The 56,277-nt window shown below is 43.8% G+C and overlaps 1 protein-coding gene and 1 long non-coding RNA gene across 5 annotated transcripts; one reads left to right on the forward strand and one right to left on the reverse strand.

The window, feature by feature from the left end:
- Window positions 1-13,476: 13,476 nt before the first annotated feature.
- Window positions 13,477-37,329, forward strand: FBXW12 (F-box and WD repeat domain containing 12). 3 transcript variants are annotated; one of them, XM_039547437.1, is made up of 12 exons: window positions 13,477-13,814; window positions 17,110-17,147; window positions 19,017-19,180; window positions 20,438-20,559; window positions 22,626-22,835; window positions 24,367-24,531; window positions 26,664-26,871; window positions 27,811-27,989; window positions 28,073-28,200; window positions 29,065-29,105; window positions 32,396-32,447; window positions 36,296-36,420. In XM_039547437.1, the coding sequence occupies exons 1-12, from the start codon at window positions 13,722-13,724 to the stop codon at window positions 36,342-36,344; spliced, it is 1,449 nt and encodes a 482-aa protein (XP_039403371.1). In that variant the 5' UTR covers window positions 13,477-13,721; the 3' UTR covers window positions 36,345-36,420. The 3 variants fall into 3 exon arrangements, with proteins under 3 accessions (XP_039403371.1, XP_039403372.1, XP_039403373.1); XM_039547438.1 differs by having other exon boundaries at window positions 13,478-13,814; window positions 36,331-37,329; XM_039547439.1 differs by lacking the exons at window positions 32,396-32,447; window positions 36,296-36,420 and having other exon boundaries at window positions 13,490-13,814; window positions 29,065-29,549.
- LOC120409402 lies at window positions 29,064-45,777 on the reverse strand. 2 transcript variants are annotated; one of them, XR_005601288.1, is made up of 5 exons: window positions 45,603-45,777; window positions 44,581-44,671; window positions 32,390-32,520; window positions 29,751-29,889; window positions 29,064-29,158 (listed from the first exon to the last, which is right to left on the reverse strand). It is a non-coding gene; the product is annotated as an uncharacterized LOC120409402 (long non-coding RNA). The 2 variants fall into 2 exon arrangements; XR_005601286.1 differs by lacking the exon at window positions 29,064-29,158 and having other exon boundaries at window positions 29,650-29,889; window positions 45,603-45,770.
- Window positions 45,778-56,277: the final 10,500 nt, after the last annotated feature.

The raw sequence follows: 56,277 nt of genomic DNA on the forward strand, positions 1-56,277 counted from the left end.
GCCAACAACAGTGCCAATTTCTGTGGAGGGTTTTGTGTGCACTTACAATTGGTCTGAGGCCACCGAACAGCCATGGAGGGTAAACAAAAGATTTGATCACTGCTCATCCTGCTTTGAGCTGAATCTGTGGCCGCAAGACGAAAGCATCGTTAGCTCATGTGAGTTTAAAAGTCGCTTTCTGTAAAAGTTCTCTAACATGCAGTTTGTGTGAATGTTCCTGCCATCAAACTGATTTGCCAGACTGTTCACACAAAGCAAATGCAACAGACGCAAGCCCAGGCCCAGCAAACTCTTCCTTTCACTAGCGTGAAGTGTTCATGGAAAACGTGCTGAGATATTTGGTCATGCTCTCTCTAATGGATGCACATGCAAACACCTTATCTAAACGTAGGTTTTTGTGCAATGATCCTAATGTGGTCCAAGGCATTCAGAATCAACTGAAAGGTGTTACCATTAAATTTGCATTACCATTGAATTTTACCCTACAGCAGAGAGGACAAAGACAGAATGGACACACAGATTGAACTACTGTGTCTCTGTGACAATTTGTCAGGGCAGTTCTATTGCAAAGCTTGCACTGCTGCTATCTAGACCTGGTTGAAAAATTTCTTATTTAGAAAACTTTTTTTATTAACTTTTTTCTAGAAAATGTCACAGTTCAGGGCTGTATTTTCCCTCAGTGATCCAGCAAGGACACCCACTCTCAGCCTTCCAGTTCCCCAGCTGTTGCCTTTTTTGGTTGGAGACCCACATCTCACATCTTCTGACAGGCTGCACAGCTTCAGTGTGTCATTCCCAGTAAAGCTAGTTTGCCTAAATAGAACTGCTTGCTTTCTTGTCAGCGACTGATAACAGAGTGGTTGCTACAGCTATACATTATCACTCAGCTCTTTCTAAGTAAGCCTACTTTATTCTGAAGGTTTAAAAGCATTACAGAAGACATATTAAAAACAATGAAAGAACCTACATGCATGCTAATAATCTTATCGGGCATCACCCCCACCCTAATAGTTTCTTTGAGGTCACAAGTTCATCAGAGCTTCAACTCAGAACAAGCACATAGTCTTATGAGGCCTCAGCAGGCCAACTCCTTCCAATCCTCCTGTAAGGATTGGGGCTTTCTGTGGATCGGGGTTCTGTCCATTTGCAGGATCAGGAAGAAGGCTCTGAGTCACATTAAAGCCCAAGCTTTTATCCAGAAGTCTTTTCTTTGTCTGGACTTTGGAGGATCTAGTTTGAAGTAGCATATGCAAATGTCACCAGAGGAGTGGCTTCAAAGGAAGATGATGGAGGAAGTATATTAGCATCCTCCCCTCCTCTCACGCCCTAGTAGAGAAGGTACATGCAATGCCACAACAACATGTACACAATTGCATTTTTAATACAAGGTACTCCAAAGACATTCACCCAAACTCATTAAAGTTTGTTAATTACATAAGGTTTGTTTAGGATACTACAAGATAGTGTCAGTCTGTCACATTTCTCCCCACGGATGTGGGTGCAGCTAGGATGCTGACTGGCACCCACGGGGAACACATTGACTTATTCCCCGGACAAGTTTATTCCCTCCATGGCCATTTTGCCATTACGTTTCACAATTTCATGTATCTCCTGTTCAGATACCAAATCTCCTGCTATCAAGCCAGCATATTTCCTTTAGAAATCTGTACGGAGTTATTTGATAATGATCCTGCATAAATTCTCTCTTTGGAATCTATGGGACTGAGCTTTCACATGCCCATTCTTACTCGTTACCCCAGAACATCTGGGTTTAAACTTAAGACCAGATTCTCCCACTTCCACCTCCCATGTGTTTTAGGGAGTGTGTGTGGTGTCCCATGGTTCACCAAGGAGTTGCCTCAGGTCTGGATTGAGGTTCCCCAGCCCCTGAGAATATTACAAGCAGCTATTCTTTGGAGTTTGGACCAAAGGGAGAAATCTGCCAGGGCTTCCTCCCTGTATAGTGGCTCTCAACCATGAGGTGCTTTTAACAGCAAAAGAGTCGAGCCACAGACAGTCTTCACCCCCCCCCCTGCATAGCCAGAGTCTGCCCCACCTCCCCTAAGGTCAGGGCCTGGGGACTCCAGCTGCTGACTTCACCTCCATTTCTCTGGACAGAGAGGGGAGTATATTGATTCCCCATTGGGGTGGCCTTTTGTTCCCCACACGCCAAGTAAAGATGAGCAGAATTCTCTCTCCCACCTAGCTCAGGATCCTTTTTTTTTTTTTGCAGCCCATCAGGCAAGCAGACTGCGGGAGATTTGCTCCCCCTTCCTCCCTGGCTATAGTTACCTTTGTTATCTCCCAAGCAGATGTCTGACTCTCTACTGGGGCATTTCCCATCCTGAGGTGGGTGATATAGATTTGGCAGTGCACCACAGCTGCCTCAGTGTCCCTATTTTGGCTAGACACACTGCCAGCATCATGCTCTACTGCCCCCAGGCTCCCTGGAAGGGTTGGCAGATAGCTTAATTGTCTGATCTGGGATTTAGGGCCCAGCACGTTTCCCTTTGAAGTTAGTAGGTCTGGTCCCTTCTCTGGGGCAGGCAGTGATCTCATCTCTTCTCTCCTCAGGCAGTTGTCTGCTTTAGCTGGGGATGTAACCTGAATCCTCTTGGACACTTCCTGAGGGAATGTCACACACACACACACACACACACACACACACACACACACACACACACACACACACACACACACACACACACACACACACACACACACACACACACACACACACACACACACACACACACGCCTCTTCCCCTGTCAGCTAGTCTATTTGCATTTTTGCTCTCCCTCCCTCCTGCCTTTCTGAGGCTAACTGAGGGAGCCTCGTTTACCCTTTCTCTTTTCAATGATGTGGAACATCATTTCACAGAAGCAAAGAATACAGAATCTCTGACAACACCCCTACCCCCAGCACCCCAGGCCTTCCTGGGTCTGTATTGAGAGCTGTGCTGTAGGTTGAATGAGGGCTTTTACACCAGGCACCTGAACCAGCATTTCATGCCCTGGGACCATTTGATGGGGTTTCATTACATGGGGCTTAACTGTCGTATTAGCAGGCCCGGTATCTCTCCATCCTGTGATTGTCTCCCCATTAACCAGCCCCTTCTGTTCCCACTGGCCATTGGCTGGATCTGCACCTGGAGGGTGCAGTATGACATGTACTCAGTGCAGGGAGTGGTGGGGGTGAACATTATATGCCATTGGCCAAATGGCTTTGTGACTCTCTCCCTCTGGAGGTTCAGTCACACAGTTAACTCTGTGAGGGGAGGTGCAGCTGGCCTTTCCAGCACTTCATGGGGACTCAGCAAAGTGACCCTGCTGGCCACGTCTGGCACACCCCTTCTCCCCACTTTCCCAGGGCTTCATGGAGGTGGTTTCCTAGCCACCGGGTGTGACTCTCAGCTTGGGCCTGATCCTTGTTCTCTGATCCCATTCCTTCCCTATTAGGTTTTCTATCAAACTCAGGACAACTATCCACATTCATAACAAACATCTCCAGGATTTTTGTTTATTAACCATGCTTTCAGGTCCGAGCAGAAGCGTTTATAGAATTCTTCTATCCCCATTAACCCATAGACCCCTTTGATCGTAGTAACCCCCCAACCAGTTCCCCATTTCCTTACATAACCCCTAATTTGAGTTGAAACCTCAACCTAGGTCATATCCCCTTTTTTCTGAACTCCCAAAAAAAGTCTCCTGTACACTTCAAGGATCAGTATAAACATATTTACAATGATCATAATCGTTATAATCATCCCTTCCAGTTAGGATGAAAACATTCCAGGCCTTTGTCCCAGACTGTAGTGGAGCCAGATACCTTACCATGTCCTCTTTCAAGTCACACCCCATTTCAAAAGCATGCAGGGACATATCCATGTCATCCCCTCCCTAAAGCAAAGGAGAAATTTGGAGTCTACACCACCTACCAGGACAGGGACCTGGGGACTGGTTCCACCTCCTGGACTATGGTTCTGCTTGTGCAATCTCTCCATCTCAATCTGCTATTGATGGTCCCTGTCCTTTTCTCTCTCCTCATGCTGACTCTGCTTCTCCTTCTCTTCTCTCTCATGCTGGTAGTGGCGTTCCTTGTGTGCTGGTATTCCTTGCACTGGTGCTGGTTTCCCTCACTTCTCTCTCATGCTGGCGCTGGCACTCCTGGTGTCTGCAGTGGTGTAACTTGGTCTTGATGGAACATAGCTGCTACCTCTGTCCGCTTCTTCCTTGCTTCCCTTCAGACATTGGTGCCAAGATTCTCCCCATCAGCTGGCTCCTCTGTAAGTAGACTGGAGGTTCTTTGCAAACCCAGACCATCATTTCTCAGCTGGTCACTAGAACACAGTAACTCAGCTAACTGTGGTTTGGTTCTGTCTTCAGAGCTGACCTCCCTTTGTCCACATAAATCAATCAGTTGAATTTTCTTCAGCTGCTCATCATTCATTTCCCCCATCTCTCTTTTTGTTATTCCTTTTCCGAAAAGACTATTGAAACTTTTTTTCTCTGTGTACTTCTACAGTACTCAAGCAATGTACGTTGTTACAGATCCCACAAACACTGCTGCCATATGTCACAGTTCAGGGCAACTGCACCTGTATTTCCCCTCAGTGGTCCAGCAAGGACACCTGTTCTCAAGCTTCCAGTTCCCCAGACCCGTTGCCTTTCTTGGGTGGAGAGCCACATCTCAACCCTTTGACTAGAATATGACCAGGCTGCACAGCTCCCTGCCTTCCCTGGGTATTTCCCAGCAAAGACAGTCTGCCTACATAGATCTGCTTGCTTTCCTGTCAGAGACTGATAAGTGATTGCTACAGATATAAGTTACCACTCAGCTCTTTCTAAGTAAGCCTTTATTCTGAAGGTTTAAAAGCATTACAGAGAAGACATATGAAAAACAATGTGCAAGTATGTGCAAATCTCCCTGGGGGAAGAGGGGAGGGCTGGCTTCAAAGGCTGATGATGGAGGAAGTACATTAGCATCCCCGCTCTCTACTAGAAAAGGTACATGCAATGCCACAACAACATATATATTATTGCATTTTTAACACAATGTACCCAAAAGGTACTAACCGAAATCTAATGGAATTAACCCTAATTCAACAAGGTTTGTTCGGGATATTGTCCATCTCTGACAAATGTATCCGTATTTGATATTTTTTTTCAATATTTTCTTTTAATATTTTTCTTCTTTTTTTGTTTTTCCTCCTTTTTTTTCCATCCTTTTTCTTTTCCCGGTTGTTATTGAAAATTCCTTCCCCAGCCATCGCTTTAAAAAAAAATCCAAATCAGGCAAAGAAAGAAAGCAATTTTTTTTAAAAAACAAGAATCACTTTAAAATAATGTCATCAATTTATTTCTCCATTTTCTGACCAGCCTTCTGCTGCCCACAAAATCATAGGAAAATAGGGCTGGAAGAGCTCTCCAGAGGTCATCTAGGCCATCCGGCTGGACCAAGCATACCTAGACCATTCCTGCCAGATGTCTGTCTAACCTGTTCTTAAAAGCCTCCAATGGTGCAGATTCCACAACCTCTCTAGGCAACCTGTTCCAATACTTAATTACTCTTAGAGTTAGGTTACATATTAGAAAAAATGTTCTAAATCTCCCTAACCGAATGTCAGAATGACAAACAGAGACATCTGTCACCCGCCCTCAGGCACACATACACTTTTCCTTGGTTGGTGCTATTGCCACCCTCCAGGCCATGAAGGCCCATGCTGGATCTGTGCTGTAGGGAGAGTTAGTCTCCCTGGCTGCCTTTCTGGAATCCTTCCTTACTCCTAAATTCACTGCAGGGAAGTTTCTGCAATTTTTTTTTAAATTAACAATTTTTAAAATGCTGATTTTCCCCTCCCGCCGCCAACTCCCCCAATTGCAGTTTGTGTTGCTTCAATGCAGGAAACATGGGCCAGATGCTGGCCCCTGCTGCAGGTGCTTTCTGTTTGGTGGTACAAGGATTCCTTGGCATAGGGCCAGCATAGCTAGCTTTGCACCACTCCAGCCTGACCCGCCTTGAGGTTAGGCGTATCCAGTGTGCCCGCATGTTCTCCCAATCCCCAGCTGCCAGAAAGGCCTCGGAAACTACTCTCGCTTATACTTGAGACTGAACTGGCCCCAGGATTGTGGGGGAGGGCATAAAGATGACACACAGTGACCTTTTGCCTCCATCCCTCATGTCCTGAGATGGATTAAATGGTATCCTTTAATGAACTAGACCCCAAAGCACAGATTTTAATCCCTTGATTTTTAATCACTTGATCCCAGAAATCAATTTGCCCGAAGGAAGGAAGGTGTAAATGCACTTAGTGACAACTGTCTGCAATTCAAAATTGGTTGTTGAGTTCTTATTGTGTATATGTAAAGTGCAAGACAAGCAGGGACACTTGTCCCCTCCCCACACACCCCTCACCACCTGTGCTGGTGCCACCCACCAGGTTCTGGAGGTAGTGGTGAGGTGGCACTGAAGCTACCATCCTCCATCTGAAAGTGCTGCTACTGCTGCTTTCTCTGGGGCCTGGGGCGAATGGCTTTCCAAAGCCTGCAGCAGTGCCCCCTGCTGGAAAGGAGGAATGAGGGGTTGCTACTGAGCACAGGAGGACACCGAAGTGTCCTATTTTAAGTCTCCAAATTTCCAGGAAAGACTGTTGGAAAAACAGGACCTAATAAAATATTACAAACAAATATCCAGCAACCAAGTGAATGCTGCCCAGCAATCCGAGCAGAGTGGACAAGGACTGAAAGGGCACAGGGGCTAAACCACTCCTACAGCCCTGCTGATCAGAAGTGAGGCAGGTTGGCAAGGGGCAATGTGGGGAAGCTTGCACTACCCCTGTCTAGGCTGTACCTGGCCTGTAGATTAACATGGGACCTGAGTCTCCAGGTCTATTAAGCAAGCAGCACTGAATTAAAACAACTTTTATTTTAAAACCATTACATTGGCCAGTGTGTCTCGCCATTTTTTGGCTACCCTCCAGCCGCGTTCTTCGGTCCATTTAAGAAATAGTAATCCAACCCCACCGCAGGTGGTACTAGAAACTGCTTCGCAGAAGAAGCACAGAAGCATATGTTACATTGGTGCTATAATAAAGCACTTTATCGTCTAATACCATTGTACTTCACAGACCAAGGCCCATGGAGGCAGCTCACGCATATGTATTAGACACAGTCTTAGGCTGACTAGCATCCTAAATATATTCACTGCAGAATTAGACTCCATGCCACTATTTGTATCCTTATAAATGTGAATATTTCTTTAAACATAGTGAGGATGTGGGGGGAGAAAAGTCAAAAAAACGTTTCCCAAACAACATTTGTAATCGTACCACTCCTCCCATCAGTCATCAGGCTAATATTAAACTGGCAGCACGCTTCCTGTTTCAGTGTAGTAACTTTTCAGAGGCAAAGTGCGCTATTGTTTTCCTGGCATTGATAAACAGGCTGTGGGTTTTCTCACTCTTACTGCTGATTACTTACTCTCACAATTTAGACATGAGGAAAAATGAATACTAGCTTCTAGTTCATCACTTTTTAGCTCTAGCTTCTATAGTACACATAGGAAAGCCCTTAAAAACAAAAAGCTAATAGTAAAGAAAACTGATCTGTTCCAAGAGATGTTACATTTTCTTCTAGTGACAGTACTAGTCACAACTGAGTCAAAATTGGGAAGGAGGGGTGTTTTACATCCTTTTAAAACTTTTTGGGGGGTTGTAGTTGAAAAATATTAAAGCCTTTCCCTCTAGGTCATAAATAAAATGATAACCACTTAGGGGAAAAGACCAAGATGTCATTGTGGGCAGCTCGGAAAATATCTCCTCAATATGCAACCAAAAAAGCAAATAAAATGTATGTTTGTTTACACACACACACACTCTCACTCTCTCTCTCTCTCTTTTTTGGACTGTTGCTGGAGATTGAATTGAATGAACTATAGAATAATTCTGAATATTGTAATGTCAATGGTACACCCTCATCACATGGAATACTATATTAAGTTGTGGTCACTCCCTCGTAAAATGATTTGGGGGAAGTCGGAGTCCAAAAATTATTCTTGACATGAAGAGACTTTGTGTGAGGAGAGACCAAACTGATCAGGACTGCTTAATTTAGAAGAGAGACATGACAGATGTATATAAAATACTGACTAGTCTAGAGACAGTCAAATGGAAGGTCCTTATTTACTCTCAAACTCAATGAAATTGAAAAGCATCCATATAAAATTGGTACAAGGAAATGTGTGTGTGGGTTGGGTTTTTTTTAACACAACACGTAATTAGCCTGTAAAACTCATTGCCTCTAGGCCTGATTGAATTTAGTTGGATTCAGAAAAGGACTAGACACTTGAATGCATAATGAAAGCATCCACAGTTGGGCTAAAATATATAAAGGATATAAACATTCATGCTTCGGGGCATAAGCCAACACTAACCACTTGGGGTTAGGAAGAAATATTCCCTGTGATTAGCTACTGTGCAATTGCCCATTATGGGGGCTTACACCTTTCTCTGAAGCATTTGGTATTGATCACTCTGAGACTGGATACTGGAGTGGATGGACAACTGCTTTGATTGAGTGTTTCACTGTAAATAATGTACGTAGTTAACTACACAGCAGTAGATTTTAGAGTGTTAAATTGGTGGCGGTTTGTGTTCAGAACAGACTGTGGCTATGAAATTTAAGCCCTCACAACCAGAGTGAGAAAGAAGTGCCTGAGAAGCACCCAGTCCAGACTTTCCAATCCCCTCTCCCAAATTCATATTTATTCTGGGAAGTCTATATCTGCTTATACTTTTCATAATTATCTTAAACTTGTGTGTTTCTGGCAGATGCTGAGCTTGTTTCTAAATACTGCAGGAAAAGCATTTATTTAAAACACATCACTATGAGTCTGATACTGCATTCCTCGGGTGCAAAATGTGTGATTTTTTTTTACCTTTGTGTCTGCACGGAGAGAGGAGAAGATGCTGCACATCAAAGCAAAATACTGTTACCACAAAGCAGCATAAGAAATTGTCCCGCCACTGCTTTGTGTCTTTCTCGTTCTGGCTTATTTGACAAATGGTGCTAGTGCAAATTTGACAGTGATCTTTTCTGATCAGGTGCAATACAGAGAATGAGTGACACAAGATATTTTACACTACATTTTTTTTAACCAAGTAAGTAACTCTGTCAGGCCAAGTCTACACAAGGCAATTTTAGCAAAAGTGCTGTCATCAGGTTAGCCATACTGATGGGAGGCTTAGTGTAGCAAAGGCTCTGGCAGCAACCAGTGTTTAAAATATCATAAGCAGATTTAATTCACTCAGTGGTGAAAACACTGGAAGGCACTGGGGTCTTGTCTATATAAGCATAGGTGCCGACTCCATGGGTGCTCCAGGGCTGGCTCCTCTGTGCCCCTCCAGGGCCTCCCATCTGCCAGTGGCCCCATTGATCCTCCCCCTCCCTCCCAATGCCCCCTGCCCACAGTGATTAGGGTGACCAGACATCCCAATTTTATAGGGTTGTCTTCTATATGCACCTATTACCCCCCACCCCATCCCAATTTTTCACACATGCTGTCTGGTCACCCTAGCCATGACGATCTGGTGTTCTGCAGCTTGCAGGAGGTGCTGGGAGGGGCAGGGGGAGGAACAGGGATGGGGTGCACTTGGGGGAGGGGGCGGAACTGGGTGGGAAGAGGGGAGGCAGGGGTGGAGCAGGGGTTGAGCACCCCCAGGGCCTGGAGGAAGCTGGCACCTGTGAACATTAGGGCTCCCACCAAGAGCAGCAAGGCTGGGAATATTTTGCTAAAATTCCCCTGTTGTAGCTAAGACCACAGTGACCTGGAGGGTGTAAACAGGGAGCTTGATCCGTCAATGGAAGTTTTGCTATCGTCTTCAGTGGGAGCAGAGTCAGGCCCATGACTTGTCTGCCCACACAATGTGGCTAATGCTTGATTGGTAACAATGCTTACCAATCAGCCTTGTCGGTGGCCTGGCCTGGCCCTCTTGTTTTCGTTTGTTTGGGTTATTATTATTATTATTATTATTATTTTTGTATTTTAGAGAGTAGCCCATAAACAATCATAGCTGAGTAACCAGTCTGGCTGCTGCTCCTTCCTTCTAGCTCTGGGCAGGAGGACAGCTCTGGGTGCATTGCCTGACTTGCGGCTGGTCCTATTCTGTGTGCATGCCCCCTGGACACTCTAGCTCCTGCTGAAGCACTATGGGGCCACTTCCCAGATTTCCCCAGCCTGCACTGATACAAACATGCTTAGCCACAGTGATAGATGCAGACACACACATGATTGTGTTGTGGAGCAAAAAATGCTGATGTGTGAACATGACTCAGCCACATTTGTTCTAACCAGGTCAGATAGTAAACAAGTTATAAAACCACTGCTGGCCCACAGGGCCTTAAGATTCAACTGTGGTGGACTTTCAAAGTGCTGATTGTTACTTTGCAGCTTGGAGTTGAAAGAGAAAATGATGGTTTGGAGTTCACCTTATCAGAGACTATCATGCACACTCAGGAATGCTGTAGCTCAATTGCCTTGCTTAGCCAAAAGCTAAATAGTTTCAAAAGTTTATTTCCTGGCTTTATGGCAACTCTGTCTTTTTATTTATTTTCACTATATGTGTGGTGTGCTAAAAATAGTTTTGGAAGCAGTTACTGTTGCATAGTGTGTAACAATTACAAGCTTCAATCCTATCAGTTTGGAATTGAAGGGTGCCTCTTTGGCCAGATCACTTTTTATGCTCTTCCAATTTTTTTTTCTTTTTCTCTTTTTGTGCTAAAGTGTTTCTAACAGTTCAGGAGAGTTGACAGTTCACGTTGTTACCTTGAAAGGGCAGTTATCACAGTTAATCCACCCTCCAAGGTTTTTCCTCAGGATAATTATTGTTTCGGTGATTCATCTTGCAGTCCCTGCCCTTCCTTATTCGCACAAAATATCCTCCTCCCTGCAATATTTCTGGGTCAGGCTTGTACCATGCATGTGATTTCCTCTTGGGCATGCAAACAAAAAAAGAGTGAGTGGGTTAAAGGTCAGACTTCCCCAGGTTGGCCTACCTAACTGCAGCACATAGGTCATTCCAAGTGTTGCTAGTGGGATATTCTCAGATTGGTGAATATTTGCAGGTTTGCAGTAGAGTATCCTGCTTTGAGCAGGGGGTTGGACTAGATGACCTCCTGAGGTCTCTTCCAACCCTAATCTTCTATGATTCTATGATTTGTGTGAGGTGGAGTTCATTTTTTTGTCTTGCTGGGAGGTAGGGGAAATAGTGCTTCTGTTGTTGTGCTGGAAAATTTCACTGCTTCTGTCCTCAGTGGAAAACAGTTATCACCAGCACATCCTGACATGTAATTTGCCTCATTAATTACTGTCTAACATTGGCTTAGTGCTTATGGTGCATTTCTACGGTACTTCAAGAGGGCTGTGGTTCTTTAAGGAAACATAATTCACAGATGGAAAACAAAACCCAAAACCTGGAAGTTTCTGGCCACAAATTGAGTCAAGTTTTACAGTATATGAAAAAATACAATCTGAACGGGGCGTAAAACCAGTTTGAAAGTGCCCATTGGGGAGGCAGTGCTTCCAGCGGGTAGAACACAGGATTGCAAGTCAGGAGCCCTGGGGTTTGTTGCGGTCTCTGACTCACTCTGTGCCATCTCTCTTCTGCAGTGTAATGCGCGTTATCTTTGGATGGCAAGTTCTGCATGTTGGCAAATACAACATACTGCAATATAGTTTTGTAGAGTGTACAATGGATGTTTCTTCATAGAATAAAGAGTCAGCAGAAACTTGGTGACTCAGTCAAGGAAGCAATTCTGCTCACTTAGGAAACTGACAAAGCCTTGGGGCTTGCCTGGATGTCAAGTTACTGTGTTCCAAGCTAGGGTGTGACTCTACAGTACACCCCCTTGCCCTGCAGTCACATCCCGTGTGGACCCTGCTACGATGCTGCAGATTCACACCTTGGCTTGTAGCACAGTAACTTGCCATACAGACAAGCTGTAGACTTTAAGAAAACCAGCCTTTTGAAAGTCCATCTGATAACCCAAGACAGAGAACTCTGAACTCCACCCATATAGTAAATTAGAAGAATTCAATGAGCTTGTTATCCTTTTCATACATGACATCACAAAATCCACCAGACTATATTATGTATGGAAAACAATATATTTTTGTTCAAATAACAAGAAGCACAGAGTTAACAAAACTAACCAGCAAAGGTTTTGTATTACTCATGTATCATGAAAATCTAAGTTATTTAAATATTTATTGCAGCAATCAACCCTTCTGCTGAAAAGAGATAACTTGTGAGGTTTATTTTCTCTCCTGCAAACTGATACGGTCTCTCTTTCTTTCTCTTCTATGGGAAGTTTCAGTAAATGGCCTTGTTATTTCATATAGAGGATTCTTCTAGTCACATCTAAGAGTTCTCATTTAATATACTCCTTATTCTGTCAAAAACAGACTGCCCTTTACTCCCTACTTTGTCCAGGTATGAATTAATTTAAGCTAAAATCACATTAAAGACACGATCCTACAGCAAAAAGTATTTCCTCCCCCCCCCCATCAAACCAATACTCCCATCCCTACCTTCTGTGTGTGTGTGTCCTAAGCAATGGGCTCTTACACTTAACTACTTACCTAACTTTCTCCAGGTTTCCACCATGCTCACTTTCTTCTTTCACACAGTCTAGCTGTAGATCACAGTAAAACTTATAGAAAAGCATTAAGGCAAAACTGCAGCCTAAACCCATAGAAACTTTGCCCCCAGGCTTTTAACCTTCCCCCACCATAAAGACCCTTCCACTAGCTACCCTAACTCTTCTTGCTTGGCTCCCATCATATGTCATGGTCCCGCCTCTAGAAGAAAGAATCCTTCTTTGGTGCTTTTAGATGAGACTACACCAAGGATGGCCATTAATTGTTCCACCGGAGCAGCAGGATGAGCGGACCCGCTGCAGGCATGCCTGCGGGAGGTCCACCGGAGCCGCATGCCGCCCTCCCGGCGACATGCCGCCCCAAGCATGCGCTCGGCGTGCTGGGGTCTAGAGCCGGCCCTGTTCATAGGGTGACCAGACAGCGAGTGTGAAAAATCAGGACATGGGGTGTGTGTGTGTGGGGGGGGGGAATAGGAGCCTATATAAGAAAAAGCCCCAAATATCGGGACTGCCACTATAAAATCAGGACATTTGGTCACCCTAAGCGTTCACCTTCACTGCTCACCCTAAGCAGAGATGTGAGGTTATTGTATGGTAGTCCAGCTGCCATGCGCCACTGTAGACGTAGCTGCATCTCAACACTGGGGGATCCAATCTGCTCTCACACGTAAAGGTAAGAGGACGGGGCCTTGACACAGGTCGAAGGGAGTAAAGGGAGAAGGGGGCCGGCGGCTTAGAAAGAGGATTACAAATGCGCACAGAGGACAAGCTTCAAACAAAGTATTTAGTCCTGTCCTGAGCAGCTTGTCCCCGCTACCGGAGCAGCCCTGGGGCAGGGAGCTGGCCGTGCCAATGAAGTATCCTGGGCGGCAGGGGCTGCGGCGCGCCGTGCCTAGGGGAAGGGGCTGCGGCGGTGCGATCAGCGCAGCCAGCTGACTGCCAGCCGCGCTAGCTCCGCCTCTGAGCAGCCGCCGGAGCTGAAGCAGGAAAGCGGGTCCGGAAGCGGAAAGACGCGAGGCCCAGGCGTGGAAGCGGCCGGGCGGTCCCCGGCGGGGTGAGGGCTGGAGATGAGCGCGGAGCTGCTCACGCTAGACGGCCTCGTCCACGTCTTCTCCTACCTGGAGGCACCGGATCTGCTCCGCGCCGCGCGGGTCAACCAGGTACCCAGCCGGGGGGCGCCTCGGCTCCGCTCCGCTCCAGCGCCCGCAGCCGCGCGTGTAGCGCAGGGGGTGCGGGCTCGTGTCGGTCGCACCCCGTTGGCAGGACACGGGCGGAGTCTGCCCAGCTCTGGGGGCCCGGGGGGGGGGGCTTCTCCCTTTCCCCAGACACACTGCACTGGGCGTGCCCTGGCGCTGGAGGAATGAACGGGCCTTTGCCAGCCTATTTCCTAGAGCTGCTTTAGCGCTTCTCGCCACTCCCGGCCGGGGGTGCCTGTCCCCACCGAAATAACACCGGTTCCTCCCCCCCCCCCGGGAATTCCCTGCCACTGCCCCTGAGCACGCCCCGCTGGGCGGTAAGGGGAGCCTGCTGCACAAAGTAACTCCCCGCCTGGCCCTGAGTCTGTTTGTTTTGCCTTGACGTTTAGAAACTCCCGCAGAGCGGCCCTGGCACCAGCTGTCTGAGCTGTGAACTTGACAGCAGGCTGGAGCAGGGGTGCTGTAACCCTGTATATAATGGAAATCACTTCAAGCCAGGGGATGCCCCAGCACCCCCTGCACCCGCAGTTCCAGCACCTGCGGGCTGGAGGAGCACCCCCAGGTCTGGAGACAACCATCAGGCCTGCACATAAGCGTTCCCTTCCCACCCTTCATGACCACTGGTAATGAGCCTCTCCCTTGAGCCTTTCTTTCATCTCCATTATCACCCCACTTTGATCCATGTTCGATGCTGCAGCCCCAGCCCCTCTGAGAGATCACACACCCACCAGCCTGCAGGTATTCTCTTCTCTCGTCTCTGCCATGGCAGAAGAATTGTGCATAGCATGCTATTGCATCCAAACTCCCTGTATTCCCTGTGCTTGCATCCAAGCCATCATGGGGGAGGCAACTGTGGCCAGAGGGGTGGGAGGGTCAGGATAGAGAATGAGGCAGGGGAGGATAAAAAATGGAGGGCAGTGACAGAGGCTGCTGCAGGATCTAACCTCTCCTAGCAACCACCATCCTGTTTCTGCAATGTGGAAGCACATAAGCTCTGGCCTAGCCCCATGCCTGCTCCTACTGTGTGGGGATGAGCGGACCTTGAAGGGGGAAATAGGAACTTGTTCTTAGGGTATGTCTACACTATGAAATTAGGTCGAATTTATAGAAGTCGGTTTTTTAGAAATCATTTTTATGCAGTTGATTGTGTGTCCCCACACAAAATGCTCTAAGTGCATTAAGTCAGCGGACTGCATCCACAGTACCGAGGCTAGCGTCAACTTCCGGAGCATTGCACTGTGGGTAGCTGTGAGTAGCTATCCCACAGTTCCCGCAGTCTCTGCCGCCCCTTGGGATTTTAGGTTGAGATCCCAATGCCTGATGGGGCAAAAACAGTGTCGTGGGTGGTTATGAGTACATGTCGTCAGGCCCCCGTCTCCCTCCCTCAAAGCAATGGCAGACAATCATTTTATGCCTTTTTTCCTGGGTTACCTGTGCAGACGTCATACCATGGCAAGCATGGAGCCCACTCCGCTCACCGTCACCGTATGTCTCCTGGGTGCTGGCAGATGTGGGACTGCATTGCTACATAGCAGCAGCTCATTGCCTTTTGGCAGCAGACAATGCATTACGATTGGTAGCCATCGTTGTCGTACTCCTGGGTGCTCTTTTAGCTGACCTCGGTGAGATCGATCAGGGGCGCCTGGGCAGACATGGGAGTGACTCAACCAGGTCATACTGCACCGTCTGCTGCCAGCCTAAGATCTAAAAGATAGATGGATACCTCATATATCAAATTTATATATTTGAGGCCTCCTGGAGGAACCTGACAGGTACCTATGTTGAGATGTCACACATCTTTTGAGAATCCAGATGCCATGTTTTAGGTTGACTTGAGATCAAAACTTTGCTTTGGTTGGCCCCAGGGTGTGGAATACTCATTACATAATATACAGGGGCGGCTCCAGGCCCCAGCACGCCAAGCGCGTACTTGGGGCGGCATGCCGCGGGGGGTGCTCTGCCGGTCACCGGGAGGGCGGCAGGCGGCTCCGGTGGACCTCCCGCAGGCGTGCCTGCGGAGGGTCCGTTGGTCCCGTGGCTCCGGTGGACCTCAGGTCCACTGGAGCTGCGGGACCAGCGGACCCTCCGCAGGCACATCTGCGGGAGGTCCACCGGAGCTGCGGGACCGGCGACCGGCAGAGCGCCCCCCGCGGTGTGCCGCCATGCTTGGGGCGGCGAAATTGCTAGAGTCGCCCCTGCCTATGAATGCTTGATGCGGCTGAAATGGCAATATATAAAGGTGGGTGAGTTGGTTTGGTTTTTCCCCAGAGGCATGTGTTTATTATGGCCACAATTGGCTCCATATTTATAATCTTTGTTCCTCTCTTTTTGCCCTTGTGTCATAGCTCCTCATTCTGTTCTTTTCATCTGCAGGTGGCAATAACCCATTTTAACGTTACAATATTAACCTGCTTTTCTGTTTTACTTGCTTTTACTGTGCTACTGGACTCAGCACATTAAGTAAATAGATGGTGCAGGGTGGCTGTCTTTAAAGAGTTATATAGCTTTTAGTATGGAGAAGTAAACACACATACAGATAAAGCGTGTGTACACAAACACTACGGAAATGTCAACAAAATACAATCTTGAACAGTTATCTAGCACATTTCTGAATCAGTAGTATACTCCATATTACTGTGTTCTGTATGACTAATATCCTACACTGAATTTGCAGTGGGTGGTATAAACTGATTGAATTGTTAGTAATCCTTTAAGATCTATACATTATATATATCTGATCACATACATTCAGCTTAATGGATCTTGTAAAAGTGAGGTTTTACTCTCCATTTGATGTTATTTCCGCTCGCAGCAAGTTAGTTGGGCGTTCTAAGCTTAGATGTTTATTGATCTTTCATGTCACAATAATTATTTTCAAATTTTGTGATCGAGCCTGAACTTCTTAACTAAAAAGCTTGCTAGGCCAGTCCTTGTACGTATGTCCAAATTTACAAAACGTTGTTCATGATTTAACCACATAATTCCTATAAAAATCAATGTAAAACTATAACCAATTGATCTGAAAATTCCCCCTTACTGTGTTGTGCTAAACATTCATACAAAATGTAAACTTAAAAAGAGTGATGATTCAAAGAAATTGGGGTGCAGCACAGACTTAGAAAGATTTCCTGGTCCCCTTCCCTCTCCATTGACTGATGTTATCTTCTCTTTTCTGCCGCTCACAGTAACACTGAAAAGTTTGAAACGCAGCTTTCTTCATTCTAAAGTGTCTCGTCTTTCTCCCTTCCCTTTGTAATAGGCATGGAACGAAGCCGCAGGCACAACTTCCCTATGGCGGTGAGTGCCCCTTTCAGTGTTTCAGGGAGTCCAGGCTAGGTATTGTTGACAAGCTGCAAGGTGATCTTTTTGGGGTAGAGTGGGCACTCTCTGGGGTTCCCTGCTCAGTGTCCCTCACTGGCATTCTTTTATAGCCACTTGCCTGGTACTTTTGCTTTACCTTTTTTAGTAGCCCTTGGTTCCCATTTTGGCACCTCCTTTCTTCAGAGGGTAGTCATTGGTGTTCCTGTGGGTGGGCTTTTTCAGGGGCTTCACGGCTACCAAGTTTCCAAGACCAGTCCTGCGAGGTGCTGAACATCAACCTGGGTGCCCTCACCCCCCGCTGACTCTGATGGGGACTGAGACAACCTCGTCTCTCTTGGGGCATCCACAGAATGAGAACCTGGAAATACTTGTGAGCCAGGAATTTTAACTACATAGTGGAAGAGCATACAACATGGTGGACAAAGGGCTCACAGGGTTGATTGTAAGGCATGTATATGTGTGTGCACACAGTTTTTCACCTCACCTTAGTGTTTGGAATCCATTCTCTTTGGCTGATATGAAACTATAGCCGCGTCATACAAATACCACCTTATTTAAATAACTTAGATTGTTACTGCTCTGCATTAAGGGCACCCCTCCAGTGCTCTGGGCACCCTGGATAATCTTTTAAAAATACAGTAATGAATAAGGCAGATCCATCTGTTACCCCAGGAGCAACGCAGTTAACTTATAGCTGAATTGGCATCCTTGTTAGCACAGCCTCAGTGTAGTCTATGACCTCACTGCTATCTTCTAACTCTTATGGAGGTTTTCTTTCTAAGTGAAGTACATGGGCAGGGTGGGGAACAGGGTGACCAGATAGCAGGTGTGACAAATCGAGACAGGGATGTGGGGTAATCGGCACCTATATATATATATATGAAAAAGCCCCAAATATCAGGACTGTCTCCTACAATATCAGGACATCTGGTCACCGTAGTGGGGAAGCTTCTGCTGCCACCAAGTGGGCTGTATCTATTCAGCAGACAAATATAGGCCTTTGGTCTGCAGGCTGGCATCTTTCATTAGCACATTTATTTTTAAATAAATTAAGAAAATGAATAAATTCCAGGACTAGGAAAGAACAGATCAGTTCAGGTTCCGGGAGAGTTTACCACTACTGGTTGGGAGCACTGGTGGGTGGGTGTTTACTATCACAGGGACATTTTAATTTTAGGTGGACCATATTTTGAGCTTACAAACCTTGTTTTTGTACAAATTCTTCAAAGGCCAGAAGAGGTGGGTGATATCTTAGAGGAAAAACTGGTTCTGAGTCGCATCTTTCCACAAGTGCCTTTATGGGGAGTAGAAATTGTGCTTTCTGGGCCTGATCTTCTGCCTAATAAAGTCAGTAGAAAAACACACACTGACTCAAGTGCTGCTGAATCACACTCACTGTGGGGATTGCTGTAAGTCTCTCACTGTCTGTACTTCAGGAAGTACACTTTCACTCAAACAGTTCTAGAATGCTTTCTTCAATGCATTATATGCAACCACGCTTCAAAAAAACCCAACATTTTCAGCATGTTGCAGTGAGCAAAATAGTGGAGACAGACAAATCGATGTTTGTACTCTCATTCCATGATGGCGGTTCCTTATTTCCATCTCTTCCTATTTCACAATGGTGACTGCAGTGTCTTATTTTGTGACTGGGGAGGAATTCCCTTTTTCTACTGATGCATCTTAAATTCCCCAAGTTAAAAAAAAAACAAAATCATGCTTTTATCCATGACAAATCTTTGGATGTACCCAGCGACATCCACCAAATGTGAATAGTTAAGAAAAGTGTTGCAGAATGACCATCCCCTACTTTTAACTGAATAGTGTCACCTTTATGTTTCATAGAAGGCTGTGCCTAGATCATTGGACCTTTTGCAATATTTCCAACCTGACTCCAGGTATGCAGACATGGAAACAGTACTATCTCCACCGCTCCAAACTTGAGCATGAAATGGCATCAGGTCGGCCATCAGCTGATTATATATGTCGGTCCATGAGAGGGCATAAAGGTATGTGAGAAAACGATAAAAAGAATGGTTACTTCTGTTGTTGTAAGGTGTTTTGTACAAATGGATCCAATCCCTCATGGGATCTAGGCAGACAAATGCTTTATACATTAGCAATAAAGACTTCAGCAGCCTGTCTAGTTGTTCCTAATTTGAACATGCATTTTTTTTACATGCAAATCCCACAAATCCAAAAGCTGGAAAGCTTTACTGGTACAAAACCATGAGGAAAATCTTCAGATTCAGTTGAAGAACCTTGGAAAATTGGCCTTATGGTATGATGGGGTGTGTACATTCTCAGAACAGGGCCCTGAACGTTTTAAAATTACCAGCTTCATCCCATAACATTTTGCAGAAAATGTCTTCAAAGATGGTGACATAAAACTAAACAAGAATCTCATCTGTTATTCCATGCTGGTTAAATAAATTCTCTCTTCACTGATAACTATGGCCAGATATTTAAAGGGACTTAGGTGCCTATCTTTATCTTTAGATACATATATACCTTTAAAAATCTGGCCCTATATCCTCTGAGTTGCATGTCACCTTCAGTAAAGTCCAAATTAAATAGCACCCACACATAAAAATTTAAGACTGGACTCTGGAGTCCGCACATAAATAAAAGTAGACTAATTTACTATATTCCCTTCAGATTGCAAGAAATTAAAGGATAAATTGCACTAACTCAATCCATGAAGACACTGTTCATGCATCATATTGTAAAACCAACTAGAATGCAAGTTTTGGAATACATCATATTTTCATTCAAACAGTAAGATTGTCAACAGTTAACAGCTTTAACTAAGGCAATTTTTATTGCTACCCAGGTATTATGCTGAAGAGTTGTTTGCTAAAATAAAGGTTGTTTAATCGTCAGTATAGGGGATAATTTGTGATTTATTTTCTCTCCTGCAGACACTTTTTTCTGTTTTTGCATGAAAAGTTTTTATTATTTTGGCTGAACATGTTTTGGATAATAACTTAGGCTACACTAATAAGTGAGAGTCATCACACTCATGAAAAATGGAACACTGTATCTACCGTTACTCTATCAGGAATAAACGACTAGGCTGTGTTTGAAAGTGCAGAATGATAATGTGCCGGGAAGCAATCCAGACCTCCCCAGATTTGTATCCCCATTCTGCTTAATGCCATTAGTCTTCTATTTAATGCTTTGCTGATAGGGGCCTTACTGTTCCTAGTGAGCATGAAATCAGTTGATGGTCATAGTGATATTTTTGTTGTATTTTATTATTGCAGGTAAAATAGTTGGTATGGCTTATCTCTCAGACAACGAGCACGTGTTTGGTGGTGGAAAGCTGAGGTCTGTGGTTTGCACTGCATCTACGGATGGCACTATCCGAGCATGGCAGGTCCAAGAGGTGGGATGCATGCTCTTTACAAGTCCAGTGTCACAATCAAGAATATTTCTACCATCATTTAAAAAACAATGATGCATCCTACTCCTCTTACACGATTTGTTGTTCTAGAATAGCTCTAAATCATCAGAAGGCAGTAGTTAAAATACAGGCCAAACATTGCCCATGCTTTTTAATTCAAACTGAGTGAACTGTTCCAAAAATACAGATGCCATAAGATGGCTAGTATGTAAATAAGGAAGGGGGACTACAGATAACCCAGTTTTTGTTCCTAGTGTCATCTCTCTAAAGTTATGCAGGGGGAAATCATGGCATTTTTTAAAGTATAGAAGAGAACACCCACTAGTTTGAGTCTTTTGGGCCATACCTAGATCTTGAATCTTTTTCCCACCCACACTCCATAATGGCCCAACCTCATCCTTCCTTTTTATTTATATAAAAAAATACCCCTCCTATTATTTAATTTCATTTCCTTGGCAAGAGCTAATTCAGCTTGACTTTTAGCAATTCTCACTTTATTCCTCCATTTTTCTATCTTCTACAATATAGCTTTGTTTGCTGACCAGCCCCTTTTTCCATTCCCTATAAGCTCTCTGCTTCCTCCTATTAACCTTTCTTGAGGTGGCTATTCATCTGGAGCCTTTCTCTTCAAGTTTTGCAAATTTCAGATTGTTTTTGTATAGCTGATTTGAAGACGTTCCAAGCCTCTTTTGTATTTAAGTCCTTGAGCTCTTCTCTCCAACTGACTAACTAAATACCTTACTTTCCCAAAGTCATAGAATGTCAGGGTTGGAAGGGACCTCAGGAGGTCATCTAGTCCAACCCCCTACTCAAAGCAGGACCAATCCCCAACTAAATTCCCAAATAGCCCCCTCAAGGATTGAACTCACAACCTTGGGTTTAGCAGGCCAATGCTCAAACCACAATTATGAGAGCCGGAGCATTGTAAACATGGTTGGGGAAATTAGTGCAATAATATGGCAAACTTCTATGTTAGCTGATGCCAGTATTGGTAGCATTTTCCCCCCTCCCCCCTTACAAACCTTTGGCATGCAGTATTACACACCTACATTTTGCATGCCTATTAAATTGTAAATCAATGGACAGTGACCCCTAACATCAGTCATCTGACATGCACACCCATTTTTTGACTGATTTACAACGCTGTTTGTCACTGTTGAGTTCAGCCCAGGACATGACCCTTGGGAGCAAGCAGGTGCAACTCTGCTTGCGTCAGCTGACCTGAACAGAATTGTGCCAAGGATGAACTGGGCCACAAGAATCAAATCTTGCAATAGATGACTTGTGGAAGTCTGCTTGGTCTCAATTTAATTCTTGTGATCATTAGACCACTTCAGAAACCACCATCCATTTTGCCAGACTGAAATGCTATTGGCAGTTCCTGCTCAGGAGAGACCCAGGACTTGAGTTACAAAGGGTATTGTATTGTAGGTCCAAACTGGTAGCATAGCAAGGTAGCAAATGTTTCTGTGTAGTCTGCCTGCATGTACATGTGGCTCTAAAATGTGCTTTTAATTCTCAATGCAGCCCAGTTTGTGATGGTACCCTAAAGATGGTAGGGACAGTAAAAGAGAATAGGGAAGAAGGAAGATTTAAAAGCTATTGCAGATTCTTGCTATCAAGTGGTGGTGAAGAAGTTGAATTTTCCAGTCCTGTGGGCTGCAGTGTCACTGGGTGTGGGGAGAAAAAGTGAGATGTGTGGTGCAAAGGAAACATCCAATTATTTAAAATGTCATCTTTGGAAAGAGCTTCTTGGCTGCAATTTAGGATTTTTGAAATACAATGGAGTAAGCTGAGTCACTATTAGAATCTAGTGTGGGAGGAGAGTTCTAACAAGGAGGAAAATAATGGCTATCTTGTTAAAGGAAAACTATTTCAACCCAAACACTGGAAAATACCAAGCAAAATGTTATTCAAATAAGTATTATTGTCAATGGTATATACATACAAAAACAAGCAATGGGGAAAAAAGGGATGCATTATTGATAACAATTTAAATCTATTTAAAATGCCCATAAGCTGGCACCTAACTGCATATTTTTGTTCAGGGTACACAGATATGGTCAAGTCCATCCCAGGAAGTGCCATTTAGAAAGGTTATTACTGTCCCAGAGTACAAACTAGCCATCAGCACAGACGCCCGTGGAACCATCAAAGTGTGGCATGGAGAAAGTGGGGAAGAGCTTGCTGCATTCTCCACATCATCATCCTCATCCAGTTTGGTTACCTACTCAGTGAACAACAAGCCCTTCCTCACTGTAAGTAAACCAAGGCGACTGTAAATTAATGACCACTTCTCTAACAAGATCAGCTACACCTAGATATGTGCTCACTTAAAATAATGAGGAATACGCTTCTGATATGGTGCATTTTAAGCACTGGGAGATAGGAATTAAAGGTGCATAAAATTTATTTAAAGAGACTTCAGGTGAAATCTCGGACCCATTGGAATCAATGGCAAAACTTCAATTAACTTCACTGAGGCCAGGATTTCATCCTTGAATAGTCTGTGAAGAATGCATTATTCTGCACTGGATGATCTATGTTCTAGTGCTTCATCCAATCTCATTTCAAAAGTCTTCAGGGATGGAACTTTAACCACTAGACTGTGTGGATGTGTCTCTTCCAAGGGCTTTAGTTCTCACAGCCCGGAGTTCTGATTTTTAGCTTAAAATTGATTATTTTACTAACTTCATTCTTTTTCTGTTGATTATAGCACAGTCATGCTCCTTTGTGTTTATACCCTTTTGGAGACTATGAGATCCCCTTCAAGTTGCTCCTTACCCACATTCTACTTAGTTCTTCTGATCTTTCCTCCAGGCCCTTTAATCATTTTTGGTTTCTCTTCCTTAGACTCCCTTGAGTTTGTCTACATCTTTTTGGAACAAAGGATCTAGAACACAGGAAAATGCCACATACTAAGTGTTTATACAAATGGTTGTAATGTACATCTTCTGCCTTGCTATTACAATGGAGCAAATACAGGCGTGTGTGGTGTGGAAGTGTGTCAGAACAGGACAATAGAATTTGTGCTTATTTTGGCGAGGAATAGAAAAAGGCTTTAACTATAGTTGTCTTTGTGGGGATTGTTTGGGAAGTGACTGTTTCAGCCCTCTGTGGAGTTAGTGCTGCTAGCGAGGGGATGAATACTGCTCAGTCCTGTATTCGTCATAACTGCCGGCAGTAGGGTTAATAAGACTGAATGTGTATTATAGTAGTTCAAAGCTACAGCATTGTGCTATTGCAGCAGCACTTGATGGACTGGTGGAGAATTAAATTCCCACTTCAGAGAGTGAAATCAAAGACTCTGAATCATTAGGAAATATCTCTCCACTGCCTTTTGCTTCTGCTGCTCCTGATACACAATACATGGAAAGCATCTGATTCACCACACTACGTATAATGAGGTGGTTCTACCTCCACAGGGTTGTGTTTATCCTGTATGCCAACTGCTGTAAGAGCATCCGGAGAGCAGCTGTGATGACCCCTAAAAATGGACTCAGCTTTTTTTTTTTTTTTTAAAGTTCAGTCAACAGTAGGAAGTTTCCTTTTCTTTGGAATGGACTATGTTGGAGACTCTGTGCTATGCGCATCTTGATGTGAGATACTATCAGCACCTGCCTGAAGGCTAAAGTGTATCACTCAAAGTTTAAATTCAAATGAGACAAAAATGCTTGATGTCATGAGCACTAAACCTTCTGATTCATATAAATTCTTTTATTTTTTTTTTTACAGAAGCTGGGATGTTGTATCCATGTTTCTTTCTTACTCATATTTTCTTTATTGTAGGCATCCACTGCAGGAGGTGTTATCTATACGCTAGAAGTTCCTAATCTAAATCAGGTTTCATGTATTACAGCATTTCAAAACTCTAGCATTGATTTATTACTTTGTTCACCAGATGAGCAATGGCTAGTTGCTGGATCTACGGAGAATGCAGATACATCTCCAAAGGTACAGTATGCTATTAAACCCTCACATAAAACTGGGAGCTGTATTTAAATATAGGGTCTCTACGTTTTAATATAGTCTCTCGCCTTCCTCTTGATCTATTGGCATATCTTACTGAGTGACTAATGGACTCAGCAGCATTTATATAGAACAATCTCTACCTCAAAGTAGGTAAACATTTATTCTTCCTTTGTTACGTTTTCCTAATTAACTTAAAGATTTTGCCCTTCCTCAATGAAGTGCCCAATTTATTTTATCCCATAAATCTTAATGGCATTACACATAATTTATAATGCAGCTTTCTCTGTTATGAAACACTCTGCTTGTAATGCAACAGGCTGAATTTGAATATCTAAAATGCTGCATTTTATATTTTTTGTGGTGCAAGTAGAGCCATCAATGTAGCAATTTTCCATAGAATCTAATACCTAATGTGAAAATTAGAAAAATAAAAATACCATAGAAACTTTGCTGGAAGAGTAAACAAATAACTTGTTCTCAGTGCTGGGCATCTGATGCACCTAGTGGTTATTACCAAGCTCCTCATCTTTATGGAATGAGAAACCTTACAACTGAATTTCCTTGCTAACGGCTAGGTTCAGCTAAATTCCAACAAGACACTTTTCATCCAAATTTCTTGATTTGTCAAAACCTAAATGGTTTTTTTGGAAAGGGGTTGACTTTGACAAATTGACATTGGATTCCTGCCTGGTTTTCTGCCAGCTTGCCTATGTGGACTTCCCTGGATTCAGGACCCCATATCTTCCAGGCCAGTTACTTCCCTCCATTGCCCAACTTCTGAGAGCCCTGGCTGGGACAGGAGCTTGAGAGTCAATGCTCCCAGTCAGTTCGCCAGGTAGGCTACAGAGGACCCAGGGTGCATCTGGCAGATGCAGACTTACTGACCATTCTTTTTCAGTTTCACTGCTGCCCACCATTAAATAGCAGCAGTGAAACTGACAAGATGCTTAACTGACTAGTCTGGTCAATTTCACAACTGCTATTCAGTGATGGGCAGCAGTGAGATAATCATTACTTTCATTAGCAGCTGTCAGGGTTTCCAGTGTCCCCATCTCTACTGCAACCTACCAGATGGGCAGCCAGGGATCCTAGGGAACACATCTCATTTTGGAAACACCATGTTTCAGTGTTTCTGAAACAAAATGATGTGGGATTTCAGTTCTGTAAAAATTTGAGGTTTGGGCATTTTTGTCCTAATTCGGGATACATTTTTTTCCAAAAATAAATTTTTGCAGAAAATGTTTCCCAACCTGCTTTGAACTCATCCTAGATTCATATTTGCTTGAGAGATTCTACCATAAATTAGAGAACTTGAGCAACAACAAATTTTCAACCGTCCTCGACAGGTTAGATTGTTTTAGAATGGACACTGAAAAGTTTACTAGAAACACCTCACAAAATAATAAACCAAGCCCAAGTCATTTGTGATCTTTCTTTGTGCAAAAAGTGCCACTTTCAGCAGTACTCTGCTAGTGTCCTTCTAGTCAACACCCCATACACACTTTCTACATGCACATTTTAGCACAGCTGCCTGTTGGACAAAAGGAAAGTGGACTGGAATAGCAGAGAATGCTGTCATTAAACATTCAGATACACTGGCAGAGCTGTGTAAGGAATGGCCAGGTCTATACTGCCGGGCTAAATGGACCTAAGTTACACAACTCTGACTATGTGACTCACTCTTAGGTCAACTTACTGTGGTGTCTACACTGGGCTGGATTGATGGGAGAAACTCTCATCGACTTACCTTACACTTCTTGTTCCAGTGGGGTACCAGAGTCTACAGGAGAGCAAGTGGGGGTCAATTTAGCAGCTCTTCACTGGACCCACTAAATTCACACACACACACCCACCCACTCCCTGTGGAGACAAGCTCTATGGCTCAGCTCAGCCAGGTCCTATGCCATACTATCACAAGCATCAAACTCTCACTTTTCATTAAGACAGTGTCGACTTTCAATAAACCATTGAAAGTTAAACTTCAATAAATCTGATTTAGCAAAAAGCTTTTCTTAATGGAAAAAATCCTTAGCAAGAATTATAAAGTCTAAGGTTTTTCATAGGTGGTACTGGAGTCTGAATAGTATATTTGTCTTTATTTTTCCCCACACCAGATATTTTATACAGATTGCTTGATTAACCCAGCAGATGAATCACCTGTATCTGGTTCGCTGCCTGTCAACAATTGTGCTGTAGCCTGCTGGTTACCAAAAGCACCAGCAAGAATAGCAGTAATGCAGCAAGATCGCATGTCAGTTCAAAGGATCATCACAGTGTTTGATCTAGCTGTCAAAAAGTCTAAATATAAAATGGAAGTTCTAGGTATGTTTTGCTAACTCTTGCCTATTAACAAGGAAAATGCCACATACAGAGAAGAGAAATTATTTTATTCCATTTGTGGTTTTTTGGTGGTAATCAGAGGTGTCTACTATTATAGTTCAGGATACAAACTATTTTATTTTAGGGATGGAATTTTCTGTAGTTGGTCTCTCCCAAAAGTGATTTTTTTTTTTAAATGTAGGTAAAATCCATTTACTTGTTATAGGAGACTGGAAAAAAACAGTTGTATTTGTTGCAGCTGTTCTTCAGGAACTATGCTAGCTTACTATTGGCTTCTGGTTGCAGTTTGAGGTGTTTGAAATTGATTTGTAAAGCTGTACAACATAGCTTGTGTCCTTACGGCAGCCAACAATTTCCCCATCTACTGTCCCAGCACTCAGGCTCAGCTAGGGCACACGGACATGTATGTGTCCAGAGGTACTCAACTCTGGTAACAATCACTACCACTGCACCAGCAGAGCCAGTTGACAATTAGGGTATAGTAGCAGCCCCCCCCCCCCCCACCTTTTGTTCTCAAGAAGTTACTTAAGGGATAGGGAGAGATGTTTTTTCCCCCTTGTAGTCATTATGCAGGATGCAAAAGGATAAGAGGCTAAATTAAAATATACACATGGTCCCTGGTGGGCAGAAAGTGATTTCAAAAGTCAAGGGACCCTTATGGAGAATACAGCCTGCAGCCCCTTTTGTAAAAACAGGGCTCCTGTCAGCTGCTTTTCCTGACTAACAATGTAGCACTATCACAAAGGGAGAGAGAAATGCATCATGGGATGTTGTAGGTCCATCTCACCACCTTTGAAATCTCTTCCCCCCTCCCCAAAAGCATCAGAGAAGGAGTTTCTTTTTATAACTCTTTACTGCAGATTTTGGTAGAAGTGATTTTAGAGTTGAAATATAATCTTTGAAGTATTTTCTTTATAAAAGCTCAACAGGTTGCAAGTTTTACACTACCAGAAAGAACTTGGACCACACCAGTTATGAAAGGACATGGAACAGAAACAATTCTTCTAGGATGTGGATCAAACTTGGAACTATATTCAATTTTTGGGACTCAATTAGAAGCTTTCCAGCATCACAATAATACAATCACTTCGATCTGGGTGGTATGTCTCTCAACTGTTTAGTTCTATTTTTTGTTGCATTGTTTACTGTTCTCTAACTTCAGTATTTTATTTTAAATTGGAAGGATGCTTTTCGTGTTATCACATCATCTTTCGATCTCTCACTCCGTGTGTACACATGGAAAAAAGTAAACAAAATCTCTTCACTGACAAGTCGCTATTACTTACTAGGGGGAACCCACAGATGGTCAAGGTAAGACAGCTCAGGTGGTAACTAGATAAAGCTAGCAAGTTGTGATATAAATCAAACCTTTGTTTATTATGATTAACTTGCTTCCATTTACAAAAAGATGAGGATAACTCAGTACATTGAAAGCTTAAGTGACACTGGCAATAGCTGGGGCAGATTGTCACTACAGCTGTCTCCAAAGGGGGGGGAAGGGTCAAATGTAAGTGAACTTTTTGGGATACTTTTTTGCATATTTTTTCTGTGCATCCGAAGAAGTGAGCTGTACCCCATGAAAGCTTATGCTGAAATAAATGTTAGTCTCTAAGGTGCCACAAGTACTCCTGTTCTTTTTTTGGGAATAGATTGCTCTACTGTTCAAACAACTGTAGAAGATAAATGGCTGAAGGCCATGTCAGCCTTCCTTTTATATGCAAAATATTTTTAGTGAACTGAGCATGTGGTTTTTGTATTTTAATAGTATTCTTTTGTATAAAAGTCAACTTCTGCTGTAAACCCTCCTTCAAAAAAGTCATACCATTATATTTTAATTAGTTGGGCCTTTGCTAGTCTTGATGCTGCGTCTAACTATGTGTGAGAAGCTGCAGTGTAGTGTAGTTTAAACTCCAGGAGGAGCTTATGCAACATGCAGGCTCTCCTCCCCCCCAAGCTTTGAAAGTTTAGGGTGCCGGTCTGGACTATTTGACAGTTAGGTCACAGGGGGGATTCTGCTTAGGTACATCTGGCTGCTAGATTAAAATATGGATCTAATGTATGTGTTTAAACTTTAAATTGTAAAAGATCCTAACTAAAAGGAGACATGACTACAACTAGCTGCCTGTTACAAAGTTTTCAGTTTAACATGTTTTGTTCACAATTTTTCCACAACAGGGGCTTTACGGATGTGGCGTGTGACAACATCAGCATCGTAGGTGTGGTGGCTGAAAGTGATGAAACAAGTATTTTAAGAGCATATTCCTTTAACCTGTAAACAGAGAAACATTTAATGATCCTTCATTTTAGCTGCAGTTTTAGGTGTTTGCTTAGCAAAGCTTTTTTCTATTAAGTACAGGGCACTATGTAGGGAAAACATAACATACTGCTAGTTCGCCATAAAGCCTTTAAGGATGAACAAAGAGCTGTTCCCTTGGAGCACCCCCATTTTAATAGAAGAGATGCTGATGAGCACCATGAAGCTAGGTCCTCTCAGTTGTGGGGGTGAAGTAAAAGTCTGTAGCAGCCAAAAAAAAATGCTACCACCCCCCTGGCATATAAACTTCAGTATATCAACCACAATGTTTACTGTACTTTATCTAGTCTAATTATGGAATTAAAATATTTCTTCAAAAACACACTTTAATTTCAGTAATGCCACCACTATTTATATTCTAGCCTTTAGAATGCAGTACCTCAATAAGTAAGCCTCGCTTTGCATTATGAAAATTGAGGTGCTCTTACCCTAAATAAGAGTCATACAACAGTTTAAAATTTATTGGATCTGCAACAAACAGTACAATTAGTCACATGGAAAATACTCAAATTAAAAAAAAAATACAAGGAGGAAACAATTCTTGAACCTGGTTCTGTCAACAGTGTGGTTCAGTGCAACATCTCCTGGCATGGTGTTTTATCCAGAAGATGTATGATATTCTGTAAAGTACAGAATTAAGTACTGACTATCCCTAAGTAACATAGCAGGGGACATCTTTTCCACACCTGCAAGATTTAGACCCATGTGAAGTCTTGCAAAAAGTATGTAACTCAGCTATAAATGTACATTGCAATGGTGTAATCATGGAAGTATTTGTACTTTCACACATCTACAGGAAAGGACCACTATATTTCCTTCCATTCTTGTGATTCATTCAACATTTGTTTAAGCTGGTTGCAAGTCTTAAAAATATCCCACATATCCATGATCAATAAAATCAAGCTTTAAAACTCAACCATTTTAGATATTTGAGTTGTCATTAGGAACCTAAGCACTGAGTACTTTAAGAGAAGAGGTACATCCCTCACTTTTAATAAGATCATTAAAAATCACCTGAGTTAACAATATACTTTAACTCTTAATTCAGTGCTGGAAAATCTTAGCCTAATCTTGAAAGGAAGGTGAGAGACTATTTTACCATATTACACCCCTCACTTTTACACTAAAGGAGCAAATAGTGTGTTCTGTTTGTCCTCAAAAGCAGCACTACAGTGCTGCAACCTTGAGGTTAGTACTGTACATGGGTTGTCAGAATGAGTCTGTTGCTGCCACACTTAGTATCATTAAATACTGGTTTGGCTTATACCAGTTTTTTCTTCACATATCAAAGCCGCAGAAGTTTAGACTAAGCCAAAATGGTCCTGTTGCAATAATAAAGCCCTAAGAAAGGCAGCAGGTTGTATAGTTAACTCCTTGTGAGCAAAATCCCTGCCCTAAAACTATGCAACCTACTACCTCTTCCTAGGAGCCCACTGTTTCTTCTGCAGTTCTTCTATTTAGCAGCTGCACTGCGAAATCAGCTGTTAACTTTTATTGCAGTTTCTTTTGACTTTGTTTTCAGATATGCATATACAGTGACTTTTACATTCATTTATATGTCCAGGTAACTTCAGCTTTATTTGGTAATATTGTTTAAGTGAGGAATGGTAGATCAGTTACAAAAAGTTGTCTCTAGACTAAAAACTTGATGACTGAAATACTGCTTCAGTTTCACCTTAATTAAGCCCACTACCACTTGTTCAGTAAGAACAGCCTCTAAAATTATCACTTATCAGGTAGCTCCTTCTCCAACACAATAAACTAGTCAGGGTTTAACCGTTGTAGGCAGTGAGAAAACAAGTTTGAGCCTATGCCATTTAAAATAATAAAATGTAACCAGCTGAGATTTACTGGACAAAGAAAACCTTCTACAGCTCATAACCCCCGGGAAGGTTAAAATAGGCATCAGGGGATCATACATCCTACACTCTGTTTGGGATTACCCTCCCATTTAGTAAGGTGCAAAGAAAAAGTGGAGAACCACTAACAATCTCACTTCCTAGCATTGGGGGGAGGAGAAGTGGAGGGAGACAGAAGTGTTTACACAAGGTAGTACTGCTGAAGTCATTTTCTCCCCAATCAGTTTACTGGCTACTAGGGCTACATGCTGTCAGGGCAGCCATGAATTTCAAAACTTGTGTAGCTGTCTGACCAATTTAAGTTAAGATTAGTAATGCAACAGAACACATTTGAAAGACCATTTGTATATAAAATCAGCAACACATCACTCACCTTTGAAAAAAATTCAGTACAGTAGCCAAATGCAATGTTAGTGTGTGCCATATTAGCATTTAGTGCTGTAAATCCAGCCATTCAATCACCTGATATTTTACAGGCTTGAGTGAAAGTCCACTCACCAACTGTAAATTCAGGATGCTCAACTAGCATGCAAAGGAACTGCAGATTTTTTTTACTCCTCGGGGAAGGCAATAGATTGTATAGTTATCTCCTGAACAGGGTAAAATAACTACCCTACAACTATACAATCTACTACCTCACTCCGCTAGAGAAATTTGTATGTAACAGTCCTAGTTTCAGGAAATATCGCTTAGCTGCACAGCTATCCAACTTTGAACGAGTTTTATCTTATGGCACCAATTACCACCACTAGCATTTTGCTTAATTAGAAATTCAAGAGCTTTAGTTTTTAAATTACCCCATACAATATACAGTTAAGATGAAATCTATTCTTCCATACCTGTGCTGCTCCCCTAAAGAGAATTTAAAAAAAAATCTAACTTGAAAATCAGAATGGTAAAGAAACGGACTTTCCAGGGATAAACAAATCCAGACATTACATATCAACTCTGCTATGCTACAGAAATGTATTTTCTCTGCCCACAAGCCCTTTGAACTACAGAAGTTCTGAAGAACTGGATAATAAGCTTTTAAAGTGAAAGATCTGACATTGCTGATTTTCTGCTGCTTTAGGAAAGACAGTAGATTGTATAGTTATCTCCCAGTTGTGGGTATGACCCTAAAACTATACAACCTACTACCTCATCCCACAGTGCAGGCATCTTCTTAGTTCAGATGTAGAGGAAATGTTGTTTTACCAGAGAAGTTAGCTGCAAGACAGCATCTATATTATACATAAGTTTATCACAGAGAAAGCTTCCCCTTGCCTCATGCAACAAGTCACTTAGAAAGATTTTGACCTCAGACTTTTTTTAAAATTATACCAACCATTAGGGGCTCTCGAGACTTCACCTCTGGATAGACAGCAAGATGCAGAGCAAGAAAGGTATCTAAAACTCAATTCTCTTTTAAAAATGTGAGTTAAATTACAATCTTCTTCCATAGATGTAATCTCAAATCTGAAAGTAGAAGAAAGACAGTCTATCAGAAATCTTACATACAGACCTACACATCACTTATTCCTCATGAATTAATAGTAACAGTGGAACCTAAAAACCCCGGGCTTTCTTCAGCCATTCTTCCAGTTGTACCAGTGTAAGGGCCTAATGCCTATAATCTAGACCAAATACAAAATGTAATACCATGAACTACCAATGTTTTAAACTGATTTAGCGTATGGCAGTTAAATGCTAACTTTAAATCCAACAGCACAAAAGTACGACTTTGCAGTATCTCAGTGAGCAAATTGTTAAATTAAGTTCTTGGGGGCCAGAAATGATCTTAATGTACAGCATGCAGCACAATATAGCGTTGATTCTGACTGGGCCCCTCTAGGCACTACAATATTAGTTCACCTTGTTTCTCCAAAAGCAACTTAAATGTATTTAACTTTGAAAAAAGGCAGACAAGATGTACTAATTCATTCATGGTAAACTTAAAGCCAGTTTCCACACCAGCACTTCAGTTGACCATGATAGTGAACACGTTTGGGGGGAGGAAAAAAATCCAGTCAAAATGTGTGCCAGGCAGATATGTCTGGTTTAGAATCCACTACTTGGCAAAGGCAGCTTGAAAACAGGGAATTGGGAGAAAAGCTGATTTATATTTGGAAAAACATACAACAGCCTGAAGCAAGTATTTAGCAGTGCAGCTTTCCAAACAGTTCAAATACTATGCATTTACTAGATTTTCTTCACAATTCTAATTTAAGATTCGCAGACAAGTCTTCAAACAAAGCCTTAATAGAACAGCTCCCAACACGTTAATGTCCTTGCCAAAAAAATACAGCCCATGATCCAGTCCATTTATATACAAACGGATGACATTATTCCTCCATGAACAGCAAACATTAAAGCAAACAATGTTTCCAAATTCTTCAATTCTGTACCTTCATTTGTACAAATACTGACGAATTTTAGTGGATTACTTTTAAGATTCTACCATACATTAGCATAAACCCCAGACCTGCTTTCATGAACCTTATTCCTATCATAATTTAAGAATTTCATTGCACAGATGGGCATACCCTGGTGGTCCTAATTCCCAAAATGGAAATAAATTTGAACAGTAGCACTGGGAGAAGATCAGAAGCTATTATACAGCTCTGGCACAACCTTATTTAGATTAGCTCAGGGCTGGCAAAGATCCTGCAGTCAGATGTGAAATAAAATATGTGCAGAAAGACTAACAAAATCATGAGATTCTTTGCCTTTCCATATGAGTTTTCACCAGCAAAACAGAGAGCTGTACAAAGGTAACTTGTATCCAAGACACACAGTCTGCTGATGCCTTCTCAGTGCAGTGAGGTGAGCCAAACAGGTGTAGCCTGAAGCTGTCCCTCTATCACAGGGATCAGCAACCTTTGGCACATGGCCCACCAGGGTCAGCCCCCTGGCAGGCTGGGCCAGTTTGTTTACCTGCCACGTCCACAGGTTCGGCCGATCGTGGCTCCCACTGGCCGCAGTTCGCCACTCCAGGCCAACGGGGGCTGTGGGAAGCAATGGCCAGCACTTTCCTGCAGCCCCCATTGGTCTGGGACAGCGAACCGTGGCCAGTCAGAGCCACGATCGGCCAAACCTGCAGAGGCAGCAGGTAAACAAACCGGCCCAGCCCGCCACATGCCAAAGGTTGCCGATCCCTGCTCTATCACTCACTGAGACAGCGACTCCAGTGGGCTTAATGAAATCCAAGATGCATAACAAATCTGCAAAAGCACGTCTAAATTTCTACACTACACCCTTAAAATCCAAACCGGTATAGAGAGTTTTAAATGCTTCTAAAATTGTTCGCAACAACATGGCAACATAGCATACCAAAAACATGAACTATAAGAGTAAAACTGCATTACTGGAAGTCCGTTGCTCTAACTCTTATACACAAAGTAGACACTTATTGGAAATTCATATTGTAAATATTGTTGAAACCAGTGTGACATTTTCATAATTTTGAATTACAGAAATTAAGACAACATATTGGCAACCACAAAAAGCATGCAAGGCTCTGCCTTAGTTTTATTTCTGTAGCTACAAAATTCCCATATTAACTTGTTACAAGAAATTGGGAGGCTGCAAATCATTTCCCCTCTCCATCTTTTCCATCACTAGACTAGCTTGCTGTTCCTCAATATACAAGTGCCTGTAGTTGCTTTCAACTCAATATAAGAAAAAACATTTTCCCCTTACAGGCACTTTTTGGTACAGTAACTCCACACTTAAAGTCATCCCAGTTAATGTTGTTTCGTTGCTGATCAATTAGGGAACATGCTCATTTCAAGTTGTGCAATGCTCCCTTCAAGCAGCATTTGGCAGCTGCCTGCTTTGTCTACTGCTTGCAGGAAGAGCAGCCCGTTGCAGCTGGCTGGTGGGGGCTTGGAACCAGGGTGGACCAGCAGCCCACTATCAGCTCCCCGCTCCCCTATGCAGCGGCTGCCCCTTCCCCCACTGCCATGTGCTGCTCCTGCCCTGTCTTGGAGCTACTCCCCAAGACTCCTGCTTGCTGTGGGGGGGAGGGAAGGAAAAGGGGGGCTAATGTCAAGGTGTCCCCCTCACCCCATCTTCCATAGAGCGGGGGGGACACACCAGGGCTCAGGACAGAGGGAGCTTGCAGCAGCTGCGGTCTCAGCAAGCTGATCTAATTAACAAGGCAGTGTTCTTAAAGGGGAAATGCACATATCTCCCTCCATTCCTGCTGCCTTGTAGAGTGAGAGAGTTAACCCTTGAGGGCTCAGCTAATTGTTAGTTCATCATTTAACAGTAAGGGAAATATCCCACCCTCTGACTCCTCCACCTCAGCCAAGCTTCACAATTATCATCACTGTGTACTAGTACTCAATTGTTTGTTTAAAACTGTGTGTGTGTGTGTGTGTGTGTGTGTGTGTGTGTGTGTGTGTGTGTGTGTGTGTGTATAGAGAGAGAGAGCGAGAGAGACAGACACTCTTGTCTGGTGAAACAAATTTTCCTGGAACCTAACCCCCTCATTTACATTAATTATTATGGGGAAATTGGATTTGCCTAAAGTTGCATTTTTCAGGAACTTAACTACAACGTTAAGTGAGGAGTTACTGTATTACGTCTAAGGTCAGACAAACCATACCTGAACAAGGATGTAATGAAATTTAACTCTTTCTAATATACTACTTTAATAGTGCATTCTGTCTTAGGGTCTTAAAGCGCTTTAAAGAAATCTCAAATACCAGCATGAGTATGTTCATTCCTCATTTTACCAATGAGGAAGATGCCATTGGTCATCATACAGCAAGCCAGAGTGGGAAGTAGACTCAGTGTGACTCCAAGTCTTACAGTCTATCAGATTATACTTCAAGATAATAGCTATTGATTACCTGCTGCAATAACTGGCCACAGACGATGGTAGGGCAACCACCACTCATTTCCTTCGCTCTTTTGAGCTATATATTTAATCCAACATATCAGTGCTAATTTCCATTTGAATGGCAAAAGCATCCTATGTTTGTTATATTATCCAGTTGTGAAAATAAATATGCATCACTCAAGATACTGAAGTAAAGTCCATTTTTTAAAAATGATTGTAAATGGGTTTCAGTGGCCTTTAAATCTTAATGAATTTTATTCTTAATGAATAATACTCTTTTGGACTATAATTTAAACACCGGTATCTGAAATGATTTAAAAGTTTTCTCTGCTTTCTAGAAGTCCAGCACCTTTTAATCCTCTGATGGGTGAAGTTGTGGATTAATTCTCATTGTTTTTATTCCAGAAAAGTTCCTATAAATTCCAATTTCCTTTTCCTAGGGAGAGAGACTTAGAATTTACTGTTCCTGACTAGAACTAGGGTGGCACTACAAGAGCAGTGCAATATAGAATTGATGACTTCCTCTTCCCCAAACCAGATGAAAGAATTACATAGAGAATTTTTGTATTTTGGAAGTTTAGCAAATACAACTTCCAGAAAATGACAACCACATTTTAAAATATCTCAAGAAGTTTTATAGCAAATGTCTTTATGTATGTTTATGAAATGCAGGCAGACTAAGAACTCAATGTAAGAACAAAATTCAAGTTCTAAAAAAAGAATAACGAAGTGTTTGGACTTTCAATTTGTATTTGTACAGTTATTTGCCTGAGCTTGAGATGCACAAGTAGTAAATACCTACAGTATAAGCAGTCACACCTGTAAGTTTTGCATTCTATAGTCAACTTGTGATTGTCACATTTAGTTATAGTGTATTTTAAATTAACTGAAATAAGTGAAATACAAGTTCCACAGGTCTTAATCTTCACAACTATAGAAGTGAACAAGCATGGTACTGTACTGAATAAGCAAGATAAAATGGATTAATTTATATTTTTATGTAGGACCAACGGGGTGCAATGGGCAAGTTTACTGCTCATTACTCTGCTCCAATGGGAGTTGCCTGTGGTCATCAGGTGCTGTTTCTCCCCTGCATATAACTTCACCAGGTGATGATCCAGGACAATCCACCAAAATCTCAGACCTCCCCATTCCAGCTGCAATAGTCAGCAGAAGTGAATTCAGGGCATCCTAGTCTCCACCAGACCAGCAGGATTCCCTCTAGAGCAGAGTTCTAAGCTTCCAATCTGGGCTTTAATTTCAGTCCCAGATCTCCTCTAGAGCAGCAGCTCTACAATACATTAAAACCTCAGAGTTAAACGCCAGAGTTGAACTAACCAGTCACCCACACCCCTCATTTGCACAGTTCTGGTTCCAATCAGGCAGCAGCAGAGGGGGGGGAAAGCAAATACAATGCAGTACTGTGTTAAACGTAAACTACTAACAAAAATAAAGAGAAAACAGCATTTTTCTTCTGCATAGTACAGTTTCAAAGCTGTATAGTCAATGTTCAGTTGCAAACTTCTGAAAGAATAACCCTAACGTTTTGTTCCATTACGAACATTTTAGAGTTATGAACAACCTCCATTCCCGAGGTGTTCATAGCTACAGTAGAACCTGAGTTAAGCTACCCACAAATCCAGCCATTCTTCACAGTGCCACTGGGACTCATTTGCACATCAGGTCCCACCTGACTACCTTCAGATTGCTTCTGCTATTATTGGGACTTTTTTTACTTGAAAGATGGATAAGGAACTGGTTAAAGGGGAGACAACAACAGGTCATACTGAAAGGTCAACTGTCAGCTTGGAGGGAGGTTTTGGGACTAATCATTTAATCTTTTTATTACTGACCTTGGCACAAAAAGTGGGAATGTGCTAATAAAGCTTGCGGATGACACAAAGCTGGGAGGTATTGCCAATACACAGAAGGACCGGGATGTCATACAGGAAGATCTGGATGATCTTGTAAACTGGAGTAATAGGATGAAATTTAATAGTGAAAAGTGCAAGGTCATGCACTTAGGGATTAATAACAAGAATTTTTGTTATGAGCTGGGGACGCACCAGTTGGAAGTAACAGAGGAGAAGGACCTCGGAGTATTGGTTGATCACAGGATGCCTATGATCCACCAATGTGATATGGCCATTAAAAAAGCTAATGCAGTCCTGGGATGCATCAGGCGAGGTATTTCCAGTAGAGAAAAGGAGGCGTTAGTACCATTTTACAAGGCACTGGTGAGACCTCATCTGGAATCTTGTGTGCAGTTCTGGTCTCCCATGTTTAAGAAGGATGAATTCAAACTGGAACAGGTACAGAGAAGGGCTACTAGAATGATCCAAGGAATGGAAAACCTGTCTTATGAAAGGAGACTCAAAGAGCTTGGCTTGTTTAGCCTAACCAAAAGAAGGCTGAGGGGAGATATGATTGCTCTCTATAAATATATCAGAGGGATAAATACCAGGGAGGGAGAGGATTTATTTAAGCTCAGTACCAATGTGGATACAAGAACAAATGGATATAAACTGGCCATCAGGAAGTTTAGACTTGAAATTAGATGAAGGTTTCTAACCATCAGAGGAGTGAAGTTCTGGAACAGCCTTCCAAGGGGAGTAGTGGGGGCAAAAGACATATCTGGCTTCAAGACTAAGCTTGATAAATTTATGGAGGGGATGGTATGATGGGATAGCCTAATTTTGGCAATTAATTGATCTTCGACTATTAGCGGTAAATATGCCCAATGGCTTGTGATGGGATGTTAGATGGGGTGGCATCTGAGTTACTACAGAGAATTCTTTCCTGGGTGTCTGGCTGGTGAGTCTTGCCCACATGTTCAGGGTTTAGCTGATCGCCATATTTGGGGTTGGGAAGGAATTTTCCTCCAGGGAAGATTGGCAGAGGCCCTGGGGGGAGAGTTCAGCTTCCTCCGCCGCATGGGGCACGGGTCACTTGCTGGAGGAGTCTCTGCACGTTGAAGTCTTTAATCCGCGATTTGAGGACTTCAGTAGCTCAGACATAGGTTAGGGGTCTGATACAGGAGTGGGTAGGTGAGATTCTGTGGCCTGCATTGTGTGGGAGGTCAGACTAGATGATCATAATGGTCCCTTCTGACCTTAATGTCTATGATTCTACAACTAATTTTTCACTGAGCTTTCAGAATACATTTAAAATTCTAATATACTGAGTGTAACCTTATGTGGGGAATTGTTCCGTTTCATTATGAGACTTGCTAAAATGAGTAGGCTTAAGTTTTAAAAAGCTAAATTATTTGCTTGTTATTTCTTTTGTTTAATCTGTGTCTTCTTAAATTACAACCTAAGACACTAATAGCTCATGCCCATCAATATATTCTCCCAACTGTGAAAGAAAGGAAACTGGACCCAGGAAATGGTTGCTGGTATATTTTCATCTATTACAGCTCTGGAGATAACAAGGTATAGAAATTTCTAAGAAAAGTTCCAGTGAAGTTCCATTTCATCTTATCTAGGTCCTTGGAATGGTGACACTTCTCTGTTTCCATATCCAATTTTCAACTCAGGAGTAGCAGTTACTAAAGATGACTGAGCACTCCTTGTAGGAGCTTACCAGCAAACTATAAAAACTGGTTAGCTGTAAGAGTGATAGTTTGAGTAGACTACAAAATGACAGACAATTCTGATCTGGCGCCACAGGTTGGCCACCCCTGCCATAAACGATTGAAGGTAGGTTATGTATATAGCAAAAAGAACCAATTAGATACCAGGCTGAGCATGCAGTGCTGATGCTGGAACAAACATGTTCATTTGTAAACAAACATGGTTTATTTCAAAGTATAGAACAAAGCACTGTTTTTTCTAACTACAACCACTCCAAATTATTGCCCAATTTTTACATAAGCCACTGACATTGCTGATCTCACTATCTTTTAGAATCAACTGCTATAATAATACAGTCTTCCACTGAAAAGAAGTTTGCCATTTCCTTTTTTAGCTGGCCGAAGAACTACAGCATTCTGAACCACTGTCTTTCACAGAACAATTAGAGTGCCAGTTATTTATTCCCCCTGAAATGTCTGTTTCATTATGCAAGTGTTTCCATTATGATATTATGTACTCCCTTGATGGGGAATGTTTACTTCATCATATCAAATATCAATTGTTTACTTCTGATATTTAATCCCCCACCTGATATGCTTTTCAGAGGGTGGCTTATTAAGAGAGAAATTTAATAAAGGGAAAAGCATGAGTTGGACTTATGCCTGAATCAAAATTAAGGTGTCATTCTTTTAAAAGACATTGTAACAAGATGTCCACATGCATCCTTATGTTTTCCTACTTCCTTCCCTTGTGTTCTTCTGTGAGGATTAACACCTGAGAAAAATAGTTGATTTGTTCCCATTAACAGAGCAATTGTCTCACACGTATTCCTAGGTTAATTTCAGTGTCAATAATTATTCAGTCCTCTAATCAGTTTATAAAGGTTTAACAGACAAAAAGACCCACAACTATTTTACATTTGGGAACAATATATACCTTCAAGTCAGCGGCACTGCTATGGGTACCTGGTATGGCCCCACAGTATGCCAAAATTTTTATGGCTGACTTAGAACGCCACTTCCTTAGCTCTCGTCCCCTAACGCCCCATCTCTACTTGCGCTACATTGATGACATCATCATCTGAACCCATGGAAAAAAAGCCCTTGAAGAATTCTACCATGATTTCAACAATTTCCATCCCACCATCAACCGCAGCCTAGACCAATCCACACAAGCGGTCCATTTCCTGGACACTACTGGGCTAATAAGCGATGGTCACATAACCACCACCCTATACCGGAAACCTACTGACCACTATACTTACCTACATGCCTCCAGCTTCCACCCAGGACACACCACACGATCCATTATATACAGTCAAGCTCTAAGATACAACCGCATTTGCTTCAATCCCTCAGACAGAGACAAACACCTACAGGAGCTCTATCAAGCACTCTTAAAACTACAATACCCACCCACTGAAGTGAAAAAAACAGATTGACAGAGCCACAAGAGTACCCAGAAGTCACCTACTACAGGACAGGCCCAACAAAGAAAATAACAGAACGCCACTAGCCATCACTTTCAGCCCCCATCTAAAACCTCTGCAGTGCATCAAAGATCTACAACCTATCCTGAAAGATGATCCTTCACTCTCACAGATCTTGGGAGACAGACCAGTCCTCACTTACCGACAGCCCCCCCAACCTGAAGCAAATACTCACCAGCAACCACACACCACAGAACAAAAACACTAACCCAGGAACCTATCCTTGCAACAAAGCCCAGTGCTAACTCTGTCCACATATTTATTCAAATGACACCATCATAGGACCTAATCACATTAGCCATGCCATCAGGGGCTCGTTCACCTGCACATCTACCAATGTGATATATGCCATCATGTGCCAGCAATGCTCCTCTGCCATGTACATTGACCAAACCAGACAGTCTCTACGCAAAAGAATAAATGGAAACAAATCTGACATCAGGGATCATAACATTCAAAAACCAGTAGGAGAACACTTCAACCTCTCTAGTCACTCAGTAACAGACTTAAAGGTGGCAATTTTGCAACAGAAAAGCTTCAAAAACAGACTCCAATGAGAAACTGCTGAGCTTGAATTAATATGCAAACTAGATACCATTAACTTGGGTTAATAGAGACTGGGAGTGGCTGGGTCATTACACATATTGAATCTATTTCCCCATGTTAAGTATCCTCACACCTTCTTGTCAACTGTCTAAAATGGGCCATCCTGATTATCACTACAGAAGTCCCTCCCCCCCACCCGCTGATAATAGCTCATCTTAATTAATTAGCCGCTTACAGTTGGCAAGGCTACTTCCACCTTTTCATGTTCTCTGTATATATCTTCTTACTATATGTTCCATGCTATGCATCTGATGAAGTGGGCTGTAGCCCACAAAAGCTTATGCTCAAATAAATTTGTTGGTCTCTAAGGTGCCACAAGTACTCCTGTTCTTTTTGCAGACATTTAAGTGGGATTCGCAAAGGTACTCAGGTGCTTAACTCTCACTGATTTCAGTTTTCAGATAAAGGTGCAGCAATCCATAACACGCTTTAACTTTTCTATTGATCTTTACAGCTCCTGGAATGTCTCTTGTAAATTTTCTAAGGTACTTCAAATCCGAAGGGATCTTCCAACTACTAGTTAAAATTTATGGGGAAATTAGAAGGCATTTGTCAAATGGAAACTAAAACAAGAATGATTTCTACTGCTCTGAAAAGTCGTGTAAGTACTCAATTATTGTACCAATCCTCTCCAATCTTCACATGCAAGATAATTACATTTTAGTCTTTTAAAGTAACCTATGCAACCTCTTAATTTGTATGCTCTTCATATAGATAGCAGGCTAACACCCAATACAAAAAATGTGTTAATTAGCCCATTATAAATCAAAATACTATAAAATGAAGTCCTAAAGAATTTAGAAGTTCCCTTTAATTCTAACCAGTGTTTCAAGATAAGGGCTAGAATAGGATGAGAAAACAGTTGAAGTACAATCTTTAGCAAACTTGATAAATTTTCAGTAATAAATTACAAGACCATCACTAGGACAACTTTAAATGGTTGTTCAGTAACCGCCCTTCCAGTAATCCTTATTGTAATCAGATTTGAATAATTGAGAATTTGAGGATTATACCTAAACAAGCCTATACCAAAATTAATGTAACCATCAATATATAAAATGTTATGACAAACAGATCAAGCCAAATTTGACTATAGGAACCATTTATTAGAGATCTGTTAAAGTGAAGTCCCAATTACTGGATTTTTCCCTATATCTTGGGATTTTAAGATACATTCACCTCTACTGTAAAGAATTAGAAGTTCAATAAAAATAAAATAATTAAATGCTTTTTGAAGTACAAAAAAATCATAATTCTGCTCAACAAATGCTATCTCAAACCCCCAGCAGAATTTGATCCAATTTTTCACAATCAATTTTATTCTTTAGGCACTAAATGTACATTTATACCCTGTTGGATTCTTTTAAAAAAAGATCAAACTAGCATATTTTTAGCATTTTATTTATTTCTCATGACACTTCTTAGGTAAGAGCAAATCTTTGTAATAGATCTGCTTTCCCAAGAATATAATTTTTATAGAGAAATTAGTTATAAATGGGGGCAAGGGGCTATGATGACCTTGAGTCAGAGGGAATTAGTTTACATTTACAATAGATTAAAAAACCTTAGAGATTTGAAGATTAAGCAGTACAAGAAAATCATTAGTAGTATGTTAATAGCTTACACCAAATATAAGGATTTTATGCTAAGCTAATACAAGGTAATGGCAAGACCTACTTGGTACAATGTTGTTTTGCGCTCTAGCCTTTAACAGACTAAAAATGTAACTGACAATTATTAGCTAGGAAGAAAGTTATCCTGTGCCACTGCAATGCCCGCAAAAGCTAAATATTATTTATGTATTTAAATATGAATCAGTCTTCTTTTTTAAAAATACAACTTAATCTCTCACTAGCTCCACAGATGCATAGAGTCCTAGATCCAAAGGGACTTTGTGATCATCTAGTCTGACCTCCTGTTAGTTGCAGGCTATAAAACTTCCCCCAAAAAATTCCTAGAGCATTTTTTTAAAATCCAGTCTTGATTTAAAAATTGCCAGTGATGGAGAATCCACCACAACCATTGGTAAATATTTTCAACTCTTAAATTACCCTCACTGTCATTTCCAATCAGAATTTATCTAGCTTCAACTTCCAGCCATTGGATCATATAACTTTTTCTGTAGACTGAAAAGTCCATTATAAAGTATTTATTCCCGATGTAGATATTTACAGATCAATCAAGTCATGCCACTCTCCTTCCTTCCTCCTTTTATTTCCTCATATATAGTAATTTGCTCTGTTTATTTGTTTCAATTCCACACTACCCCACCCCCAGTTTAAAAATAAATAAATAAATACATACATACTCTATTTGCCTCTCTGACCTTATCCTCGGCAGCATTTCCACCAACCTATTCACACAGAGGGCTTCCAAAATTTACCAGACACCTATTTACCAAAAGACAATGAAAATGAAGAGTCCCATTTTCAAGTACAATATCCAGGTGAAGAACCAAGCTCTCACGAACTGGTCCTTGAATTCCCACCAGTGTACTTCCTCAGTACCCCGCTCCTGGGCTCAATCATTTGTAGCCTCTTGGCAATAGGTGTCTGATAAATTTGAAATGCTGCCTTCCCCCAGCTGCCGGAAAGGAAAAAGGAGCATTAGTTCATTTCGTCAGTCTTATAATTGCAGCATCACACTTGTCATTGTTATCAGTTAACACTTGTTCTTGAATAAATCAGAATTACATTGGCAGCTCTTCTCTCTACAGTTGAACATAATCCAAATGTTTCTTTTATGAAAGTTACAGCAGCCAGTATAAATAGTAGACTGTATGATAAACACTGGTAACTACATTGCAGCAGTACATAATGCAACAGAGAACTTCCCAATCTAAAATTTATCATTCAAATCGATATGAGATACAAGCAACTATGCATAATAGCTGCATCGAGACATACTTCAAAATGCTAGTGCTTAAATATGCAGCACAATAAAGCCAACCCAAGGTGCTTAAGCATGGAATTCATGGCGCAAGCAGGAACACTTTTTCATTTCAAGGAGCCTTTACTTACTCCACCAGGTCTGTTTTAAATCCGAGGCACGGTTGTCAATACCTGCAGGTCGTAGCAGCAGTGTCAAAGCCTCAAACGTTTCTGGTCAAATCTGCCGAAGCCAAACCAAGAGATAAAGCGCACGAACAGTTCGTTACCTGCTCAAAGGGCGCTGCAGTGTAACGCGCCGCAGCGCAGGTTTTCACCAGCACTTCCCCAGCCACTCCGCCCCATCGGGCCTTGTCGGCTGCGACCGGCCCTTCGCCGCAACAGCATCCGCCTGCCCGCCGCGGCCGCCTGACGCTGGCGACTTCGGCCAAGGGCACTGGGATGCTGGGTTTCCCGGCGGTCCCCGCACAGCGGCGGGAGCCGGGCTCACCTGCCTCCCCGCGCCCGTTGGGAGGCAGAGCTGAGTCTCCCCGAGCAGGGCCGGGGGCAAAGCGGGGGTGGGCGGCTCAAGCCACCGACCGCTCCCACCCGGCCGCCGAGGGATCGGCGCCTGCTGTTGTCCGGAGGGTTTCGGGGGGAGATCACCCCCTCCCCGCCAAGGTCTCCCCTGCCCACAAACATGATAGCGGAAGTGACGTTGAAGCAGCTGGCAGCCCTCACAGCCTATCGCTCATGGGAACAGAAACCATATAGCCAATCAGCACAGCCCGGGGGCGGCACTTCCGAGGCTTCAAGTTAGTCTGAGAAGGGGGGGTGAAAAAACCTTAAATGCATAAACACGTGAGCGGAGGGAGATGGTTGGGAGCCCCCACCCGCGCCGGCGGCACCATGGCAGAGCGCGGCCCCCGGGAAGAAGCGATGGGTCAGCCCGGCCCACGCACGCGGTCGCTGCTGCTTCCTGCCGAGCAGGCAGCCGCTAGGGCGAGCCCGGCGTGCAGCCAGCAGGGACTCGCCCGGCGTCCCCCTTAGGCCCGCTCCCGCGCGGCGCCCCGCTCCCTGCCGCCGGGAAGCCCCCATTCTCCTAGGCCCGCCCGCCCCGGAAGCCTCGGCCCGGGCGCTGCCCCCGAGCAATGGCGGCGCCGCAGCCCCATTACCTGCTGCAGGGTGACCCGGAGCGGCGCCCAGGACCCGGATGGAGTCGCTCATCGCGGCGGCGGCCGCAGGGCAGCCGCGGTGCATCACGGGAAGGGGGGGCAATGTCGCGTCGCCTCGCTCATTGGAGAAGGGGTAGACAGGCTCCGCCCCCTTAACGTTTCTGGGGCGGTAGAGCGAGCCGTCCCTCACCGGACATTCTCCACTCTCATTGGATCGAAGACCGCGTGACCCCGCCTCTTCAGAGGAGCCTGGTGTCTCATTGGAGGAGAGCCCCGCGCACACTTGCCTACCGCCTAATTGGAGGAGAGACTAGGGTGGTGCCAACCCCCGCACCCATCGCCATAACTTGGGGGAGGAGCTGAGTTACCGAACCGCGACACGCGGCCTCGCCTCTGACTCCACCCCCGCCCCGGAGCCAAAGGGGCTGGAGCTCAGACGCTTCCCTCCGGGGGAGCAGCGGGGGAGGGGCTCACACACACGCGCCCCCTCCCTGCTGGAGGCAGAGCAAATCCCCAGTGGGCAGCTGCCCTTCTCCAGGGGTGCTGGGGCAGTTTGTGTAGTGGGGGTGCTGCTGAGAGCCCTTGAGCCAATTAAACCCTGTCTATAATGGAAACCACGTCAAGGCCCGCAGCCCTAGGTCCTATGTCTCCATCCCAGTTTTTCCAAGACAGTCCGTTTGCTTTCCCTCATCTCGTTAAGAGCCCAGTAATTGGGAGTGTTAAGAAAGCTGTCACTGTCCCAGAACAGCTTGTATTCACTTGGGGAAGCGGGACGTTAGCAATCACAGTTCTAAGAATAATAAAAAGGTATTTACATTGTTTCGCATGAATGTCCTGGGATCTACTGTTCTGTAAATTCTGTGAGCCTGAATTCCTATACCTCTGTATGTTCAGAACATGTATTCATAACCAGAATGGCAGGATTTGTCCCTGGGAGCCTTGGTCCAACCGACAGAGCTGCCTCCCAATAATCCAAGCCTTTAATCAGTCCCAAGTCAGGGTAAAGGAGGAGGGTTGAGCGTGGGGCTAGCAACTCCACCCTGTAAAAAAATCAACTTGCTACAGAAACGCCAACAATAGAGATAACAGAGACTTTTAGCCTGGAAAAAGAAGGGTCTTCAACTCGAAGACGCATGACGCTGGGTGGTGAAAGCCGTGAGGAAGCCACTAAGCCGATCACCCTTCTTGCAACCAGGAGGATTACCATTGGCACATGGAACGTGAGGACCATGTACGAGTCAGGAAAGACGGCGCAGGTTGCAGCAGAGATGAGGAGCAACAACCTGACCCTACTAGGCATTAGAGAGATAAGATGGACGCAAGCTGGACAGAGACGACTGTTGACAGGAGAGCTGTTGCTGTATTCAGGACATGAAGAGAGCGACGCACCCCCCACACAGGGAGTAGGCTTCATGTTGTCCAAGCAGGCACAGAGAGCACTGATTGGTTGGGAGGCACATGGTCCCAGGATCATCACAGCATCCTTCAGAACTAAAATGAAGAGGATTAAGATGAATGTTGTTCAGTGCTACGCTCCAACTAATGACAGTGAAGAGGAGGACAAAGACTACTTTTACAACAGACTCCAGAAAATATTAGAGATTCTCCCAGACAAAGACATCACCATCCTTATGGGAGACTTTAATGCCAAAATTGGACCTGACAACACAGGATACGAACAAGTCATGGGGACCCACGCTCTGGGAGAGATGAGTGAGAATGGAGAGAGATTTGTGGATCTGTGTGCACTTAACAACCTGGTCATAGGAGGCAGCATCTTTCCTCACAAACGGATCCACAAGAGTACCTGGGTATCGCCAGCAGGCACGACAGAAAACCAGATCGACCATGTCTGCATTAGCAAGAAGTTCAGAAGATCCTTGCAGGACATTAGAGTTAGAAGGGGAGCAGACGCGGCATCCGACCATCACTTAGTGGTGGCCAGATTGAAGCTGAAGCTGAAGAAGAACTGGATAGACGCGTCAGACAGAAGAGCGAAGTACAACGTCAGCCTTCTGAAGGACCATAAGATCAAGGAAGATTTTGGACTGATGCTGAAGAATAAGTTTTCAGTTCTACAGGATCGGTCTGAGGAAGAGGAAGACAGTGTACTCAACAGATGGCAGAAAGTGAGAGAGACACTTAGGTCAGTATGCCAGGAAGTGCTTGGAATTAAGAAACACCAGCAGAAAGAGTGGATCACAGCAGAGACCTTGACTAATATAGAAGACAGAAAGAAGAAGGCAGCAGCAGTCAACAAAAGCAGGACTAGAGAAGCAAAGGCCAAAGCTCAAAAAGAGTATGCTGAAGCCCACAGAGCAGTGAAGAGGAATATTAGGAAGGATAAGAGAGATTATGTGGATGGACTGGCAGCAGAAGCGGAGCAGGCAGTATACAGCGGCAACATGAAACAGCTGTACGATACTACCAAGCGACTGTCTGGAAAGTTCAGCAAGCCAGAACGTCCCGTTAAAGACAATCAGGGAAAGTCTATAACAGGAATAGAACAACAGATGAACAGATGGGTGGAGCACTTTGAGGAACTCCTGAACAGACCAGCACCACCAAATCCACCAGCAATCGACCCAGCCAACGAGGACCTCCCATTCAATTGTGATAAACCAACCAGAGACGAGATCAGAAAAGGCATCACCATGATGAAGAACAGGAAGGCGGCTGGACCTCACGACATCCCTGCAGATGCCCTGAAAGCAGACCTGGATTCTTCAGTGGAAATGCTGTACCCACTCTTTGAGAAGATATGGGAAGAAGAAGTGATTCCGGCAGACTGGAAAGAGGGATACCTCATCAAAATCCCCAAGAAAGGAGACCTTAGCAACTGTGCCAACTACAGAGGAATCACACTCCTGTCGGTGCCAGGGAAGGTCTTCAACCGAGTCCTCTTAGAGAGAATGAAGGATGCCGTCGATCCACAGCTACGAGATGAACAGGCAGGTTTCCGGCAGAATAGATCATGCATGGACCAGATAGCAACGCTCCGCATCATAGTCGAGCAGTCTATGGAGTGGAACTCCTCGTTGTACATCAACTTTGTTGACTATGAGAAAGCGTTGGATAGCGTGGATTGAGAGACCCTCTGGAAGCTCCTTCGGCACTATGGCATCCCAGCAAAGGTGGTCAACCTGATTAAGAACTCATACGATGGCATACACTGTAGAGTGATCCATGGAGGGCAGCTCACAAACAGCTTCCAGGTGCGAACTGGAGTCAGACAAGGATGCTTGTTGTCACCACTTCTCTTTCTCTTCGTCATCGATTGGATTATGAAGACATCCACTTACGAGCGTAGGAACGGAATCCAGTGGACAATGTGGACCCAGCTTGATGACCTGGAGTTTGCCGACGACCTTGCACTCCTTTCGCACAGTAAACAGCAGATGCAAGAGAAGACCAACGTAGTGGCAGCCACATCATCACAGGTTGGCCTCAACATCCACAAGGAGAAGACCAAGATCCTTAGGATTAACTCCATTAGCAACAACCCAGTCACACTGAATGGAAGCCCCCTGGAAGAAGTGCAGTCCTTCACCTACCTAGGTAGCATCATCGAACAGCAGGGTGGCACAGACGCAGACATCAAAGTAAGGATTGGTAAGGCAAGAGCAGCCTTCTTACAGCTCAAGAACATCTGGAGCTCCAGAGAGCTGTCTTTGGCAATAAAGATTTGACTGTTCAACTCCAACGTGAAATCAGTCCTACTGTATGGAGCTGAAACCTGGAGGACGACCAAAACAACCATCAGGAAGATCCAGACCTTCATTAATAGCTGCCTCAGAAGGATTCTCCAGATCCGCTGGCCAGACACCATCAGTAACATCCACCTCTTGGAGAGGACCCGTCAACTCCCAGCAGAGGAAGAAATCAGAAGGAGAAGGTGGGGCTGGATAGGACATACACTACGCAAGCAGCCAACCAACATCACCAGACAGGCACTGCGGTGGAACCCCCAAGGCAAGCGGAAAAGAGGCCATCCACATAGAGGCCAAGGTGGCGACGCGACCTTCAGGCTGATAGCAAAAAAATGGGCTATACCTGGAACCAGCTAGAGCGAATGTCCCAGGATAAAGGACTCTGGAGATCTGTGGTTGGCGGCCCATACCCCGACTGGGGTGACGGGCATGAGTGAGTGAGTGAATTCCTATACCTCTGTATGTTCAGAACATGTATTCATAACCAGAATGGCAGGATTTGTCCCTGGGAGCCTTGGTCCAACCGACAGAGCTGCCTCCCAATAATCCAAGCCTTTAATCCAAAAATCAGTTTGAGAAACTGGAATGATTGTATTTTAAATTGGTTTGTGCAAAGAGTAACCTGTATGCTGATATGCAGCACTGCCATAAAAGAAGTTCAAACAGGAAGAGGAGCTGACATCACAGGTCTCACTCCTGTGTGGTGATGCTGTGTTGCATCATTCTGTATGATGGCAAGAAGGGGAAAATGGGGTCAAGAGAAGAAATATATTCTGAGAGGAGTTAATGTCTCCAGCAGCCTAGCCAACGTACATGTGCATGGGCATGTACACCCATGTAGTGTACAGCACTAGGTAGGGCCATATGCCTCATCCACCACAACTCCATTCTATATATGTAGGGCCCTACCAAATTCACAGCCATGAAAAACACATCATGAACCATGAAATCTAGTCTCCCCCTAGGAAATCTGTTTTGTTTTGTTTTTTGTACTTTTACTCTATACTATACAGATTTCACAGGGAGACCAGTGTTTCTCAAATTAGGGGTCTTGACCTAAAAGGAAATTGAAGGGGGGGGCAAGGTTATTTTAGGGGAGATCATGGTATTGCCACCCTTACTTCTGTGCTGCCTTCAGAGCTGGGCGGCCTGAGCGCGGTGGCTGCTGGCCAAGGGCCCAACTCTGAAGGCAACGCCCTGTCATCAGCAGCACAGAAGTAAGGGTGGAAATACCATACCACGCCACCCTTACTTTTGTGTTGATGCTGGCGGTGGCTCTGCTGTCATACTTCCCCTCTCGCAAGCACAGAGTCTGAGTGTAGCAAAAACTTTTAATAAAAGGAGGGAAGTAACTCAGCATTAATTTGGGAGAACAACACAACTAGGGTTCATAAACATAAACCATGAGCAACAGACCCAACCCCAAGTAAGTTGGGCAGTGTCTATTTCCCCTCAGGTTCTTAAGTCCAGCAACCCAAAAGTCCCTTTAACGTTCCCATCCCTTCTGTATACCCCACTCACAGTTGCTGTCCTTGGCCAGTGCAGCCCCAGAGTTCAGAGGTTCATCCACAGAGTTCACTTCCCACCCTGTGCAGAAGTGGTGGTAAGGAGGAACCTTACATACTTGGGCACTTGCTCATCACCCCAACAGCTGATTGCCATGCCTCTCAGCAGGGCTCTGCTCTAGCCCTCTCCAGCAGCCTCCCTGCTGGCCACTTACCACACCTCTCAGCTAGCCACCAAGCTGGCCACACACCAAGATGTCTTCAGTGCCCCCCACTTAATACAGCTCTCAGTGATTTCAGCTGTTAGTCGGGGAGCCTCAGTGCTGGTGCACACCGGGCACTCTCCTGCAATAAACACACTGTCCCAAAGTAGGTCCTTAAACCTGGTACCAGTGATTTCAGTTCTGAACAGTACAAAAACATTCTCAGTTGACTCTAAATTAGCTCATTTATTATACCATAGAAAACAAACAAGTCAACTCACATCCATCACCCCTGCACATATAGCCTGTCAGCCAGACATCGAGCCCAGGCAAGTTAATGGAGCAGCTGATATGGGACTTGATTAATAAAGAAGTAAAGAAGAGTAATATAATTAATGCAAATCAACAGGAGTTTATGGAAAATAAATGCGTTCAAGCTAGTTTTTTTTATGAGATTACCGGTTTGGTTGATAAAGGTAATATTGTTGACGTAATATACTTGGACTTCTGCAAGGCTTTTGACTTCATACCACCTGACATTTTGATTGAAGAACTAGAATGATATAAAATGCATACAGCATCCATTAAAGGGATTAAAGGCTTGCTAATTGATCGGTCTTAAAATGTAATTGTTAAGTGGAGAATTATCATCAAGCAGATGTGTTTCTAATGGGGTCCTCCAGAGATTGTTCTTGGCCCTATGCAATTTAAAAATTTTACCAATGACCTGGAAGAACATAAAATCATCACTGTTCAAGTTTGCAGATGACACAAAAATTCGGGGAGTAGTAAATAAGGAAGACAACGGGTCATTAGTACAATGCTATCTAGATTGCTTGGTAAACTAAGTGCTAACAAATAATATGAGTCTTAATACAGCTAAATGAATGCATCTAAGGATAAAGAAAGTAGGCCATACTTCCAGGATGGTGGACTCTATCCTAGGAAGCAGTGACACTGAAAAGGATTTAGGGGTTAGGGTGAACAATCAGCTGAACATGAGCCCCCAGTGCAACACTGTGGCTTAAAGGGCGCATGCGATCCATGGATGCATAAGAAAGGGAATCTCAAGTAGGAGTAAAGAAGTTATTTGACTTCTGTATTTGGCACTGGTGCAACCCCTGCTTGATTACTGTGTCCAGTTCTGCTATCCAGTTTTCAGGAAGGATGTTGAAAAATTGGAGATGGTTCAGAAAAGAGTCACAAGAATTATTAAAGGATTAGAAAACATGCCTTATAGTGATAGACTCAAAGAGCTCACTCTATTTAGCTTAACACAGAGAAGGTTAAGGGGTGACTTGATTACAGTCTATAAGTACTTACATGAGGAACAAATATTTAATAACCGCCCCTTTAATCTAACAGAGAAAGGTATAACATGATCCAACGGCTGGAAGTTGAAGCTAGACACATTGAGACTAGAAATAAGGTGTAATTTTTTAACTGTGAGAGTAATTAAGCCTTGGAACAATTACCAAAGGCTGTGGTGGATTCTCCATCACTAACAATTTTTAAGTCAAGATGGGATGTTTTTCTAAAGATCTGCTCTAGGAATTATTTTGGGGGAGTTCTATGACCTGTATGATATAGGAAGTCAGTCTAGATTATCACATGGGTCCCTTCTGGCCTTGGAATCTATGATGTCTGAGGTAGTCACCGGAAAGTTTTGGGAGTATGTTGAGGATAGAGCTCTGTGAAAGCAGATCTTCTCAGACTGGGAACTTTTCTGGTCTTCCCACTCATATTATTATTTATTTATTTAAGTGTATCTGAAAACAAGGGTCTCTCTTGGACCCGCCATGAAAGTAAATGCTATAATTATATGTAATACATATATTAAGCAGTGTCATGGTGTCTATGTTCTGTGCCCCTCAATTTTCTGTAAGATCATAGGCCCAACAAAGACAGTCCCATGCAGATGCAGCTGGCGTCTCATGAATCTTTGTAAGTGTTTTTCCTGCTTTTGGAACATTAGGAAAGAAATCAATGATCAATTTTTGGGAGATCAACTTAATCAGACTTGTTCCTAGGAATATTATAATATTCCATACTCTGCATGTTGCACCTTCTATTTAGCTAAGGAATCTCACTCTGTTTTGACTGTTTGCTGAGTGAAAGAGGAGAGGAATGCTTACATTCAATTTAACTGGTAGAGGGCAAATGTTTCCCTTTCTTTCTGGTTTTAGAGTACTTTTCATCCTTTGATCTTGTCCTTTGACCTTTCTAACTCATTTAATAAAATTTCCCTCGGAAAAGGTGGCCTGGGTCTCATTGTCTGAGCTTTCTGATTCACTTTCTTTTCTGAGGAAAATGAGTCAGGAAACATGGAGCAGAAAGAGCAGTGATAGCAGATCTTGGTTTGTCAGTTTTATCGTTCTCTTTTATTGGGATCTGTGCATGAGAGGAGAGAGGCACTAGAACTGAGGTACCAGTGGGATTTTTTTGTGTCTGTCTCTTTGTTTGGGTACAAGTAGAGAAGCTGACAATATATTTGTCAGCCACAGAAAGGGAAAAGTGGGTCTGTGCCTGGGTTTTAATGAGCAAAGCAATAATTTGCCTAGGAAATTATTTGTATGATAAGTGGGACTGTGGGAGAGGACACAGGCCTGTGGGGTTGCAGTCCTCTCCATGGGGATGGGAGGCATTGCTCTGCATGCAGCTGGAAGGCTGCTCCCAGTCCTGCTTCTCACTGAGCTTCAGCCCCAATGTCAGTGGAACTGGTATCCCCAACTCCATTCCTACCCACAGACTCTCAGCCTGATGGGTTGCCTTGGGCCCAGTATGATAATGCCAGAGGCAGTGACAATGGGATCTGGCCCCAGCCGAGGTGTGTGAGTTGCTCCCTGCAGTGTGGATGGCGGGCACCAAACCTGAGTGGTGCTGTGACCCTGTGTGCCAGGTTGCAATGCCACCCACTCAAATTTGGCCCAGCCACCCCTCCATCATTTTGGGTGCCCTCGCAAACAGGAGGCTTGGGGCAAACTGCCCTGCCTCAGGCAGCCCTGTGTTCAGTATGAGAAATAATAAGAACATAAGAATAGCCATATGGGGTCAGACCAATGGTCCATCTAGCTCAGAATTTTGTCCTCCGATAGTGGTCAGGTGGTCAGTGCCAGATTCTTCAGCGGGAATTAACAGAACAGGACAGTTTGAGTGACAGAGCCCTGTGGCACCTTAGGGTATGTCTACACTACCAGAGTAGTTCGATTTTACTTAACTCAAATTTGTGGAACCAACCTTACAAAGTCAAACGTGTGTATCCACACTAAGGACAGTAATTCGACTTTGTGAGTCCACACTAACGGGGCAAGCATCGACATTGGAAGCGGTGCACTGTGGGCAGCTATCCCACAGTTCCCGCAGTCCCCGCTGCCCATTGGAATTCTGGGTCGAGCTCCCAATGCCTGCTGGGGGAAAATATGTGTCGACTGTCATCATTCAACCATCACTCCCACCCTACCTCCATGAAAGCGCCGGCGGGAAATCTGTTCGCGCACTTTTCTGGTCAGTGACAGCGCGGATGCCACAGCACTGCGAGCATGGAGCCCGCTGCAATCATCGCTGCAGTTATGGCCGTTGTCAACTCCTCGCACCTTATCGTCCACCTTTTTCACAGTCAGATGCTGAGAAATCGGGCGAGGAGGCTTCCGCAGCGCGGTGAGGACATCAAGTGTGAGAGTGGCACAGACCTTTCACAAAGCACGGAACCCCGCCCTGTGGACATCATGGTGGCAATGGGTCATGTTCATGCTGTGGAACGGCGATTCTGGGCCCGGGAAACAAGCACTGACTGGTGGGACCGCATAGTGCTGCAGGTCTGGGATGAATCACAGTGGCTGCGAAACTTTCGCATGCATAAGGGCACTTTCCTTGAACTGTGTGACTTGCTGTCCCCTGCCCTGAAGCGCAAGGACACCCAGATGCGAGCAGCCCTGACTGTGCAGAAGCGAGTGGCCATAGCCCTCTGGAAACTTGCAACGCCAGACAGCTACCGGTCAGTAGCGAACCACTTTGGCGTGGGCAAATCTACCGTGGGGGTTGCTGTGATGCAAGTAGCCAACGCAATCGTTGAGCAACTGCTCTCAAAGGTAGTGACCCTGGGAAACATTCAGGTCATCATAGATGGCTTTGCCGCGATGGGATTCCCAAACTGCGGTGGGGCTATAGATGGAACTCACATCCCTATCCTGGGACCGGACCACCAGGCCAGCCAGTATATTAACCGAAAGGGCTACTTTTCAATGGTGCTGCAAGCACTGGTGGACCATAGGGGACGTTTTACCAACATCAACGTCGGATGGCCGGGCAAGGTTCATGAAGCGCATGTTTTCAGGAACTCTGGTCTGTTTAGACGCCTGCAGGAAGGTATTTTCTTCCCGGACCACAAAATAACTGTTGGGGATGTGGAGATGCCTATAGTAATCCTCGGGGACCCAGCCTACCCGCTAATGCCCTGGCTCATGAAGCCCTATACAGGCGCCCTGGACAGTGACAAAGAACTCTTCAACTACCGGCTGAGCAAGTGCAGAATGGTGGTGGAGTGTGCTTTCGGACGTCTCAAGGGGAGATGGAGAAGCTTACTGACTCGCTCAGATCTCAGCGAAACCAATATCCCCATTGTTATTGCAGCTTGCTGTGTGCTCCATAATCTCTGTGAGAGCAAGGGGGAGACCTTTATGGCAGGATGGGAGGTTGAGGCAAATAGCCTGGCTGCTGATTACGCCCAGCCAGACGGCCGTGTGATTAGAAGAGCCCAGCGGGAAGCGCTGTGCATCCGGGAGGCTTTGAAAGCTAGGTTCCTCAGGGAGCAGGGTAACCTGTGACTATTAAGTTTGTTTACAGAGAAGCTGAACCTGCCCCCGTTTCTTTACCCAGCTAATGTTGACTATCCTCTGCAGTTACATACCCCGTTCACCCCCTTCCAACGCATGCTTAAAAATAAAATACATGGAACTTTGTTAATGAACACCATTTTCTTTATTACTGATTTCGCGGTACAGGGTTGAAACTGGGACACAGATTGTGCTGGGTAGGGTGTGGAGTGATGTAAAGACCGCTTCTAAACTTGAGGAATGACAGGCTCCTGCTCCTAGAGCGGTCCGCAGTGCCGGACTGGTTGTTTCAACGGAGCCTGCCACCCCTCCTTTTCGGGACTCTGTGTGTAGGGGCTATGTGACTTTGTGGCGGGGGAGGACGGTTACAGATCCCCTGCTGCATGGCTCTGTGATCCAGGATAAGGACCGCTGCATAAGATCTC

This window comes from Mauremys reevesii, linkage group 7 (assembly GCF_016161935.1).
Source record: "Mauremys reevesii isolate NIE-2019 linkage group 7, ASM1616193v1, whole genome shotgun sequence".
Lineage (NCBI taxonomy): Eukaryota > Metazoa > Chordata > Testudines > Geoemydidae > Mauremys > Mauremys reevesii.

Coding starts and splice junctions, on each gene's coding strand:
- FBXW12 (XM_039547437.1), top strand. CDS start 13,722: ATGAGCGCGGAGCTGCTCACGCTAGACGGCCTCGTCCACGTCTTCTCC. Junction 24,532..26,663: donor ATGCAGATACATCTCCAAAG/GTACAGTATGCT, acceptor TCCCCACACCAG/ATATTTTATACAGATTGCTT. Junction 32,448..36,295: donor CAAGATGCAGAGCAAGAAAG/GTATCTAAAACT, acceptor TTTTTATTCCAG/AAAAGTTCCTATAAATTCCA.